The sequence below is a fragment of the Zonotrichia leucophrys genome, chromosome 12 (assembly GCF_028769735.1).
Source record: "Zonotrichia leucophrys gambelii isolate GWCS_2022_RI chromosome 12, RI_Zleu_2.0, whole genome shotgun sequence".
NCBI classification, from domain to species: Eukaryota; Metazoa; Chordata; class Aves; order Passeriformes; family Passerellidae; genus Zonotrichia; species Zonotrichia leucophrys.
In genome coordinates this window covers 1,093,391-1,154,338 of record NC_088182.1, presented here as the reverse complement: position 1 = coordinate 1,154,338, position 60,948 = coordinate 1,093,391, and the positions used below count along the sequence as shown (strand labels likewise).

Genomic DNA, 60,948 nt, shown 5'->3' with positions numbered 1-60,948 from the left:
ACCCTCCTCACCACACCCAACATGGCGGCTCAGGTGTGTCACTCCTCACCACACCCAACATGGCGGCTCAGAGGTGTCACTCCTCACCACACCCACCATGGCGGCCCCGCCCCGCCCTGTCCCGCCGCGGGCCCTCCGGCCGCCAGGGGGCGCTGCGGGCCGGGGCGGGGCCGGCGGGGCCGGGTGACCGCGGCGTCACGTGAGGGCGGCGGGGGGAGCCGGGCCCGGACGAGCGCGGCTGTCCCGGAGCGGCCGAGAGCAGCGCCCGGCACGGCCCAGCGCGGCTCGGCACGGCACAGCCCGGCACAGCCCGGCCCGCAGCGTCCCGGCCCGCCGGAGCCATCGCCCGGCCCGACCCGCAGCGCCCCCGGCCCGGCCCGCAGCGCCCCCGGCCCGCCCGCCCGCCGCCACGATGCTGGCGCTGCTGTCCCGGCTGCTCGACTGGTTCCGCTCGCTCTTCTGGAAGGAGGAGATGGAGCTGACCCTGGTGGGGCTGCAGTACTCGGGCAAGACCACCTTCGTCAACGTCATCGCGGTGAGCGGGGCCGGGGCTGGCGGGCGGCATGGAGCCGGGCCGGGCCGGGCTGAGCCGGGCCGCGGGGATGGAGCCGGGCCGGGCCGGGCTGAGCCGGGCCGCGGGGATGGAGCGGGGCCGGGCCAAGCCCAGCCGGGCCGCGGGGATGGAGCCGGGCCGGGCCGCGGGGAGCAGCGTGTGAGCCCTCGCTGGGGGGATGGCCGAGCGTCGGGGGCTGCCGTGCCTCCGTAAACCTTTGGGAACCCGTGGAGCCACCGATCCCCCAGCAGGGTCGGCCCCACAGCGGGCTCGGAAGGCGCCTTTCAGTCAGGGTGTCGGTGTGGCGGGGCCCTGTTAGCAGATGTGGAGATAACATTGTGTGTCTTCAGCTGCCGCCTCCCTTTGACTGCTTTTCGATAGTCCTAAATCACTTCAGTGTTAGCACCTACTCACGGTTCTCCTCTCAAACATTTGCTTATCGATTGCTGGAACCCATATCAAATAATCTTTCTCTTAAGGTGCAACTTAGCTAAGAAGTACAGCTCACAAGCCCATCAGCAGCCCATCAGCACTGGGGCCTGCTGATCTGGTGATGTGCCTGGAGCAGGTAAAGGAAGGGTGTGGGAATACTCCTACACGAAGCTTTTCCATTGTTGAACGAGATAAAGAGTGGCTTTGCCTAAATGGCGTGTTCAGCTTCATCAGTGTCCTGCTCTGCTGATGTATGGGATGGAAAACATTCCAGGGGACAGGCTGGACTTTGGGAGCTCCTGAAATGGGCAGCCAGGGTGTCTTTTGGTTTTTCAGGGAGTGTGGGTGACCTGAGTGCAGTGCACCTGGAAGGAGAAATGGAAGGAGAAAGCTGATGTCTCCAGCTTTAGAGTGAGCACACCTTCAGTTTGTCTCTTGGTTTTTGAGGCTGTGTCCTTAGCACCATGGAATACTTATTTATTTAAGTGCCAGTTGACTGAGTTAGTGTTTGGGGAAAGGACTTTCATTCTCTTGCAGTTGTGCATCATCCTTGCTCACTGACATCCTGGCAAACCATAACCAAGCCCTCGTGTAGCTCAGGTGTGAGCACTCAGTGGGCTCCTGATGACCATGGAAAATGGGTTACTTCAGGAAAGGTAACTTCTCTGGCTTGTTGCCAGCTAAAAGTTGCTGGAATAACCCAGGAATGACAGGAGCCTTTTCTTTCACACTTTATCAATACATCTTGGCTTGGATTTGTAGAAATGGAGCTCTGAGGCTGTTGTACAGCCTCAGTCTGTGGCTGCTGAGCTGGTACTCCTGGGAGTGTTTCTGCAGCTGGGGGCTCTGGGCAGGCTATTAATCATCTGGAGTCCTCCTGGTGATGGCACTTGACCAAAAATGCTTTGCCTCTGTATAGTAGCAGCAGCACGAGTTTGGGGAGTAACCTGTGAGACTCACTGCAGGTATGTGCAGCAGTCAGAGCTGTAGTAGCTGCACATCAGTTGAGTCCATCTAAGTTGTCTCCGGTGGGAGAAGTTTCCCCAAGTAAAGCTGGAGTCTGTTTCCAGCCTCCTCTGCGGGGGTTGGATCTTGCACGGTTTCAGCCACATGTTAGGATCACACCCAGGCATTTATCTGAGTGAGTGCCATTCAGGGAGCCTTGCAAAACCCCGGGCAGGGAGGAAGCTGCTGAGCGTGCTGACACAGCCTCCTTAGCTGGTTTAGTTTGGAAGCATCAGGTCACATTGCTGAAGTTTTTAATTAGGAAATCTGGTGAGCCTTTACACAGAAAAGCAGAGGGAAAGGGTTTGCCCAGGTCTGTATTATTGGTTTTAACAAAATAATGGCATAAGCTTCAGTTTCCAGTGCAAAATCACTTTTCAGAACAGTGCAGTCCATGGCATGCAGAGCTGTTTCCTTATTTGCTTCCTTGACTGACTTCAGTTCAGAGTCTGCATCTGGGGATGAGTGCAGGAAAAGAACAACTGCTCTCTGCAGGCCAGTTAATGGTTTGGGTGGATGAGGCTGTTGGGATTCCTCAAAACTGAAATGAAAGGAATGACACAGCAAGATGTCCTGTAGGACAGCTCTGAAGGCTGGAGTGCTCACCAGGAGCTTGCTGTGGCTCAGGAGGTTGTGTGCTACCTAACAAAGGGCTGCTGCCAGTCTGCCAACAGCGAGTTTAATCCAAAATAAATGTCTAATGTAATCTCTGCCCATCCAGTCAGGCATATGGAACCAGAGGGAAAACTCACCAGTTACACAGGGAAGCTGGTACAGGGCCTGGCTGCTGCTGAAGTGGACAGGCCACAAGAGGCAGACAGTCCAGGTCTAGAATAATCCTTTTCTAGATTGGTGGTGGGTTTTGATCACGTTTATTCCTTCAGTGTAAACAAACACTTGATTTGTAATCAGGCTAAACAAGGGCCTGGAGAGAGGACAAGAGATAATGGATTTGAACTGCGAGATGGAGAGGTTAGATTAGATATTAGGGATAAATCCTGCCTGTGGGGGTGGGCAGGCCCTGGCACAGCTTCCCAGGGCCACTGGGGCTGCCCCTGGATCCCAAGGGCAGCTTGGACAGGGCTTGGGGCAGCCTGGGACAGTGGAAGGTGTCCCTGCCATGGCAGAAGTGGCACTGGATGGGCTTGAATGTCCCTCCCAACCCCAACCCTCCTGTGTTCAGTTTGATTAGGAGGTTTAAAAATCTCGTTAGAGCTGGATTCAGCTAATGCAGCTTCTGCTTTTCTAAGGCTCTGCATTAGTCACTGTCTCTAATTAGATATTAAGCATAAGTTTTCCATGTGTGTGAGTAAACTTGCTCACAAGGGAGGATATCATTTCTTCCTGGTCCTAATTTCCCTAATGTGGATGGCCTGTGGCTCTTATTCAGAGAAACTGCATGTCATCCCGGGATCGCATCTGGGATTGTCGGCTCCTGAGCCGAGCCCTGCAAATGCCCATTATTTACAGCCTCTGCAGGACCTGGTGGTGTTTGCAGCTCGTGGCCATTCCCTCAGCCCAGGAACTGGGAATGCTGCTGTGGGGAGCACGGGGGGCTGCTGGGGCCGTGTGAGGCCACTGAAACACGACTCAGGTAAGCTGAGCCTGCCCACGGCCCTGCAGGTGTGCTCCTGGGGGACAATGGGGCACCCCTGCAGCTGGGGGACAACGGGCACCCCTGCAGCTGGGGGACAACAGGCACCCCTGCAGCTGGGGGACAGCGGGGCACCCCTGCAGCTGGGGAACAGTGGGGCACCCCTGCAGCCGGGGGACAATGGGGCCCTGCAGCCTCCACAGCCTATTGCATGGAATAGTGGCATGCACTGGAGTTTCTGTAGAAGCATTTCCTGACGCCTGGCAGGTTGATCCTTGATCCAGGTGTTTGGCACTGAAGCTCATTAGCCTGATAGTCAGTGAGCAGAGATCTGGAGGAGTGGGAAGAAGTTGGACTTTTCTGATATGGTTATCAGGTTAAGGAGTTAAACTCAACCTGTTTGTGGTGACAGGGTAAATAAGGTCCCTCTTTAGGATTTGTGTCAGAGCCTGAATTAGTGTGGTTGGATTTTTAACTTTGGAATATCTGGCAAGTGTTGGAATGAGACTGTGGTTTCTAGAGAGAGGCAATTCCTGAAGTGCCTCTCAAGGAAAGATTCGTTTGGCCAGCTGGGAGCTGCAACTTCCTTCTGTTCTCATGGCTGTTAGAAGTAACTTAGGCTTGAAGAAGTCGCACCAGAGAAGTGCAGGAAAATATTGCTCTAAAGAGCTGCACTGCTGTTTTACTGCCTTTTGAACCACCCAGGCAGGCCATAGATCCCGTGTGTACTGTGGCTAAGGGAGAAGGCTGATAAAATTTGAAGTGTTTCTTAATGGCAGAAGTCTCTTGAAATGCATTGCATCACTTCATTAGCTAATAAAGCTCCTAGGAGGTGACTCAGACCCTTTCTTTGAGGTCCTGCTGCCTGTACCCTAGATGGCCTAAAACAGGTGACTGAAATCAGAATCTCTTTTTTCCATCTTGGTACTGAGTTCCTGTAGAGCACTTGGTAAGCAATGGCAGAGCTTTGAGTGGTAACATCTGGATAAGGACATTTTTCTTGACTATCAGAAACATGAAATATCCTGAGCTTTACATGACTGCCTTCTGGACAGACATACACCTTCTTTACGGTAGGTGTTTATTAAACTGTCCATGTCCTTTTAAATATTCAGTTAAACTCAGGGCTGGGGAAATAAAAATGCCTTTTCTTGTCATGTACCACTGTTCTGGTTTCTGCAGGAATCATTCCTGGAAGTGATGTTGGGAAGCCTTTCAGGGATTAAGTTTCTAATCTGGAGTTCAGGCTTCTGATCGTGATCACAAGTGGCTGGAACACTGAGGTATTTCCTAAAGAAGGAAGCTGGCCTGTAGAAAGTTGATTTGTCCATTTATGAGGCACTGCTTGGTTGAGGCTATGAGTGTTGCAGAGGAGGCTTAGTGTAGGGGTAGCTTGATATAATGCTAAAATTGCACTGCTTTTTAAATAATTTTTAAGAAGACATTTTGGAGACATGCAGCATTTTTTCTTAGTGCGAAAAGAAAGAAATTTTTAGGGATGAGCAGGAGAGTTTAGTGTAATATTCTGGTTCAGGTGGCTTGGGAGTGTCCTGGCTGGATTCCATACTCCAGTGGTGTTGTCTCCTAGTTGGTTAAGCTTGTCTGTGATCTCATCTAGCTGGATGAAAAGTATTATGATTAAAGATAAAACAATCTTTCCTGTGTGATAGCAGAGTCCCTGTGAAGAAATGGGTCCTGTAACAGTAGTGAATCATGTCAGCTTTATGAGATGCAAACTAAAGGCTGCCCTGACCTTCTCTGATGATTCAATGTCCTTGTGCAGGCTGTGCAGTCAGAATCAAGCTGCTTAGGGGGCTGTCCAAGGCCAGGCTGGACAGGGCTTGGAGCAGTCTGGGGTAGTGCAAGGTGCCCCTGCCCATGGCAGGGGGGAGCTGGATGGGCTTTGAGGTTCCTCTCAAGTGAAACCACTCTACTGTTCCATAACTCCCTGGAATTTGAGTTTCTGGCTGTAGCTGATGGTTTTGGAGAGGCAGATGAAGAAACCCAAATGTGTTTTGTTTGGTTTATGGTTTGACTCAAGACAACTGGAAATGGTAGGCTTAATAAGGTTGTTGTAATATTAATTAAATTATAAAAGAGACTAAACTTGCATCCTTTATACACTTTTGGAATGTCAGGACATGACAAGTTGTCACTTGTCCACAGTTTTCCTCTGGGAAATGAGCTGTACCTGTAGCTGGCTTGTTCAGAAATGCTGCAGTCTGTGATTTAGTGCTGCCCCTGATACTGGGTGAGCTGAACCCAAACTGATCCATGGAATAAAGTCCCTTAGTTCAGTCTGGGTGCAGTTCTGCTGCTCTGAATAATAAGTACTCATCTGGGTAAGTGGGTTCATGCTGCACTAAAATCTCTTGTTTGGGTTCTCCAGGAGCTTTGAAGGGAGCATCTCTCAAGCCAGGAGCTGAAGGATTGGTCCTGGGGGCTCTTGGTGGCCTCTGAAATGGGCTCTGTTTAGTCTCCCCGTCCCTTATCTCCCACAGGCTTGGAGTTAACTTTGTTTGGTGACCTTGGGTTTGTGCTGGTGCTGTGTCTGTGTGACCTCGGGCTGAGGCTTGCAGCAGAAGCCCTGCTGGGACAGCTCCTGCCCTTCCCGGAGCCCTGCTGCCGTGGGCTCGGTGCTGGAAACAAGGCTGCTGTCCTTGATGCGTGTTTGAGCAGCGCTGCTGTGTGTGACAGCAGCCAAAGGCTTTCCCATCGGGAATCGACAATATTGCTGTGCATATCAAACTTGTTTTAAAGCTGCTGTTTCAGGAGAAAGCATCTTATTGTGAGCACACAGTGATAGCACCGAGTACTCTGCTCTGGGAGGGAAGGCTGATTCAAACCAAGTGACTGCTAGTAAAAGTATGTTCCTTTTGTGCTACTCTTCGAGTAGCTTTTGCATATGAATACACCAAGTTGAAGCTGAATTCCTGACTTTTTTCCTCTGAGGAGGTAGTAAACAAAAGCCCTCTAAATTCTGAGTGTAGAGAACAGTTTCTGGGCCAAGGCAGTTGAATGTGGTAGCAGAATCCATCAAAGGAGATCACTGTCTGCTGCTAAAGTCCTTTACAATCGTTTTAACCAATTTTTGACCTGTCTTAAAAGAGAAGGGGACTTCCAATAGCTTCCTTTGGGTCCAGTGAGCAGAGGAACACCCACACTCATGTCAGGGGAAGGTCTTTCAAATGAAGACCTGAGCTGACCCATGTGTTCCTGTCAGCTCTGGATCATCCTTCTGCAAAGCAGAGAACAGCTGAAGTTCAACTGGGTGACTGCAGGTTTAAGGGTTTGAGGTTTTAAGCAAGTCAAAACAAGTTAGGGGATGTGCAGCGTGGGTAGTGAGCACTTGGGAAGGAATCAGATGCAGCAGCTTTCCTGAAGATTCTGTAAAAGTTTCCCTGTGGTGGATCACAGTAATTTCAACATTACATTAAAGATGTGGCAAATGAAGTGCTGCTCCAATCTGCAGGAATCTGTGTCCTGAAAGAGCAGTGGGAGAACATGAAATGGGTGCTGCAATTAGTGGGATGACTGGCACAGGGAGTGCTGCAAGGGAGGGCTGTAAACTCCTCACAGGGATGGGCAGGGAGTGTTTGGGCAGCCTGGAGCTTGATGAGGATCATGATAAGGTGGTTTATGGGCAGGAATCAGGCCAACAAGGCAGATATCCTGGTGGGAGTCTCCTCTAGACCACCCAGCCCAGGATGAAGAGGCACCAAAATCCTCCTCAAGCTGCTGGGAGCAGTCTCACCGTGGCTAGGCCTTGTTCTCATAGGGCACCTCAGCTTCCCACGTGTCTGCTGGAAATAAACGCAGCAGGAAGGTGATGAGTCCTGCAGGTCCCTGGAATGGTTGTTCCTATTGATAAGAACAGCTCTCGAGAGAAGGATCTGGAAGGATCTGAGTGGGAATAGTTGGCAGCATCTGGGGTAAGGCTCAGCAGCAGAGATGGAGGCTCAGGGAGTGCTTGGGAGACGCTGGGATAGGAGCTGTGGGTGTGGGGTGTGACTGGAGGCAGGAATGTGGAGGCAGGAATGCTGTGGTGCTTGAGCAACTGGCAAGTGACCCTTCAGAGGCAAGGTTGGTTTGAGGAGCTGAGCTGAGCTGGCCCAGGCGTGGCAGCACAGCTGACCATGGGCTCTGGGCTGTGCTGGTCACTCTGGCTGCAGTGGGCAGCTCAGGCCCTGGCATCTGGGGCAGGAATGGGCATTTCCTGGGCTGGCATTCCCATTGGCACCCACCCTGCCACGTTAGAAGGATAGAGTGGCTTCTGTATCAGTGCTGCAGGGTCTGACCCAAGCTCCTCGTGCAGCCCTGGTCCTGCTGCCCACACTGTTCCTGATACAAGCCAGGAGCTGCTGCCCTTCATGGCCACCTGGAGTTGCTCCTTGCAGCCTGTGGGCAGTCAGGCCCTAACTGGGGTGGTGTGCCTGCTTCAGAGATCCCAAAAGCCTTTCAGCCCCAGGGAACTTCTCTGGCCAGTGTCAGGGGAGAGATGCAGACTTTGCTGCTGTGATACCAAACCCTAATTAAACAACTGAATGCTTTGGGATCAACCCTAATTTTTCCAAGTGTGCTTGACTGTCTGGTTCTATTACACATAATGGATGTAGTGAGCTTCATAATGGCCACTGTGGCTGATTCACCTTCTGCCAAACAGCCAAGGGAGAAATCTGTAGTAGTGTTGAAAACTCTTGTTGTGGCTGCAGGAGCTGGTTGGGAACTTGGCTCTCAGGCTGCTGCAGATGGAAGTGTTACAGACAGTAGAACATCTGCTGCTGGAGGAGCTCTCCAGTGCAGTGCTGCTTGCAGCAGCTCTGTCCAGCTGGGAGTGATGCTGGAAACAGGCTCAGACCCTCTGGAGCTGCGTTTGCCACTGCTGCACACGCTGGACGCTGGCCTGGCAGGAAGCTGACCCGGCAGGTCCTTCCACTTTGCAGCCTCTCACACTCCTCAGGGAGTCACCCATACCTGTGGGTTGGAGGCTTCCTCCACAGGAGTGATTTATTGCTGCAAAGGCTGGCCAGAGAGCAGCTTGCATCACAGGGAGCCCTTCTGGATATTTCTAGCTCGCAGGTAACTGGGAGCTCCCCACAGGCAGGCCTTGGCTCCAGCAGGTGAATGGCTCCTTCCTCCCTTGCCCTGGCTGTCCATCTGCTGAGCTGTGCAAAGCTCTTTCTTTGCTCCCCTGGCTGCCTCAAGGCTTGAAAAACGATTTCAGTGCTTGTAAGAAATGAGTTGTCTGACTTCACACAAGCTCCAGTACACATGGATTTAACATCCACGACTTCTTGGCCGTAAAACCTTCAGTTGGAAGGTGAATGGTTAGAAAAAGCCTGTGATATTTTACTATGTAAACCACTTGTGTCAGATAAGCACTAAATTTAACTTTCTCTGTTTTTCTTTTTTCCAGTCAGGTCAATTCAGTGAAGATATGATTCCTACTGTGGGCTTCAACATGAGGAAGGTTACAAAGGGTAATGTTACAATAAAGGTATGTTGCCATTGTTGACTGTTTTCTTTAGGGTCTAGTTTGAAATTTACATGTTTGCTCTGTTTTGCTTCCAGCCTTGAGGCAAATATAGAACACTGAAGAGGCTCAGCTAAATCTGTCGAGTAGCTTAAGAAGACATTTATGTTTATTTATGGAGTTTCTGAAATGAGAAGCTGTGTGTGATTCCCAGGTTCATGGACTAGCTAAAGCACTGTTGTGATGATGCTGTCTGGCTTAGATCTGAGTGTTTGAGGCCCAGAGATGCTGCTTTCCTGCTCATCAGTTTGCTTAGGGGAAGGATTTTGAAGTGAATACATTGTGTTTTCTTGTGTAGCTCAGTATGTAGCCTTCATACACAGGATGCTGTTACATCTGGTGCAAGGTGCTCCAGTTTGCACCTCCTGCTGCTGGCCCTAAGCTCTGAGCAGCTGTGCAGGGGATTATTCCTGTTTCAGCATGGGAGGGGTCAAGCAGCTGCTTAAGAGAAAGGAAAAGCTGTAGTGATTTCTTGTCTTATCTTTGCCTGACATGTTTGAACACAGTGCATGGCTAAATTGTCTTTCTCCCCTTGCCTTAAGATTTGGGATATAGGAGGGCAGCCCCGATTCCGGAGCATGTGGGAGCGATATTGCAGAGGAGTTAATGCTATTGTGTAAGTGTCCTTCCTTCAGCTCTGCTTCCTTCACACGGCCTTCCTTCTCTGGGAGCCTCCCTAACACTGCATGCCTCACTCTGTAGTTCTCCTTGTGGTTCTGAACCTGCCCTGCAGCCACACTGACCTTGTTCACCCTTCAGTTCAGGGCTCAGATGGGTTATTTTATCAGTGTCTGATCTGGAGGACTAACTCCTCCCTGTCTGAACTGGGTGGCAGTGCTAACTCAAAGCATCTTCCTTCTGCTCTGGTCTTAAAATATTTTTTTAAAAGAACTAAATTCTTTGCTCAGAAATCCTAGCTTTGTTGAAAGCCTTGTTGAATGTACCCAAACCTGGCAGTGTAAAGGAAAAAAAAAAAAAAGTGATGTTTCTGCAGGAGCTCAGTGTCGCTGACCTAACCTGAAATTCTCTTTAAAGCTACATGGTAGATGCTGCAGATCGTGACAAAATAGAAGCCTCTCGGAATGAGCTGCACAATCTTCTAGATAAGCCCCAGCTACAAGGAATCCCTGTAAGTAACATCACCTTAGACACCATTAATTGTCTCTGAGGAATGTGCACACTTGAGCAACTCTGAAGTCTGCCTTGAACTCTGAATTATAAGGCCCAACCTTACTGGTCAGTATAGGCATGGACAGTGCCTGCCCCCAGTGCCTCAAACCAATTATTGACCTTCAGTGGTCTTATTTCACTCAGTGCTCCCAAAACATAATAAATACAATTAAGGCAGAAGTTTAGAGGATTCCACAGTATGAGTTTGTGCTGTTGACTAAAGGTTAACCACAGTGTAGTACAGAAGTGTAGAGTAAGTTTGGGCAATCTCAATGAGTGTGCTGCAAATGTTTTCAGATTTATCAGCTGACATATTCTCTTGCTTGCTCTTTGCACAGAACAGTTTATTTGTACCCCCTCTTTCCCTGTGACTAGGTCAGTCTTCTTTATAGATCTGGTTTAACTGAATATCTTGTTCCATTAGATTTAATAGATCCACACTGCTCATGAGACTCCCTTGAAGTTTGTTGGTTTTCTGGTTTTGATTGGGGTTTTTGTCTGTTTGGGGTTTTCTAAAGCAAAGCCACAACCATTTCCTTCTCTGGATTTCAGGTTCTAGTACTTGGAAATAAGAGAGACCTTCCTAATGCTTTGGATGAGAAACAGCTAATTGAAAAGATGTAAGTCTAACCCTTGCTAAGAAACATTTCTCTTTCTCAATAAAATCATGTACATAGGGTTGTTATTAGATCAGGAAGCTTGCATTTATGAGTGGAAAACCCAGCAAGAGCAGGTAACTGAATATTGTACAGAACAAGTTGTGTGGGGAAGGGGAAGAGGAGCAGCTCAGGCTGTCAGTAAGAGCCCTTGTGTCAGTGAAATGTGTGCTGACCTGTTCTCTCTTTCCTAGGAATCTTGCTGCTATTCAGGACAGAGAAATCTGCTGCTACTCAATTTCTTGCAAAGAGAAAGATAATATAGGTAACTATTAACCCAAACCACTGAGAATTATGAAGTGCTGTCAGAGGGTGGACTGGGGGGATTTTAAGTTCTTAAACAAACTTCCTGTCTTCAGGAAACCAGGAACAAATCAAAGACCAGTGTGTGAGTGCAGGGTTAAATTCAGTATAACTCCTGATGGCAGTGAGGAGGCCTGACTCGGGTTAAAGTTTTAAGGGCTGTAGTTACCAAAAATGCCAGTCCCTGTGAAATCTGCTCCTGTCTTCAGTCAGTTTGCAGGAGAGAGCTGACTAGTCCATTGCCTTGGCCTGAATGATTTTATACTTCTGTCAGGTGCTCTCACCTCTGCCTCACTTGGTCAGGATGCCAAGAACTCACTGCAAGTTTTCCCCCAAGTTTATTCACCAAGATTATTTCCCTTGAAATAATCACCTTCCCTTGCTGTGTTATCAGAGCAGTTTGTGTTGTGGCATCTGCCAGTCCCCTGCAGCCAAACAATGCCCTTTCCTGGCACAGACATCATCTACTTCAGAACTTGAGGAATTCAAACAGAAACCATGTCGGGTAATCTCTGGTATTTGCCATAAGCTTTGTGAGTAAACTGAGTCACCTCAGCTGAGTGAAAACAGAATTTAACAACACTTTCCACCCTTTTCCTGGTGCCTTCCATGGCTGCCATGGGATTAACACTGGTGCATTGCCAGGGTAACAGGAGTTTGCTGATGAGGAAACTTCAGGGTGATGCTCCCAGGAGAAGTTCTAAAGGATACCAAGATGGCTTTATAGGGGAAAAAGCTTCTTTCTAGGAAAATGGAATAGTCTGTGGAGCAGTTATGGCTTCCAAGAAGCCCCTGTCACCTTAGCATCAGTTAAATGTTCAGACATGCTGGATGGAAGCAGAGACTCCTTTCTGTGGAGATCCACACAAGGATTAACACCAGGCAAAAGGCAGGGCCTTAGCAGAGCCTCTTCAGGCAGGGAGGAGCACGATGCCTGGTACCACAGGGCTAAACCAGCTCTGTGCTCATCACAGGAGGAGCTGCAGGCACTGAACAGAGCAGTGCTGATCTAAAACTAATTATTGGAGCCACAGTGAAGTGTCCCATGCAGGAATATCTTATTCCTAGGAATGGACTGACCTGAGGAACCAGGATGTGTGGGGCAGTGCCTGTCATTGTTACCTAAAGGATGCTGAGCAGTTACAGGATCAAAGCATGGACAGCAAACATCCAGAAAATCATTGTGTTCATCTGCCCTGGCCATCCTCTAGAGAAGGGCTGGGATATTCCTGTCCTGTGTTGGGGACACTGGAATACCAAAGCCTTTTCACTTACACCAATACAGACACTTGAATGTGGAACTTCTCTTCTCTCTCCTGTAGATATCACGCTTCAGTGGCTTATTCAGCATTCAAAATCTAGAAGAAGCTGAAGTCTTCCTGGAATCTCCAGTACCAGTTGGCCATAATCTCAATTGTCCACTTCCCTCCATAATGAGATACTACCCCAAAATCCTGTATCAAGAATCTGCCTTTTCACGGTTCATTTCTCATGTGCACTGCTGAAGACTTGTATTCCTATTCTGTCACAAAACAACTAGAGTTGTCATGATAAAGTCAGCACAAATATTTATTTTACAACCATCTGTGGTGGGAGGGTTGTGGGGGGGGCTTTTTAAAGAAATATCTCTACCATGTTAACTACGATGGTACACTCTGTTCTGGTTTTTCAGGGCCAGGTTTTTATATGATTTTCAGCAAGTGTTTTATTTCTAGTGTTTAGTGGCTTGAAGATGCTGATGCTTGACAGCATTGAGATTCTGTAAGATGCCACATACAGTAGTTAGAAAACATTTAAGCGTGAATTGTGGGATACTGATTGATCTCACAGATGCATGTGATGTGTGTATGTAAGCAGAGAAATGGAAACTGTTTGCAGAGGGGAGCACAAGGCATAGATCAGCATCACTAATCTACAGCTGAGATCCTGTCACTTGAGAAAGAAAACTCTCGTGATGAATTAGGAAAGTCATCTGTTTAAAATCATTCTGTTGCTTCTGTTTAACATTTATGTGGGGGATGGGAATGGACTGTTCTGTCAAACTTTCAAAAATTGGAGTATTCCAGCATGAAAACAAATCGCTAGGAACATCAGGCTGTGTTCAAATACATTTTTCTATCTCCAGATTCTCGTGGTCTCTCTCTGAAACCAGAACATGCATTCTGAGCAGCTGCATGACACCCAAATTACTGATGCTCTTGTATCGAGGCAGTCGTTGACCTTTAGCACAATCTGTGTGTAATTGTCAGTGTCTCTCGTGCTCCTGGAATGGCTGGGCACAGTTTCACCTGGTGCTATGGAATACCTGGGCTATTGTGACAACTCTAGACCCGCCTGCTTTCTCGATGTAACCATGTGCAAAGCCTGTCACATGCAATGAAATGTTTTGCTGTGTCAAAGCACAAGAGAGCCAACGAATCGATCCTGTCTCTTGACTAGCTCCTGCAGCTTAGGGAAGTGTGTATAAACTCAAGACTGTAACGTTTCTGTAGCTTTACTTTCTCAGTGACTTCAGCATATTTAAAGGGACAGCCTTGTTGGGACGGGTTTGTTCTTCAGCAGTGTCAGTGTGGCTCCTGGTGTGTGCAGATCCATGTGCAGCTGCTTGTGTTGCCTCACACTGTGTGTGACTCCTCACCTGACGTGGTTTGCAGCCCTGGGAGCAGCCCTGTCCCCTCTGTTCTGAGAGCCAGTGTTACTGCAGCCTGCCATGGCCTTACTGTCCTGTCCCAGCTCTGGCGCTGCTGCACCCACACTACACGCTGCCTGCCTTCAGTCTGAAGTTACATTTGAACTTTCTGTCCCCTTTCAGTTCTCTGAAGCATGGTTTCAATTAATCCATACTCTGGTGCTGTAGAGGAGAGGGTGTATTAACTTGCTACTGTAGTCCCGAGTTCTCCAGAACTGCTACAGTTACTTTTATTTAGCAAACTTGCTTGTGCCTATCATGAGGAAACTAAACTAGAATGTGTGAATCTTTGTGGGGGACCAGGTCACTGTTTAGTTAACTGGCCTATAGCTAAACTTGATGTGTTTGGTGTTTATCTACTTCACTGCTTTCAGCGTTTATGGCATCCAAACACTACCAATTGTTAACCTGTGCATTACTCTCTGCATGTGAACAACTTATACAATTACTGAACTTTGTAAATACGTGATTTTTTTTTTTTTATTTAGGTGGATGCATATGTTGGTTTACTGCTCTTCAGCTTTATTCAATAAACTTATGTTTTGAGGGTTGTATTGACACTTAACTGCCTGACTTGAGTTGGTGTGGCTGAAATCATGGAAAAACACAATGGGATGTTTGTCTCCTCTGCCAAAGATTCCAGTGGGGGAAGAAGGATTGGTAAATACCTGAGCTGATTTATATTCTGTGGTTCAACTCTTCCAGTGAAATGCTCATAAAACTACCCCTGAGGCCTGGGGCTTGCTCCCCTTACCTGAGCAAGCTCGGATAGTCAGTCTGAGCAGGTTGCAGGGCTTTTTTGTGGGTGTGAAAAGCACTGGTCAGCTGCAGGGTCTGAAGCAGGGGCAGCCTTCTGGAGCTCAGTTTTCAGGAGAGATAGAAATGCATGTGTCTGCAAGCTTGGTTCTTGTGTCAAGCCTAGAGTAAAACCTTTGTTTTTCATAAGTGTCAGATCTTGCAGTGCCTGATCATTCACTGCCAATTAAAGCAGAAGGATTCTTATCTCAGTGGAAAGTGAGGCTTTTGTTGACTGAGGTCTTGAACAAAATCTTTGCTGTGATTTTATTCTGAAGTTTCACTGACTGTTCTTCCCAAAGGTTTTTGTTGTATTAATTTCTCTTAGGACCCTGATTAATTAATAGGAGTGTCTGTCAGCATCTTCCAATTAATGGTAAGAAATTGGATGTCTTGTTTCAGGCTTGTCTCCATGTAAGCTTTCAGACTTACTGGGCTGTGCCAGGTCAGTTTTTAGTCCTGAGTGCAGGTGTTTGAGCATCCTTCATGTGTGACTCAGCTGGGGAAAGGACTAGTGACCTGTTAAAGATGCTGTGCATGTGTCTTTGGGAGCTCCCTGCAGGTCATGGTCAAAGTAAAATGTCTCTAGACACCAATGTGAACACAGTGTTAGTGCACTAAGCCTTGTCAGCCTGGTTGGTGTGATAGCAGCACCAGTCATTCAGTAAATCAGCTGTGCTATGACTGCCCCACAGCTCTTTGCTTGGTGTGCTATCTCAGTACCACTTTGTTTCTAGGTGTAAACAGCAGGGAGAGGCACAGGAACCCCCATGGTGTGTGTGCTCTACAAGGTCCATTTGCAACACTCCCCAAATGCCCAGCTGGGTTTCACAGCTGTGGTGGCACTGCCCTGCCAGCTGCCCTTGGCTACTGCTGGGGCAGCAAGGAGCCCTCAGAGTGGCTGCATTGTTCTGGTTCTGGCCTTGAGTAACTTGCCAGGTACCTTTTCTTTGAAAAGAGGAGGAATTGTTTCCTTCTCAACACCTTCTCAGCCTTGGACTGAAAACAACACTCATCTGGCACTTTGTGTCCAAGGTTAAATCTTTTCTGGCCTAATAAAGGTGTGGAGCCCAGCACAGGCATTAATGGTGTTTGCTGAACTTGGCTGCTGCAGCTGTGTTCTAGAAATGTAATCTCACCAGGATTACTTGTCTCAGGCTCTGTAGGGAGCATGGACAGTAAAAAGAGGCTGATTCAATTTCCCATTCTCTTCACTAAAGTTGCTTTTGGGAATGCATTTTAGTTTATTGCATTTGACATCAATATAGCCGTACTTATGTCTCACAGTCCTGAAACTCCCCTGATGCAGGTCTTGACTGTTGGCATGTTCAGAAAAGCAGCTCTTGTGAAAAGGCAGACACTGTGTGGTGGTGAATGGCTGGGAGCTGACAGCAGTCCTGCCTCTGTGGGGTGTGGGCACTGTGCTGTCCTGGGTTTAACTCAGCTCCCAGCCCTTGGTGGTGGCTCTGTTCAGTGCAGGTGCTCCTGGAGCAGCAGAGGTGCATGAGGAAGGGTTGTGCTTGCCCCCACAGCTCTGCAGGAGAGTTCCCTTGGAGTGTCCCTGTCCAGCTGCAGTGTGGGTGGTGGTTCCATAGATGCAGGTACAGAGCAGGGGAGCTCCCATCAGCCAGGGACAGCTGAGGGCTGGGCAGCTGCACAGAGCAGCTCTTTGCCACCACCTGGCAACAGGAAAGATGCACAAATGTGCAGCTGTTCCATCATCTGTGGAACCAATAATCCAGTTCCTCAATGATTTATGTTTTCCCTTTGCATCTTGATGGAAACAGGTTGGAAGGATTTTGGGTGCTGACAAATCAAACTGCATAATCTTCACTTTCTGGTAGAAGTAAAGGCCAAAGAAAATGCCTTAAACAGTCTGTCTGTTGAATCTAGGAGTGTTGTGCAGGGATCTGTAATAACCTGAGGCATGGCTTAGCAGGATTATCAAGCTTTGAACTCCCTGAGGTTTCCCTTGTCGTTTGTGGCTGGCAGTGGCACATCCTGGTTTGCTTTGTGCAGGAACTGTGCTCCCCCCGCATGCCCACACTGCTCCCCTGCCTTGCTCCTGCCCTGACCTGACAGTGTGGATCCCAAAAAGGGCTGCAGAACAGATCTAGCTGTGTTTCTGAGGTGACATGGACAGTGAGAAATCATGTGTGTGAGTGCCTGAGCTTCAGGGCTTCAGTTCCCAAACGGTGAGTGCAGCACTTGTCTCACCAGAGCATGACCCTGAGAGAGGGCTCTGCTGCTCAGGGCTGCAGCTGCTGCTGCTCCCCATGTCTTGGTGAAACAGGGGCTCTCTCTGTGTGCCACTCCAATGGCAAACTCAGAATGGCACTCACAGGGGCTTTGCACATACTCTGTAAAAGGAGAAGTGAAATACTTGATGTTTTTATTTCCCTCCCAGTGGAAGGTGGGTAAGTAGACCTTTGTGCCAGGATTAGTGCCTTTTAATTATGACATGACAGGTTTTATTCTGTTAAAGGCAACATGCATCATTGTGATAATTTTGAAGTGCTTCAATAAAGTGTTGTTGAAAACCACTTTTTTGCATATTCATCTGTAGTAGGATAGCTGATATATTATTGTTAGAAATAGCTAAGAACCCTCATTACCTAATTTAACTACATAACTTCATCTGGAGAATGACTGTAAACCTTGTGCTCAGCGGGGGCAACTTTGAAAGGCCAGGCTGTGAAATTCCCATTCCTGATTATGTTCTGGTGCTGGAAGCATTGGTTGGTCTCATTTGTGTTTCTCTCTGAACAGACCCATTGGGTTGAACCATATTATTCAACAAACAGAGCAAATTTGTCAGTAGAGGAAGAAAAAATTGTGGTGTGTTAAATTTAAAGCTGAAATTTTCTCAAGAGTAAGTAAACTGTTAAGGTGCTTTTGTGTAATTGTGTTAATTTGGGGTGTGGATACTTCAGTCTTTGCAGCAAGAAGGAATTTTCCTCTTGTTAGAATCAATAATTAAGTCCCTTCTTGGTTTGGGTAACATTTAAAAGATCCATGAATTCTGCAGACTGAGGAAGGGAACTGAAAGATTGTCCAGGCTAGAGGATGTTATCCAGAGTCAGCATCCAGAAGTCTGGATGGACCACTGAGTTGTGATACTTGATTTGGATTTATTCATTCTAGTGTTCCCATTGCAATGATTGGAAAACAAAGACCTGACTTCTGAACTACTCTCCAATACAGGCTGAAGACAGATCTTTATTGTCTGCTTGTCTGTCTGTGCATAATACTCCTTTTTTTTCCTGTGCAGGCATTTTTCACGTTCTGTTCCATTTCCTTGTAACCAACCAGGCACTTTGGTAAAAGGATGCAGCACCAGCGTGGAAGGACAGCTCAGCTCGGTGACAAGTGACCAGTTCACAGCCAGTGACTCAATGCTGCTGAGGGTGCTGGGGTAGCTCGGAGCTGAGTTTCCTCTTTACCTCCCCTGGCGGTGGTTTCTTTCTGTTCTTTTATCTTCAAGAGGTTTGGTTTTACCAGTACTGCTGGAGTGTGTTCACTCATATCCACATCCACACCTGGCACTTGTCAGCTCTTTTTCTGCAGCTCTGTCCCTCACCCCGTGCCCGGGGCCACCAGTGCTGTGGTCACAGCTGGTGTGAGCTCTGCTCCTCATGTATGGTGCTGTCAGTGCTGGCACTGCGGGATGGCAATGGCTGTGTCCGTCTGCTGCAGGATCCCGGCCCGGGAGGTGCCTTGGCTCCCTCCCACCGCGGCTCCTGCCCCGCCGGCTCCTTCCCTGCCGCGGGCACAGAATCCCGCAATCACTGAGGCTGGAACAGCGCTCCCAGCCCAGGCCGTGCCAGCTGTGCCCAATGCTCACCCTGTCCCGGCCCAGAGCCCTGAGCGCCACCTCCAGGTGACACCTCCAGGGATGGGCACTGCAGAGCTCTCTGGGCAGTGCCAAGGCCTGAGCACCCTTTCCATGGAGGAATTCCTCATGCTGCTCGGCGCTGTCACCGGCACCCCGGGGCCTTTCCGGGAGCGCTGCGGCAGTGCCCGCCGGGCAGGGCAGGGCAGGGCCCGGCGCTGGGCAGGGCTCCCGGCCCGGGCCTGTCCGGGGAGGCCGCGCCGCTGCCGGCCCCGCCCTGACCCTGCGCCGGCCGTGCCACGACAGCCCCGCGCCGCCCCGCCCCTTTAACGCCGCAGGGCGGTGCCTTTGAGTGACACGCCGCGCGCCCAATGGCCGGAGGCCACTCCCCCTCCGCGCCGTCTCCACCAATAGCAGCGCAGAGTGGGCGGGCGTTGCGCCGCTCCCGACCCTTGTTTCTCTTCCGCTCTTAAAGGGGCCGCAGCGCGGCGCGGGCGGCGCCGCTGCGCTATGCGCGGGCGGCCATGCGATGGCGGTCGGTGGTGCTGGGGCTGCTGCTGCTGCGGCTCGGGCTGCAGGCGCTGCTGGCGCTGCTGCCCGCGCTGGCCCGCGGGCTCTGCCTGCACCCGCGCCTGCCCTGCCCCGGTCCGCGGCCACCAGCCCTGCCCGGCCCGCCCGCGGGCGCTGCGGGCCGCGGGGCCCGGCTGTGGGGCGCGGCGGCGGGCGGCGATGAGTACGAGCGGCGCTACAGCGGCGCCTTCCCGCCGCAGCTGCGGGCGCGGCTGCGGGACGCGGCCCGGGGCATGTTCGTGTTCGGCTACGACAGCTACATGGAGCACGCCTTCCCCCGCGACGAGCTCGACCCGCTGCACTGCCGCGGCCGCGGGCCCGACCGCCGCGACCCGTGAGTGCGGCCGGGAGGGAACGGCTCTGGGGAACGGCTCTGGGGCACCGACCGGTGGGGAACGGCTGGGAGGGGCCGGTGGGGAACGGCTCTGGGGCCCTGCGGGGTGGGCACGGCCCCGGGCTGGCATCGCTCCGTGTGTGCCTCCCTGGGGTCAGCCTGGGCCCAGCCACGGCACAGTTGGTAATGGCCATAACCTAAAATACAGCAAGTTTCACCTCCGTATGAATCGTGGAATGGTTTGGGTGGGAAGGGACTCTAAAGCCCACCCAGTGCCACCCCTGCCATGGCAGGGACCCCTCCCACTGTCCCAGGTGCTCCAGCCCCAGTGTCCAGTCTGGCCTTGGGCACTGCCAGGGATCCAGGGGCAGCCCCAGCTGCTCTGGGCACCTGTGCCAGGGCCTGCCTACCCTCCAGGGAACAATTTCCTGTTAATATCCGGTATAAACCTATTCTCTTTAAGTTGGAAGCCATTTCCTCTTGTCCTGTCACTCCAGTCCCTCTCCGTATTTGTTGTAGCCTCCCGCCGGGTACTGGAATGAACTTTGCATATTGGGGCAGAGCTGTGGAACAGCTGCCCAAGGAGTCATGGAGCTTCCCCTTTTGGAGACATTCCAAACCTACCGAGATAGTTCCTGTGTCACCTGCTCTAGGTGACCCTGCCTGCACAGGGGGTTGGACTGGATGATCTGCACAGGTCTCTTCCAGCCTTAACAATTCTGTGATTCTGCTCTTCCAGCTCCAACCTGAACATCAATGATGTGCTGGGGAATTACTCCCTGACGCTGATTGACGCGCTGGACACGCTGGCGGTGAGTCCTTGGTGTGGGACACTGCCCTGGGACCTGCCCTGGCCACCCTGGGACACTGCCCTGGCTAGGGCAGCTCCCCAAGGCTTGCTCAGGTGGTGCAAACAGCTGGATCATGAGCTAACAGCTGGATCAGAAACCAGCAGTGTCACATGGGGTAACAGAATGAGAGCAGTTGGAGGTGGCAGCAGAGATTTCCTGAAGAGACAGAGGAAATTTTGGAGCTCCTCCCCAAGGTTCAAACGAGATCTCTTTGGTATTTGCCCGGGGTGGGTGGATTTGAGCTGCAGGTGCTGTGAGTTGCTGAGAGGTCCATCAGGAGGAGGGTTCATTGTGTGCACAGTGGCTGGAAGAGCCCTGGTTGTTTCACTTGGCAGAGAGGGCCTGAGTGACACACTGATCTGTGTGAAGTGGTGAAAGGAAGGGGGGGAAAACCTGTACAGCTGCTTCTCTGCTGCATTTCTGCCAGAACTGGGAGATAATAGGAGGAGCAGCTCATTTCTGTGTTAGTGCCAGGGCATGGGGTCATGAGAAAGAGCTGGGCATTTTCAGAGACCCCAGCAGTTTCACTGTTCTCATCTGTGCAGCCGGGGCAGGCTTTGTGCCTTCTGGAGTGGCAGGGCTCACTGATGTGCAGGAGCCACAGGGATCTGTGTCTCCTCTGGCTCTTTGGGATATAAAACCCTTCCCACTCCACCCTGGGCTGCAGCAGTGGTGAGGAGCTGCTGGAGCAGAACTGAAAGCAGAAGTGAGGGAGATGTTGGGTTTTACTGACAGAGAAGTTTGGGATCTGTGTTATGTGCCTGATAATGGTGCCTTCCTGTCCTCATCACCACTGGGGCTGTGCTTAACTTCTTTTGTCACATGTAAAGGTTCTGGTTGCTAAATCTCCTGTGTTTCAGAAGCTGCTGCATGGGGCAAGCCTGTTCTGCTCCCCATTGCTCAGACCAACACATGATGCTTCCCCACTGGGTCTGGGTGATGGGGACAGCTGGCACCTGGTGCTTTTGTTAAAAATGTAGGTATGTCCCAGCCTTTTCATGAGCTCAAGCAAGCAGGAACCTGTGTTATCTTTACACATTCCTGCTCCCCAAAGCTCAGGCTGAATTTACATCTGTCTCTGGATGCAGTGGAAATCAATTCCTAGGTTAGACCTGTGGGAGGCAGGCACAAGGGAACTGCTGGATGTACAGTGCTGGGTCAGGAGCATGAAAGGTTGGACTGGCCTTTGGTCAAATAAACATTCAATCAAACTTCATTGTTCTGCAAGCTGTGTTATGTTTTAAGCTAACCTTTACTCTTGAACTGATAATTCAGGCACTTTGAATACTCAGTGTGCTAAATCTGACTGCTGGGCTAAAATGTGAGCTTGCCATTCTCTTCCCTAACCCTCTTCTGAAGCAACAATTGTACAAACCAGCTTTGTTTTTCTGTAACAGGTAATGGGAAACTCCTCAGAATTCCAGAAGGCAGTGAAGTTGGTGATTGACACAGTTTCATTTGACAAAGACTCAACAGTCCAAGTTTTTGAGGCAACAATCAGGTATGTGGTGCTGAGTTTCTGTCTTTAAAGGTTAAAGATTTGGTGTGTGTAACTCACAGTGAAATCATTGATTAGGAGGTCTTTGGCAGGCTTTATTCCCTGAATGGCTCCTCAAGTAAGCTGTTTCTTAATCTCCTATGAAAATATTCCATCCTTTCATATAGGAAACAATTTAAATCAGTCCCGTGGAGCAGTGAGGCAGTGGTTGGCTCTGTGCTTCAGACTCTGCTTGCAGCAGAGACTCAAATCTGTGCCCTGATCAACAAACAGCCCTGGGACAGCTTTTCCCTGCTCTGTTTTTGTTTCATGGACTTCCGCTCACTTTCATTTTCATTTTAGATTAAAAAGACTCTTCTGTGTTGGAAATGGGTTTAGATACTGTCTGAGTTTAAAGGGTTTTGTTTTCTGAGAGCCTCAAGCAGTGTTTATTCCTGCTTCACATGGCTAGGCTTTCTTTTTTTCTGAGTACTGAGTTCATGCAACACCCTTTCTGCCATTTGCAGGGACAAGGAGGTCTTCACTCCTGAACAGATTTGTTCCAGGAACTCCTGGGTTAGGGAAATTTTGCAGAACCAGATTTTGGAACAGTGGCTGACAACAGCATGACTTCTACATGTGTTCACTACTGCTGGGGGAAACGCCAGGTCATTTTGTGTAGTGCCTGTAAGGAGCACAAAGTCATAATTCTGTCAGACATGACAGCAGTGAGGTGTTCAGGTGAGGAATGAGCCTCAGAACAGACTGAAAACCTGGATTTTCCTTTTCCCACAGGGTTTTGGGAAGCCTGCTGTCTGCCCACATCATCATTACAGACACCAAGCAGCCCTTTGGTGACATGAGCATCAAGGATTATGACAATGAGCTGCTGCACCTGGCTCATGACCTGGCAGTGAGGCTGCTGCCAGCCTTTGAGAACACCAAAACTGGCATTCCCTATCCTCGGGTGAGTGACAGCAGCCCTGGGGAAACAGGCTCGAAGCAGTTTCACCTGTGCTGCACCTTCAATTTTGTGCCCTTTTATGTGCACTTGGGGTATTGAGCCTGCCCTAAGTTATTCTGAAGTGACACGGGGGAAACTGCCCTGAGTTGTGGTGATGTGGATAGTACAAGTTGCTCCTTCTGTCTAGTGAATGTTTTCCCTGGGCTGATTTTCACTGTGTTTATTGTTCCCTGTGGGTCAGGAGTCATTTGTTCCTGTGCTGGTTGGTGGAGCATTCCCTGCCCTGTGTCACACAGCAGCAAACAATGCTGTCAGTAACAAGGAGTACTGTAAAGGCAAAGAGGAGGAAAGTGACTCTATTGGTGACTTGCTACTAAAACAATTATATTAGCATAAAACTCTTCAGAAATATTTATCATTCTGGGCTTGCAGAATTTTCCTGAAGACTGCTCAGTGTGTCTCAATACTCTGGGATTCCTGGATGCTGCAGCCTCTTGTTGTAAGCAGATGCAGTTGGCAAGGAGGAGGATGTCACTACTATTGGAACAATCCTAAACTGCAAAACTATAATTAGCACTTGCCTGGCTGCTCTTAATTTCTGGAGACAGCAGCACTGCTTTTCCCCCTGTAGAAATGTGAATTTTCACTTCTGTTCAGGGCCTGGTAAAGCAGCTGAGGGTGCTGTAACTTCCCTCCAGCACCCTGTCCCGTGGGGAAGGGGAGGAGCATCCACTGAGGAAGCTCTTGGTTTCACCAGCACAAACTGGGGGCAGAAAAGAAGGAAAAGCTTGAATGTTTAGTGGAAGGCATGAGAAAGTGAAGTTAGCAAGTATAAAAGAAAAATGAGGCTTGCCCACTTTAGGCATGATGTTGTAAAGCTGGAAGAAAAATGTCAGGAATTCTACAGGAAAGCTTTCCAAGTGTGCTGGTTTTGTGTCTCTGTGCACATTCCATGCTGGACATTGTGCACAAACACCAGGAAGGCTTGTGCTAAAGGGAGGGAGCAGCTGTGAGCACAGCTGGGGGTGCAGCCTGCCTGTCCCTGCCCACAGGTGAACCTGAAGAAGGGGGTTCCCCCAGACAGCCACAACGAGACGTGCACAGCAGGAGCTGGGTCCCTGCTGGTGGAGTTTGGCATCCTCAGCAGGCTGCTTGGAGACTCCACCTTCGAGTGGGTGGCCAGGAGAGCTGTGAAGGCCCTGTGGAGCCTCAGGAGCAATAACACTGGACTGCTGGGTAAAGTCTGGGTGCTGCTGTGTCCTCATGTGTCCTCACCTTTGTCCCTCTGCTCCCTCTGTAGCTGTTCAGTCACGTTCTCCTTGTGTACCCAGGGCTTGTGTTGAACTAATGGCACTTTGGGGCTTGCCATGAAAAATGGAGTCTGTGAAAGGCTCCTCAGGGCACAGGTTTTCAACTCAAATTTTCCACAAAACTGGGGAATGGAACTGAAGGCCCTGATTTGTGTCCCCATTAATATAATTCAGATTGGCAGATGACTCAAAGTACTTAAAATAACTGCATGTGTGTAGGTGTTCCTCAGATGAATCCACCACTGTAACACTTCATCTGATGTTAATCTTTGTTTCTTCCTCCTTGGGAATTTCTGAACCTGTGATATTGCCAAGTCTTGACTGGATTGTTTCTCTCTGATATACTCAGCAAGCTCAGACTAAACTTGTTGTTTGTTCTGAAAGGAAATGTTGTGAATATCCAGACTGGTCACTGGGTTGGAAAGCAGAGTGGACTGGGAGCAGGGTCAGATTCGTTCTATGAGTACCTGCTGAAGTCCTACATCCTCTTTGGGGAAAAGGAAGACCTGGACATGTTCAACTCTGCCTATCAGAACATTCAGAACCACTTGAGGAGAGGGTATGTAATTCATGTCAGCATCAATTCCTTGAGCAGTGGAAACAAATGTGTTTGTAGTGCTTTGTGTCAGGCTCTAGAAAATCTGTTCTTAAATCTCCTTTCCATGGTAGTCTCCTCATTCCTCAACAACTGGTGGGGTGCAGAGAAGCCAGACTGCTTCCTGTCCCATTTAGAAATGTTAAAGCTGAGAAAAGTCTGGCACTGCAAAAGAAATGTATTAAATTGGCTGCTTTGTTCTTCTGAAAGCCTCATCTTGCCTAGCATGACTTTTGGTAGAAATTCTGCTGGCAGAGCTCTAAGATATGATCCCTGTATGAATTAACATCCCTATATGAAGTAACTCCTCTGAGAGCATGACAGTGTTTGGGTTCCCTTCACAAGGAGCCCAGCAGAGCAGAGCAGTGCCTGCCTGAGCTGTGGCAGTGTGCTGTGTGCTGCCTAGCAGAGGCACTGCCCTGCATTGTCCCTGCATTGTTCCTGCATTGTCCCTGCATTGTTCCCTGCAGCAGGGAGGCCTGCAATGAAGGAGAAGGGGACCCTCCCCTCTACGTCAATGTCAACATGTACACGGGCCAGCTGATGAACACCTGGATTGACTCTCTGCAGGCCTTCTTCCCTGGGCTGCAGGTGAGCTTTCCTTCTGGGAAAGGCCAAAGGCCCATTCTAATCCTGGCCTGGGAGTGAGTCTGAGTTCTGGCCTGGGAGTGAGCCTGAGTTCTGGGCTGGGAGTGAGTCTGAGTTCTGGCCTGGGAGTGAGTCTGAGTTCTGGCCTGGGAGTGAGTTTTCCTGCTGGGAGAGGCCCATCCCAGTCCTGGCCTGGGAGTGAGCCTGAGTCCTGAGCTGAGCTCCCACCCGTGGCTTGGCAGAGTTCAGTTCAGCTCTGCATTAACACAGCTGTGTGGGGAGCCCTGGCCTGCTCTCTGCTAGATCTGAGACTTTCAACTTCCCTCTTTTAGCCTCAGCATTTGTGTTCTGTGCTGTGAGGCTCTGCTAGAGCTTTTACTGCAAAGAGTGAATACATTAGTACTTTTGGGGGGTTGTTTTCTGTGTGTTTTATGGGGGAAGAGTTGTTTTAGGTGCCACACTCTCATCTTTGCTGGCCTGCAGCACTAAGTGTGTGTATCTCTGGCTGCTCTGGTGCCCAGGTGTTGATAGGAGATGTGGAAGATGCCATTTGCCTCCATGCCTTCTATTATGCCATCTGGAAACGCTATGGGGCTCTCCCAGAGAGGTACAACTGGCAGCTGCAGGCCCCAGATGTCCCCTTCTACCCCCTGAGACCAGAGCTGGTGGAGTCCACATATCTTCTGTACCAGGTATCTGCCTTCCCTGAGCTGCACATCATGGCTGGGCCAAAAAGCTTTTGTTCAGGAAGTCACTTTATCCCCCTGACCTCTGGCCAGCTGAATTTTGGCAGCCCTGGAGCTGCCTCCTGTCCTGTGGAGTCTCTGGGCAGGCACTGCAGGGTTGTGCAATGTTGTTGCTCTGCTGTTTGCTTCAAAAACAGCCTTTTTTATAAGGCAGGCAAAACCAACACAAAACCACCTTTTCTAAAAGCTGCTGGCAGATTTTTACAAGGCAGAGACCTGTGGCTGCTCAACCAAAATTGCTGAAATAAATATAAGAGCTTTCCTTGCAATCCTGCCCAGGCACAGCTACAATAAACTAAAATAACTGTCTGCCTACAAGGAGGGGATCAGAGAGTTTGAATTTACTGCAGGTTTTCTAGGATTTGCTCTAAAGCAAATGTGAGAAGCTTGCACTGGCTAATCCAAGTCATGCTCCCATAAAGATAAGTTTGCTGTGATACACAAGACTCTGGTACCAATAGGCCTTTGTTGTGTTATTTTTACAGGATTTCAAAATTGCTGACTCTAACTCTTGTCTGTCTTCCTTATTTAGGCCACAAAGAACCCGTTTTACCTTCATGTGGGAATGGATATTCTGCAGAGTTTGGAAAAATATACAAAAGCAAAGTCAGTCTTCAATGTTCTTTTCTTCTCTCAGTGCTATATATCTATATTTTATTCTACAAATATTGTATAGAATCCAGTCTGCCACATGTAGGTAAACCAGAAAACCCAGCCCTCCTTGAAAGCCCCAAGTGATGATTTATTTATTGAGCACTTCTTTCTTTCCCATCTGAAAATGAAATTATAGTCCAGTGGATATCTTTATACATTTGGAATTTTATCACTGCCTTTCAAAATGCACTGCTGATGATCAGCTGCTAAAAACTGCTGAAAACAGTAGTTGGGATTTTTCCTAGGGATCCTGCAAGATTATTTCTCACCTCCTGGTGTTTAGCTGAACTGAGGGATGGCTCCTAAGGCAGATGCTGTTGGATATCAGCTTCCAGTTCAAGACAGCAGCAGTGAATCCTGACTCTAATACTGAGTAGCTGAACTTCTTGCAAGGCTCAGGGGGAAGACAGTGAATTTTTATTCCTTTTTATTAATTGACTCATTTTCTAGAGAAATGTGTGATGGCTGGCCAGGTCAGGCATTGCTGGTGAGTGGGGTTCAGGTGATCACAGACCAATAACCAGTGAGTGCTGCACAGCACAGCTGTTCCATTTGAGCTTCCCCTGGCAGCTGGAATGCTCTGAGGGGAGGGGATGGCTGAGAGCAGGAGGGCTGCAGCTGACCCCAAACCCTGTCCAATGTTGCAGGTGTGGCTATGCCACGTTGCACCACGTGGTGGACAAGACCAAGGAGGATCGAATGGAGAGCTTTTTCCTCAGTGAAACCTGTAAATATTTGTACCTGGTAAGTGTGTGCTCTTCACTGCAAGGCTCTGCACAAAAATTGCACAGGAGGGGGCAGGAGGTTACTAATTATTAATTAGAAACTGGGTTGGGGATGGGGCATCATTAATGACAACCTGCTGGGCTCTGGGGTTTGTGTGTGGGGTGATTGAGGCTGAGCTTTGGGGTTTGTGTGTGGGGTGATTCAGCTGAGCTCCTCTTCTTTGACTTCACCCCACTCTCTGAGCTAAAGCAGCTGCCCAGGTGTGGTTCCTGCACCTGGAGAGCTTTGGGAAGAGGCTGGAAGGGAGAGGGAGCAGGAGTGGAGGGAGCTGCTGCTCAGCTCTGAGCTAAGTGCTGCTTGCAGCCCTCCTGCCTGGGGCAGCCTCTGCTTTCTCCCTGCTGGGCTTTGGCACTCACAGGAGAAAGCATTTGGGCTGGCATTGCCTAAGCCCCTGTTCTCAATCTCCTTTAGTGCAGAAAACCAAATAAATCTGTGACTGAGTGGATGCCAGCCTAGAAATGCCTCACAGAGCAGCTTAGAAAAATAAGGGCACTTTCAGCTGTGTGAGAAGTTTTTCTTCTGCTCTCCTCTTCTAACTGCTCAGATCAATCCCTTGCATTAAGACTATTTATTTCCATTTGCTCCAGCATTATTTAGCACTAAAAGGTATTTTTGTGTGATCCTTCAAAGTGTGAGTACCTGTTCCCAGCTGCTTGTTACTGGGAGGTGAAGGATGGGGCACACCTGCAATGCATGTCTGTCCCATCTCTGCTTCAGCTGTTTGATGAAGAGAACCCAGTGCACAAATCTGGAATAAGTTCATGTTTAGGACTGATGTAGTTCAGTCCCTGTCTGTCCCATCTCTCCTTCAGCTGTTTGATGAAGAGAACCCAGTGCACAGGTCTGGCAATAAGTTCATGTTCACCACTGAGGGCCACGTGGTGTCTGTGGACGAGCGGTTCCGGAGCTCGCTGTGGGAGGACATCCTGCCTGCAGGGGAGCACAGCCTCAAAGCCAAACCCTCCGAGCCCAAGGCAGCCAACTTCAGCTCCAACGTAAGCACCACACTGCCTGGGGCTGGGGAGGGGCAGCCAGCACACACTGAGCCTCTGGGAGGGCTAATGCAGAGAGTTCCCTTTAGAAATGTCAAACACCTGAGGAGCTCCCCTGAAATGCACTTTCTGCAGCAGCATAAATGGCATCATGTGTGGGATGCTGGTGAAGGTGAAACCTGTCCCCTTTGAAGTGTTTTGCAGCAATTGTTTTGTTCTTTGTTAATTTACTTCCAATTATTTTCCCTTCCCCTTTTCTTTGCCCTTAAAACTCTCCAGTGTTGCTGTCAGGGGCAAGGGGAGAAGCAGAGGGTCATCTAAACCCAGCTTTGTCTTCCTCAGTGGGGTTTTGGGGAATGTAAAAGGGGACCTATCTCAGCAAGGCCTCAACTGGCCCCAGAGCTGTGGCTCCAGTGCCCATCACCAACCAAAACAGATCTGGTTTAATCTCAGAATGTTGGAGTTGAAAGGACCTTAAAGATCACCTCATTCCACCCCTAGTGGGACACCTGCCACTACAGCAGTTAAGGACAATTAAAAAATATCTCCTGGTAGGTTCTGGTGTGGCTCCTTCCCTCCTCCCCACAGAGCTCCAGGAAAAGAGCATTATTTTAAACATTCACAGTTGTCATAGTGAAGGGAATCTCAGTTGCACAACAAGCTGTGCTGTGTGTTTGGAAGCTGCAGCCTGCACTGAGGAAACACTTGCTGCTCATTTATGGGATTTGTGCTGCAAGTCTGCACAGAACAAGGGAAAGTTGAATGAAAAAATGTTATTTGGTACAGTTTTCTGTACTGGGAGGATCTGAGGGGATTGCAGAGGGGATGGGCTTGCTTGGGTTTGGATCTGAGTCTTTAAAAAGATGTAAATTTTCTCAACAGTGTAACAGAGTCCCTGATGAGAGGAGGTACCTGCTGCCCCTGAAGAGCAACTACATGAGACAGATCGACAGAATGGTGGGGCTGATCTGAGGGACTGCAGGGGAACTTGGGGGAGCTTGGCATCCTCTGCAGACATTCCTCCCCTTCAGCTGCTCCCTGCAAGGCTGGGTCCCCCAGTGTCCCCCAGTGTCCCCAGTGGACACCCAGGAGATGGAGCTCATTCCTCTGAGCTGGGTAACCTCCCGTGCCACCTGAACAAACAGCTCTTGTTTCAAGACTTCTATGAGAAATGTTGTTGCAAATGAAGGCTGAATCTATTTTAAAAGAAAAAGAAGGCAAATTGGCCTGTGCCACTTAGCTACCTCCTTGTAGCTGTGTTACAAATGTCCCTCTAGAGCAGGGTCTGCTATTTAATTTGAAATGATCTCGGGGCTTGGGGAAGGAGTGGGGAAGTGCAATTTTTTACACCAAGTTGAACTATTGAATTTTTCTGACTAGCAATACACAACCTAAAGGTCTACTCAGGTAGGAACCCACTGGGTTTGCTGAAACAAAACTGCTCTGTGTACTCTTGGAGAGATCACTGCTGGCAGAGTGTGACATCCCTGGCAGCCCCAGCTGATAGAAGCTGCAGGGCTGTGGGAGCCTGTGGCTGCAGAAACCAGTGATCAAACCAATCCAGGTGCCTTTTTGGGAGGGGGAATTGCAGAGCCACTCAGGCAGAAGTTCCCAAAGTTTCCTTGTTTGCCAAGTTTTCAGTGCCTTTTCAGGAGAGATGCTGCTAAGAACTGGTGTCACAGTACATGAAGAACAAACTATTTCACATTCCTGACAAGATTCATGTGTTAGTGCCTTAAGTTCTCTTCACTACCAGGGAAATCTGAGCTTCCTTGGAAGATGGAAAAGTATTTCTGATGAGTGGGTTGCAAAATACAGTGGAACCCAAAGTCACTTAAAAAGAGGTGTTTGGAGTTTTTTTGAAGATACTGGAAAAATATCTGTGAACTTTCAGGAAGAAGGCAGTTAAGGGCTTGAGGGATGACAACAAACTGAGGCCAAAACAACTATTTTAAATATACCAAGTTGGGTTTTTTTTCTGGTCGTTGTTTATATACTTCTGACTTTTGACTGCAGTTGAAGTACTAGAATTTCATTTTTGGGTTAATGACTTTTAAATTGAGGCATAAATACGAGGGCAACTTGATCTGCTGTATTTTCACCTTCTTACAACAACATTGGTTTTCATAAACCACGTGTTGCAACTCAAAACATTTCTAATAAATATGAAGTTTGTGCTGGAGAGGTTATTGTTGGAATCTTTTAATGTACAGATGCATCTCAGGGACTTTGTTGTAGAATCTTCTATTCCATGATAGTTGAGTCTTGTATTCAGGCAAAAAAAAAAAATCATCAAGTCTTCTTAGTGTTATTATGTGTGTTTGAGGGGATGAAGGGTTGGAGGGGGGAAATAGGTTAAAATTTCCCAAAATATTGCAATAGAAGGGGTTGCCTTGGTGTTTGAGGCAGCTGGTGATTCAGCTCCTGTGGCATTGGCTTTGCCAAAGGTGTTTCTGGAGTGTCTGAGTTTGTGTTTCAGGGGAAAGCAGGATTGGAGGTGCTGTGATGCAGTGGGTCAGGCAGTGGTGGGTGCAGGGTGAGGAGGGCAGGAGGGTGCCAGGGGCACTGCTGCCCTCACAGAGCTCTGGGCTCTCAGTGCTGCTCCTGGGCCAGCCCAGCATCCCCAGGGGCTGGGGCAGCTCCCAGAGTGTGGGGGTGGCCAGGATAACCAGGACAGACACCCCTGAGGGTTCCGGTGCCTCCTCCTGCCCCAGTTTGTCCCTGGCTGTGACTCTGGCCCTCTCCCTGTGACTGTGACTGTGCTGTCTGAACTCCTGAGCCCAGGGAGGCTCCCAGCCCAGCACTGTGCACAGAATCCATTCCAGAGCGTTCCAGAGACAATTCCAGGGCTGGGAGGAAGTTGCACAACTGCTTTGCCGTTGTGTTTTCCTTGTGATTGCCAGGAATAGTGAAAGGTGGTGAGAATGAGAGCAGCCCAGGCAGGAATTGCAGCTTTCCAGGCAAACAGGGCCAGCTTCCCTTGGGAATTGGTGTGGAATTTCTGCTGCCAGGTGATGTGACAGTCATCTTTCCACAGGAATGCTTTTATCCTCCCAGAAGCTGCTGGTAAAAGACTCTGTGTTCCTTCAGGAGCCAACTTTTCTTCCTCTTTGTTCTAAAACTGCTTTGGATATGTTTTTACTCTGTAAGGAGAGGGCACCTGTTGTGCACTAAAATGAGCTTTTGTACAAGACAATGGCATCAAAATGGAGCTGATAACAGTGCTGGAATCATTTGCTGAAATAGACTCTTGTATTTCTTGGTATCATGTGCAATATCAAGTTTTCTGAACTGAAAGTGCCATGTATGCTTAATTGTTATTTATCCATGAAGTATTTAACTGAGGAAACTTGGAAGAGGACCAAATGTGCTTTCATGAAATGTCCTGAATTTTCAACACTTGGCTTGCCTTTTGCAAATCTCCATTAAAAAATAGTGTGTTTGACTACTCTGATGTGTGTTTGTCCTGTAGGGGATCTCCCTGCACCTTCTGTACACTGGGATTTCATCTGGTTAGAGCTGGGACAATTCCATTTATCCTTCCTGCAGGAGAATAAACCCACTCCAAAACAACAGGGCTCTTCTCCCTCTGTTCCTTTCTCTCCATGAGGGTTTGGGGGCAGCTGAGAGCAGGGATTGGTGTGGGATAAGTGAAGTGGACTCATGAGCAGGTCCTGACCTCCCTGCTGGGATTCCCAGTCCTTTGTTCAGTCAGTCCATGGAAAACCTGGAATTCTGCACTGAGACACTTGCTGGGCTCTCTCCAGCCCATGGAGAGCCAGCCTGGGAAACAGCTCATGCTGGGTTTGAGAACAGAAGGTGGAAATGAGCTGTCTGACCATCACTGTGATTTATTGTTCTCCTTTGCTGCCTTTCCCTCCTGGATTTGTTTTCTGTCGGATTGGCATTATCTCTGTGCTGATTCCTGGTTTGCAGCGCTGGTGAGAGGCTGTTGGGGCTGGCAGGACATTTGCTGTGTCTGGATCAGACTCCACATTCCTGGGAGATGTCTGTGGAACACTGGGGTTGGGGATTCTGCAGTGGTTCTAAAGTTCCTCTGGGGTTCTGGATGATGAGATCTTTGCCTTGCTTTACTTTTGCTGCATTCAGATTTCTAGGAGGCAATTCTAAAGTGGGTGTAAAGGGGCTGAAATGCTGATTTTGGGGCAAGCACCCCAGCTCTGATGGTTTCTCCCTGTGTTTGCTGTCATTCCTTAGCTTGTCACCTGCCTCATCTGCCCCCACAGGGTTGAGCAGCTCTGAGTGCTTTGCTTGCAGCTTTTCCAGCCCACATTTCAGAAATTATCTCCAAAAACGCCACTCTGCCATTGTCGCTTTCCTGGGAGACTGGAGCGGAGTAAGACCGCTGGTGATGCAGGATTTAAAATCCAAAGATGAGATTGAAAACCCCCATTTTAGGGTGAAATGCTTGGGAGCAGCCGGGTTTCAGAGCCGGCCAGAGGAGTGCGGTGCTGTAGCTCCGGCTGCCTCCAGCAGAGCCCTCCCTTGTGCCGCGGGTCGGGGCTTTGGATGAGCACCGGAACCCCGCTGGCCCCAGCGCCGGGAAAAGCAGATTTACAGCCGGGAAAAGCAGATTCACAGCCGGGAAAATGCGGGGTCAGCACTGCCCAGAGCATCTCCGAGAGGGAAAGGACATGGCACTTCTCATTCCTGCAGATGTTCACCTTCATCCGAGCTTGGAACTGCTTTTTGGGAGGGATTTTGTGCCCCTGATCACCTCCTATGTGCTTTATCCACCTGAAAGACATCAATAAATGTTCCCTGGAGCTGCTGTGTGTCCTTCAGCTTCATTTGTGCCCACACTGCTTTGGAACCATTTTACTGAAAAGCACCTTTTTTCCCCCAAAGGTTTTGTTGCCTGGCATTTTGCAGGGATGTGGAGGAGGAGAGCTCAGGAGCAGCCCCAGCCCAGCTTTAGTCATCAGGGCTGGATTTACTGGGGCCAGGGAGGAGTTCCAGTCTCCATGGGGAGCAACTGGTGGGACTGGGAGCACTGGGGACAGTGGAGATCATGGGAGAACTCCCTGGAATTGGGATTATTGTGGGGGGAACTCCCTGGAATTGGAATATTGTGGGGAGAACTCCCTGGAATTGGGATTATTGTGGAATTGGGATATTGTGGGGAGAACTCCCTGAATCTCGGATATTGTGGGGGGAACTCCCTGGAATTGGGATATTGTGGATTTGGGATATTGTGGAATTGGGATATTGTGGAATTGGAATATTGTAGAACTCGAACTCCCTGGATTTGGGAGATCAAAACCATGTCTCTTGGTTTTAGATATTGTGGGGAGCACTCCCTGGAGTTTAGAGATTTTGGGGAACACTCTGAAATCTGGGGATCATGGGGAGATCTCCCTGGAATTTGGAGATTGTGGGAAACACTCTCTGGAATCTGGAGACAGTGGAGAGAATTCCCTTGGCATTGCAAGATCACAGGGAGAACTCCCTTGGCTTTTCCCCACTTGAGGCAGGTGCTCTAAAATACAAAAAACCCAGACAAATTAAGTGAGGGGTGGAAAAAAAAAAGAATATTTCGGTTTATTAATACTTTTGAATAATTGAAATTACTCGCTGGGTAAGGCCTGGGGGCTTTCCAATAATGGCAATCTGCATACTGTTAATTATTTATAATGTTCGCTGGGGCTAAGTCATTGCTGACATGAATGGCTCTTGGAAAGCTCCATGGATCACCATCCTGGGCTGTGACAGCAGCGTGGTTCTGGCACAGAGCTTGGTGTGGAATCCAAACCTCTGGCCTGAACAAACACTGCTGTGTTCCAGAGGAGATGGAGCTTTTGCAGCAGCCTTCAGGAGGAAAAATTAACTCTAGAAGGAGTATTTAAATAAGCATTTTTAATAGATCAAATATCCCCGTGCTCGCAGACGCTGCTTAATGAAAAAACAAATTATATGGGAGATACAGATTCTCTTTTTTTAATATTTATGTGCAAATGATTCCTCTCCTCTCCTTTTGCTTCCCTGCCTGCAGCTGAGTGCAGCACGGCAGAGCTGGGATCTGGGGGAGCTGGAGGAGAGCAGGCAGGATAATTATCCATCATTGGTGGCAGAAAAATCTGATTCAACACAGCTGGGGTTGTTTGGGGTTTTTTACCTTTTTTTAAAAAATTTTTTTGTTTTATTTTCCTTATTTTTCCTCCCTTTTTTTCTTCCCTTCCTTTTCCTTCTCTTTTTCTTCTTTTTTCCCCTTATTTTCCTGGCTGGGAGTGTGTGATAAGGAGAAGAGCAGGAGGTCTGATGTCACACTGGGGATTCCCTGCAGTTCAGGCTGTTTGTGGGAGCTCACAGATGTTGGGATCATCCCCTGTGGTTCAATCCTGGTTCATCACTCCCTGCTCACCCTGGGGATGTGGAGATGGAGCACGGGGCAGAGCAAGGATGGATCCCTGGAAGGGGTTAGAAAGTACATTTAACACCTCAGAAATGCCATTAAAAATGGGTTTAACTCATTATTTTACCTTTATCCCTGCCCTTTGTCAGCTGGACTGGTCATGATAACCAAAATCCCAAAGCCATGCTCAGCCCATCCTTCCCCTCTCTTTTCTCTCTTTTCTCTTTCTCTCCAGATTCACCCTGGGATGATTTCTCCTCAGTGCACAGGAATGCTTCAGCTCAGTGATTAATTAGTATTGCTATTAATGCAAGATGCAATTCCATTGGATTAATCTATCTTATTGGTCAGGCTTTAATTAATTAGGTAATAAAAGCAACCCTAAAAAAACCCCTTTGAACGCTGGTTAATGAAACCCATGGATCTACTTATTAAGAATTAAAACCTTTCTCTCTTTGATACTTCTCTGCTTTATTAAACTCTGCTCCATTGCTTTGTGTGGTTTGTCCCATCAATAACGAGGCTCTTTCTTCTGAATTGCTTGGTGTGAGCCAAGAAATCTCATATTATCTAATTAGGGCCAGCTCTGCCTGCATAATGAATACAGCAGCAGCAAAAGCCATTTGTTCTGGGCATTTTGTGGTGGTTTTATCATTAAAAACTCCTGTCTCACACACCCTACACCTGTTTAAATATAAAAACCAACTCTGTAAATAAACTGGTTGCACCCCTGGGGCAGCTCCAGTGGGACACAGCCTGCCTGAACCCCAGAGGGGCTGGAGGAAAACCCAAAGTGAAGGATTTGGGGTTTTGGGCTTTTGTTGTTTGGTGGTTTTGTTTGTTGGTTTGGTTTTTCTGTTTGTTTTGGTTTTTTTAAAATTTTATTTTCTTTTTTCCTTCAGTTGATTTTTTTCCTTTTCCGTTTCCTTTCCCCCCTTTTCCCCTTTCCCCTTTTTTTTTTGCTTTATTTATTTTATTGAAGGTTTGGTTGGAGAATATTTAAGGGCAGTGTCTTTCTTCTCTCAGTTTTTAATTTCCAGGCAGGAACTGTGATTTCAGCAGCTCCTCTTCAGTTTCCAATCCCAAGTGTAGTCGGGTTCAACTGCCAGAATTTGTCTGAAGGATGGAAAAAATTGGGAAAGTAATTGAAGAAAATGTTTGGGAGTTGTTACAATGAAATAATGAGAACCAGGGGAATGTAATTAGCAGGTAATTATCAGAGGGGTTTTGCAGCGGGTTAGGACCTGCCCTTCCAGCTTCTCCTGGCTTTGAGGGACGTTTCATAAAGGCTTTTCTTGAGGTGAAAAGTTGGAAAACTGCTCCTCATCACTGCTGCTTGTTCCCATCCCTCTGTACAGGTAACTTGGCTGGACTCTGCTTTTCCCACCGAAAATTTGGGGACATTGCTCTGAGCAGGGCAGATTTGAGAGCCTTTCACTGGCCTGGGTGTTTGAAATGAGGGGAGGAGGTGCTGGGAATGGTTTGGGAAGGTGGGGATTGGTCAAAGGCTGCACTGATGGCCTTGGGAGTGTTTTCCCAGCTCAGTGAAATGAGGAATGAGGAATCCATCAGCCAAACTGGGGGTGTGATCCCGGGAGCAGAGCCTCCCTGGCCAGGACAGGAATTCAGGGCTGGCCTCACCTGTGGGCTCTGTGCATCGGGAGGGGGCTCCAGTCTGAACTGGGAGCCTCCCAGTTTGCCAGTGACCCATCAGGAGCGCAGCCTGCTTGTGCTGATTATCAAAGTGGATTTCAAACTCCTCTAATGCACAGATGATCTGTTTGTCCTTGAAGTTTACTATAACAAAAAAAAAGTCATTTATAACCTACAAATGAGTGCAAGTTTTAAAAAACGAATGCAGGAGAATGCAGAGGTGGGGAGTGGGGGCTCTGCTTGCTGGGATCCCCAGGACAGAGCAGCTGCAATGGGCCCCAAGGATGCTCTGCCACAGCTCCGCTGCCACAACGAGTGAGAGCAGGGAGCAAGGGAACATTTCACAGCCCGAGGAGCTGCCGGCACCTGGGCAGGGCAGCAGCCCCGCAGTGCTCCAGGGGATGCTCTCGTGTGCCGCTTTCTGCTGCAAACAAAGCCAGCCTGTGGCTGCCTGTTGCCAGATGACTCAGAATAATGACACTGCGAGCAGTAAACAGTTTTAATTTATACAGGTGACATTTAAAATGCAAATCAGACCTTAAGATAATTGCTGGAAAGAAGGGAGCCTCTGTTGGTTTGGGGAATGTTTCCAGTTTCTATGGAAATTGTTTGCAATGCGGTGAGAGGAGGAAGGAGCTGGAGCTGCTCCTGCCTGGGCACAGGAGCTGGGCCAGGGGAGCTTCTGGGGCAAAAAGTTCTCAAAGCTGCTGGAAAAAGAGCATTTTCCTTTCCTCTTGACATTGCAAATGCAGGTGGATGGAAATGTGGTGATGTCCCCATAAATGTGAATGCCTAAATCTGCTGGGCAGGGCAGGGTTAGCTGGGGTTTGGGAGGGAGCCCTGAGCTGTTTCTGCTGCTCAGTGGATTTTGGGAGCTCTGCCCTGACCTCCCAAAGCAATCATTTCCTCTTTGTCCCCTCAGAGGGGACCTCAGCATCTTTATTTATCTGGTTTAGAGCAGATTTGTGCTCTCTGTACAACCCCAATCCTGTTTGCTGCTCTGATCCCATCTTCCTCTCCTGGAGCTGGACTTGCAGCAGAGGCTTTGGGGATTTTTTGATGGGAATTACCTGAGTGCTTTTCCCCGATTAACCTCCCACAAACCCTTTAAGTGACCTGCCATTAATCCCCTTTGTGCTCAGCTGTTCCCTGCCCACCCGGCTGCCTGGAGATGCAATCTCCTCCTCCCCATGGCCGGGAATGTGGAACAGCAGCTCCCACCTTGCACTGGAACTGCAAGAGGCTCTTGATGCATTTTTCATTTTAATGTTACCTTTTAATTCTTTGCATCCCCTACCCTGGAATAGAGCAACAGGCTGTTCTGTCTGCTCTATCTTTAATTGGGCCTCCTTAGCAGGTTTAAAGAGGTTTTCATACTCAGGTTAATAACCTGCGCTTGCACTTCACTCGAATGTTTTTATTCAGTGATCAGCTGTTGGTGCAGGTTTGAGGACTCAGCAAATCCCTGAGTTATTTATAATAAATCCTGAAACCACCTGATAGCTATTACAGACTCTTTAAAATTAATGCCACCCTCATTTGCTGCTGTTTGTAACAGCCCCAGTTCCTTAACCGCTGATAAATAATGCATAAAAAGCAGGGTAAGGAGCAGATTGGTGTCTGTGCCCACCTTGCCTGTCTGAATTTCAGGAATGGCCCTGGCACAGGTGAGCAGGGCTGGGACAAACTGAGCCCCAGCAGGGCTCTGACACCTCCTGTGTCCCACCTGAGCACACTCACACTGCACAAGGGATTGAATTCAGGCATGGCAATTAAGGGAACAATTATCTCCCGTGTCCTGGGCTGATCTCTGGGTCATCCCAGCATTATCCCTTTTGATCTCATTATGAATTTAAAATATGTAATAAATTGGCTCCTGATTCGGTGGGAAAGGCCAGGCTTGCTTTCTGCAGGAGACAAGGGTGGGTGTAATGGGAAGATCTCAAGGACAAGGGGAGCATTGCTCCGGAGGGAGGGAGTGAGCAGAGCTGAGCAGGAGCTGTGCAGGTGCAGGACCTTCCAGGGCCATCCTGCCCCAGGGCATCCCAGGGCTGGAACCTGGCCCGGGGGCAGCTGAGGGCTGGGGCCCCATCAGAAACTCCTTTTGGGCATCCAGGGGTGGGGAGGCCTGGCTGGCTCCAAAAGGGGCACCTGAGGGACCCCAGCTCTTTATCCCTCTGGGATTCTTGGCATCCTGCTGGGGAGGGTGGGCAGGTGGGGAACAGCTCAGTGTGTGCTCATGGCAAGGTCACAGCAGCCCTGGCAGGTGCAGGACATGCACTGCGCCCAGCTGAGCTCTGCTGCCCACGTTAAATCCTGATTTATCTTGGTTTTGTTTGGTGCTTTTTTATACCTTTGTACCATTTTGTCATGATCAAAGCACCCACTCAAAAAAAGCTCAGTATAAGCAATAAATAACTGTTTTCCTCTGGGAAACAGGGCCGGGCAGGAGTGTGGGGCTCTGGCAGCACCCATGGCATCCCCAGCTGGCAGGGGCAGCCCAGGTGAGACAGGCCTGGTTCTCACCTGGGGGTGCAGAGCGAGGCTGGGGCTGCCCCCGGGTCCCTGTGAGTGCCCAAGGCCAGGCTGGGCAGGGCTGGGGCAGCCTGGGGTGGTGGGAGGGGTCCCTGCCATGGGATCATCCTTGGGGTCCCTCCCAGCCCACAGCACCCACAGCCATGGGCCCCTCTGGGTCTGTTCTGGGCTGTTCGTGCAGTGTCACCCTGTGGGGAATGGCAAAGGGAAGAAGATTTGCAGAGAGCTGTAAAAGCAGATTTTAGAGACAGAAAGAACAGAATAACAGGGTTAGCTGCAGCTGCAAAGTCTATATGCAGAAAAAGTTTCAATGGTATTGTAAGCAAGGATATAAAACAATAGCCTGAGTTTTAGGCTTGGTTAAGATAGACATTAAGACTGTAGGAAAATTTGTTTAGTAAGTAGAAGGCTTTCACTTACTAATGGTGCATTGTGTGTTGTTAATAGAAGACAAGCCTTTTCCACCTGAATTTGCTGACACACAGGGTGGAAACCATCTCATCTCTGGTACCAATCCAATTCTTAATGCCTGACCCCAGCTCCCCTCCATTGTCTGTCCCCGTGCAGCACCTGCCCTGGATTAATTAAAACATCTTGTGCTGCAATTTGGCAGAGCAGCCTCGATGGGCACCTGTTTAGTGAGGAGCTGCAGCGTTTTCTCAACGTTAATGAGTGATGGGAGACTCCTGGTGCCCTTTTCACCCAGGTCCTGCTCAAATCACCGCCTGATCAGCCTTAATTACAGCAGTTAATTGGCTGTTCCCAGCCTGGCAGCTGTTTAGGCAAACATTCCATGGCTCAGGGGTTGGTGAGGAGCCCCTGCAGCTGGGCAGGGACAGAGGCAGGCAGGGCTGGTGAATGAACCCTGAAGGTTCTGCAGGGCCCCACCTGCCACAGCCAGCAGTGATGATGATGATGATGATTATTATTATTATATTATTATCATTATTATTATTATAATTGTAATATATGAAATTATTATTATTATTATTATTATTATTATCATTATCATTATTGTCATCATTATTGTCATTATTGTCATTATTGTCATTATTGTCATTATTATTTCCTAGCCCCATGGTTGAAGGAGTCAGAGCTCTTCATTTCTCGGTCTCAAGGCTGTTTATTGTATTTTATCTATAAAATTCTGTCTCCTGTCCAGCCAAGGTCCGCTCAGCAGGTCAGTTCCAGGCATTCTGCCCACCCTTGAGTCAGTGTTATCTTTTTATTCTAAAAACTACCTGTACAATATTTACAGTTACTTCCCAATACCTATCACCTATGTTAGACAGTGAGCTTCTACTCTAAACCAATCCAAAAGTGCCAACATCACAGCAGAAGATGGAGGCCAAGAAGAAGAAAAAGAAGGAGAAAGGCTGGACACGCTCAGATCCCTCCATCTTGCCCCCTGAACCCCCATTCTAAAACCCCAAAAATCAATTTTTCACCCTGTGATAAATTCACTATCATTCTACTTAAACTGTCATGGCTTGCAGATCCTCATCTAAGGTTGGTAATTTGCTCCATGGGTCATAATCAAAACCACAGTGGTCTTGGGCTCTGTGTCAGGGTCTCTGAGCCCCTGGCAGGGTCCTGGCACTCCAGGGATGTCCTGAATTCTGACAGGTCTGGTTTTGGCTGTGCTGGGAGAATTGCTCAGCAACCCCGATGGAAAACCCATCCCTGGCACCATCAGCGCTGCCCTGCCCTGGCAGCACCGTGCACGGGCAGCTCAGGCTTGTCCCAGGGCAATCATTCACATTTATTTCCACTTGCCATCCGGTGTTTGCAAGCCCCAAGGGATCTCTACCCCAAATTAATTGGCATAAGTGCAGAGGTGTTGCTGCAGGCCCAGGGCTTTGGTTTGGGGGGATTTTCCCCAGCCCCCGGGTGCCAGGCAGGCACAGGGGTGCAAAGGTGAGGGCACAATCACAACTGGCACAATCACTGCTTTTCCTTTTCCCCTGTTCTGGCAAGGAGTCCTCTACATCTTGTAACCGTTCCCAGGGGAGAGCATGAATGCTGCAGCCAGATTAAGTCAGCATGAGCAGAATCACATTTTCTGGGGGGTTTGGGAGGCTGTAGCTCATTATAATTATCCAGAGGACGCAGCCAAATTGTTTAAACACCCTGTGAGTGTCAGAAAATGAGCTGAAACTCAAAAAATGAAGACATAAATAGTGATAACAGGCTGTTCCAGACTTGTTTTCAGAAATGGATGCCTGGATTTGGGAAAGGAGTTTTATAAGGGCTATATAAGCCTTATTTAAAAGTGATTTTTGAAAATCCTTTTGAACAGTTGCTGAGACTCATCCACTGATAATTCCGTTTGTGAAAAATGAGAATCAGGAGGAACCTGCTGGAGTTTTCCTGGTGCAGGGATGCTGGAGCCTGGCTGGGAGCCCCCAGGTGCTCAGAGGGAAGGGGCTGCAGGCTGGGCAGCTCTCCTCTCATCTCCTCCCTCTCACGGGGAGCACAGAGAGAGCGGAGCAGGAAGGGCACAGGCTTCACTAAATCCCAATTATCCCTTGATTAAGCCCGCAGCAGGGATGAAGTTTTCAAAAGTGCCGTTTCTGCAGCAATTCCAGGGATTTTGGCTCTGTGGTTCTGCAGTTCCATCCCCAGCCACGGGGCCGGGCTCGGGGCTCTGAGATGTCTGAAAAACCAGATGGTACCAAAAATCTGCTCCCACCCCCAAAATCTGCTCCCATTCCTCCATTCCCAAAATCTGCTCCCATTCCTCCATTCCTAAAATCTGCTCCCGTTCCCCAAAATCTGCTCCCACCCCCAAAATCTGCTCCCATTTCTGCCAGTCCCAAAATCTGCTCCCAGTCCCAAAATCTGTTCCCATTCCTCCAGTCCCAAAATCTGCTCCCATGCCCCAAATCTGCTCTCATTCCTGCCACTCCCGAAATCTGTTCCTATTCCTGCCATTCCCCAAACCTGCTCCCATTCATGCTTCTCCCAAAATCTATTCCCACCTTCAAAATCTGCTCCCATTGCTCCATTCCCAAAATCTGCTCCCAGTCCCAAAATCTGCTCCCATTCCTGCCATTCCCAAAATCTGCTCCCATTTCCAAACGTGCTGCCCTTCCTGCCCCTCTCAAAGCTGGAGGAAAGCTTTTTCACCTCCCTTTTCTTCCCTGCCCCAGGCAGGAAACCTGTTCAGCTCAGGTGGTGTCAATAATCCTGTTTATTTAGTCTGGGATTTAAAACTCCTCGGGATTTCTGCTTCTCCTTTTTCCCCCTTTTTCTTTGTTCCTTAATCCTCTTTTCTTTAGCACTGAGGAATCCCCAGAGCCGTTCAGAGCAAACCCCAACCTTTGTGCCCGAGGATGGAGCTCTGAACTGCCGGTCCCTTTCTGCAGGTACTTGAATTCTCAGGGAATAAGCAGCTGTGAAACGGGTGTTGGATGGGTCTGGCTGCAGTTTGCTCTGTTCCAGGTGCCCCAAGAGCTCTGAGCTCACAGGATTTTGGGAGAGATGAGAGGTTTGCTGTGCTGGGGCAGCCCAGCAGGGATGGAATTCCCTGGGCTCTCCCTGCTGGAGGTTTCTGGCTTGGTTGTTCCCGTTCCCAGTGCTCAGGCAGGAGGGCCCAGCCATCCTCTGCCATCCCTTCAGAGACCAGCTCCAGGCACACCAAACCTGCTCTCTCTGCATTAGAAAGAGCAGTGGGTGACGGGGATCTGGTTCCCCAGGCTGACTCTGAGATTAAAGTGCATCCTCCAGTGCCCACAGCCCTCTGCCTGGCTCTGGGAAGCAGCCCACCCCATAAAAATAATGGCATTTGCATGTTTTTCTAGTAGGAGTTGCCCAGAGTGGTGTTTTGGGCAGGCTCCAGGAGCTCTGTTCCCCCTCTCCACTGATTCCTGCTTTGTTAGGCACTGTGATTCCGTGGGATTCCTGAGGCAGGAGTGAGATCCTGCCCAGGCTGGCAGCACCAGCCCCAGCACTAATGGAGCAGTGCAGGGCTCTTAATGAGCTCGGGTTTATTTACAGCTGGGGAAGATGGAAACAAACTGAAAAACCTCCTGGCACTCTTCTCACAGAGTTAAATAAATAAATTGGCCGCACACTTAAATGCAATGAACACGTACAAATACAGTTAGCACACGGAATAAATACAAATTATCTCTGGCCACTGACTCCTCTGATGCCCAGGGAGTGCAGCCAGCCACTCAAGGAGCATCAATGCAAATAGTACAAGAATGGTCATTATTAGAGCAAATACAATTACAAGGGCAGTGAGAGGACAAGGGGGAATGGTCTCACACCGACCGAGGGCAGGGTTGGATGGGATACCGGGAGGAAATGGGGCTGGATGAAAGAGCAGCAGCAGTGCCAGCTCCTGGGCTGCCTGGAGAGGGAGGCACAGCCTCAGGAACAGCAGAGCCTGCAGGCAGAGCCCAGCCTGTTCCCAAACCTGGGGTGGGTGAGCTCTGTGTGCCTGCTGTGGGCACTGTGTGTGCCACCCCTCCCTGCCATCCCTCCCTGCCATCCCCAGGCTCCACATCAGCCACCCAGCCTGGCCCTGCCCATTCCCCAGCCAGCTCAACCAGCTGCAGAACTGCAGGAATGGCAGGAACTGCAGGAATTGCAGGAATTTACCCTTTTCTCCACCAGTTCTGGCCAGTTTGGCCATTCCAAGGCTGCTCTCCAGAGCTGTGACAGCAGAGCTGAGTAAGGAACATCCTCACCCCAGCTCTGCCTCTCCTGCCCACGGCTGCAGCCAGAGGGGATGGGATGGGATGGGATGGGATGGGATGGGATGGGATGGGATGGGATTTGTGGGCAGCAAGGTGAGGTTTGTGAGGGCAGCTAAATGGCAAAAATAATCAGTGCTCCATGTGTGGCCCTTTGGTAATAAAAAGATAAAGCAGAGCTGTTACATGGGGAAGGAAAAGGAGTGGAAAGTGGGTTTGAACAGTAAAGATGGCTTTTTAAAATTAAAAAAAAATAAATGTTGAGATCAAAATATTTTTGCTCAGTAATTAGGGATTTCATTTTTCCTGTAGCTAATGGTGTTTGCGAGGCAGTGCCTTGCTGGGTAATTTTTAATTAGAGGCTGGGACATGGATTCAAGCTCCAAAACTATCTTCTGCTTATGCTCATCCATTTTCTCCACTCTTTCTGGAGATAATGAGTCCTGCCTCCCTTCCTCACTGTCAAATTTCAGTTCGACCTTTTTGCTTGTAAATAGATTAGAAAAAATTAATCCCAGGCTGTAATAAGGTCTTTCATTATGCTGTGGGGAAGGTTATTTATGCTTTTAAGGCTTGTTCCAACCTAATAGGTGTGAAAGGAAGAGCACTTAAGCTCTCCAGTGCTGACAAGGATGTTGGATCTGAGAAATGGAAGTCACAGTGGGTTCATCTCGCTGCTGCTTTTTAAGATGAATATCAGCAGCACATGCATGAACTGGAAGATAAATCTTGAGAGAGAAAGGAAATGCGTTTTGCACCATTGCAGATGGAATTACAGCTGCACATGGCTGAGGGTGAGCAGAGGTGGGGAGCTGGGAGAGGAATTTCCTTCCAGCTGGGGGCTGGCAGCGATGGGAGCAGCTGTGGGTGCTGCACGCAGCGTCCCCAACCTCTTGGGCCATTTCCCCAAAATGTGTGAAGGGATCTCTGCAATCTCACTGAGCAGAGTGACCAAGGGGAGAGGTGCAGGTGGGTGCTGCACGCAGTGTTCCCCCTCTTGTGCCATTTCCCAGTGCTGCACCTGGCAGGACACGAAATAACACGACAAGGACACGCAGCTTTCTTAAGGTAAAAAGAGAATTTTTAATTCCTGACTCCAGCATTTATAGATTTCCAAAAGTGACAGTGGGTTGGAGGGTGACAGTGCCACCTCTCCAATGACACTGGACAAACCAACAGTCCATCAAACTTCTCTTCTTCCATGAAAGAATGCAAACCAATGAGTTATTTATATAAAGTGTGCGAGAAAGTTCCTTACAAGAATGTCAACATCAGAAGGCTCAAAAAAACTTAAAAAAGCAGGGGGACACAGCACTGACCTCTGGCTCCATGTTCTGCAGCTCAGACCTGGCTGGGGCTGGCACACCTGGCCAAAGCAGCTCACACAGGTCCCTAAACCCAAGAGCTGCCCCAGGGCAGGGGAAGCTGGGAGGAGCAGAGGAATTAATGACAGATGAGAGCAAAGCCTGGCCTGGCTGAGCCTGGCTTGGGTTGCTCATTGCACCTTCCACCTGGGCTCTCTCTTTCCTCCACAGCTGCTCTTTTAAAGAGGACATTTGTCCTGCACTGTCCACCAGAAGGTGGAGGGAAAGGCTCTCTAAGAGTGATCTCATCACGGGTAAGCCCCAAAGCCTCAGTGAAAGCCACCAGTGACCACTCACTGCCCTTTTAACGCTTCTTGCTGGGATCTGTCTGGGGAAGCTGCACAGTGCCTTTGGAAAGGTGAAACCTCTGCAGGCTCAGGTTACTCGAGGTGTTTGAAATTCCTGTTTGAAAATCCTCTGCTGCTGGGGTTGAGCCTGGGGTGCTCTGCGGGGCATTGATAACATCACTGAATGCCCGGGCAGAGCGAAAACAGGCACTGCTTTGTCTGGGGGAAGAAATGTATTTACATCTCAACTAAGTTGTTTAAGTGTTGCTTAAATTATAATGAGTAAATTGAGGGTGCTTTGTTAATATAATTGATGTCACCAACTGGAGTTTATACTTGCTGGAGCAGTAACAAAAAATAACTTATAATAACAATTAATACTATATAATCTTTGAGATTACAGTGGATAGGCTTTAACATCCCTTCCAACCCAAGCCATTCCATGGTTCTGAAGCCTTTAAATATTTGCTGCCAGCCTGTGGGCATCCCACCCTGGGGATAAGTGAGATATGGGCACTCCATGTTCAGGAATGAGCCCTGTGGAGTCAGAGCTGTGGGACAGGCTGGCTGCCGGCACTGGATTTTGGCTCCAGCTGTGCCCAGGTTATTGCTGCTTTACCGAGAACACATCCCCAGTCAGGGTTTCACCCCAGGGCAAAGCCTGAGGGTGGCTGAGCCCAGCTGGGCTGCACCCAAAGCCCAGCCCAGCCCAGCCCTGCTCTCCCCTCTCCTGGGCTCTGTTTATACCCACACTGCTTGATTCATTACCAAATCTCTTCCCTGGCAGGGCAGGCATCTATCATTAAATCAGAATCTGTCTGGAAACAGAACAGAGGCTCCAACTTCAAAGCCTGCCACTGCTTTCCATGGAGCTCTCCTTGCTGCTTGCCTGGGAGGCTTGTTTGAAATCATGCAGGGAGAGGGGCAGGGAGAAATGAGCTCCACAGTGCCCATAATGATGCCCTGGGGTGGGTGAGCCCTGGAAATGCTCGGGGGGCAGCCGGGACAGGGACAGAGGCAGCTCCATCCCTGAGGGACAGAGGCAGATCCATCCCTGCACCCCAGAAAGAACCAAATTCCCCCGAGAGCCCAAACCCCAGGGATGCTCCAAACCCTCTGGGGACACTTCTCACCCTCTCAGTCTGCAGACTACCCTTGTTTTTGTTACCAAATCGTCTCTCTCTGACTGGAAAAGTTGGGGGTACAAAGATAACAGAACTCTGTCCTTTCCAGCCCTCTGCCAAAACCATCCTTGCTTTGTTACCACAGCCTGCAAATCTCAGCCATGCTGGGCTTAAAAAGTGTTATTAAAAGGCCATTTTGCCTTGAAACATTTCCACTTTTACAGCCTAAAGCACCCAGGTCTGTGTGTTCCGGTTGGTGTAAGCAGAGCAGGGCAATGGGAGGTGATCAAGTGTCAGACAGAGTTTGCAGTGCCTGGGAGGATTCAGGGCTGGGTAAACAGAGCTCGAACACCATCAGGTGGGGGTCAGGAGGGTTAATTCTGAACAAGTTTTAAGGGCTCATTAATTCAACCAGCGATCCAAAATGTATTTTTTAATGTACACAAGCCTTCATGTGTATTGTGACTGCCTGGCATAGCTGTGTGTGCAGGTTTGGTTTGGTTTCCATGGAATATCTGAGCCCAGGATCGGGTCACAGGGTCCAGGGAAGCACTTCCACGGTTTTGCAGGGACTTTGTGTGCTGATAAACACTGGGCAGACTGTGGCAAAACATGGAATGGCTCTGTCGTGTTTTGAGAGACTTAACACGCAGTCAGACACTCTGATCTCATTAATGTCTGCTTAATTAGGCTCAAGTGGATGATTCCAGAGCAGGAAGCCCAGCGGAGGTGGAGTTGATAACAGAGTTATTCAGGTTTGCCTGGCTCCATCTCACAGCACAGCTCCATGGCAGGGAGCAGGAGAGCTGGTCCTTCAAACGATCCCTGCTGATTCATGAGCACTCCTCAGCTAATACCAGTTATAAGATATTTATTCACTCCTGGCTACCTGGGCTGTCCCCAAAGTTCACCTTGGGGGATTGTGCTCTCGCTGAGGGTTTTGATAAAAAATTGAAATGCCCTTTTTGTTGTCCTGCAAGTCATTATGTTCACCTGATAAAAATGATTTCGCACCTAACTCCACCCATTAATCAAAAAGGTCAGTACAATAAATAGTTTTTATCTTTCCTGCCAGAAACTTTCCTTCCCCGTGCTCTTAGGAGCTGAGTGCAAGAGGAGATGTAGACAAAAGAACAGGATCTCAAAGCCTGGCTGATCAATGCCATGCAGAGACATGAATTATTGTTGAGAACTTCGGGCAGAAATGGAGCGCTCTGATGCCAGGGAGAGGCAATAGTGCCTGAGTTTCCATCCTCCAGGCACTAAAGGGGAATGAAGTAGCTTCATTCATCTTAATAAATTCATGTCCAGCATCTGCTTCTGAATGAGATGGATTTTCCTTTTCTGGAGATCTATAGGTGTGAGAATATATGGATATAAAATATGTATATGTCCCCCACACCACTGCTCTCAAACCTGGCACTCCTGATTGCTCCAGCGTGTCTGCCTGCAAAGTTTGGAGCTGGAGCTTTTGCTCCTGGGCTTTGCATTGATTATCCTGAAATCCCCCAGCCCCAGGGCTCCTGCTTTGCAGGGCTGGGCAGGGATGTGCTCCTGGGACAGCTGTGGAAAGGTGGATTGGCTTTCCTGGGAATCTGCACCTCCTGCTCGTTCCATGGGCTCTGTGCTGAGCTCCATTGATGTTTGCCCATCTGCAGTGACCCCCATGTCCACCCCTGGAGTTCCTGGAAGGCTGCAGCAGTGTGGACGTGCAGAATGTCCAGCCAGGGCTGCTCCTGCAAATGTCACGGGAAATAAATCCCCGGAGTGGCATTTGCCTTTGTGATTATTATTGTGATTGCCTTTGTGATTATTATTGTGATTACCTTTGTGATTATTGCCTCCCATCCTGGCACGGCGTGCACGCTTCCATTCCAGCATCCTGGGTGACCAGGAGGAGTTGGGTTTGCACTGCAAACGGATTTTAAATGTCCTCACATCCTCCCAGAGCCTCTCCAGGCTTGGCTGTGCCCTCCTGGAAGGGGAGCAGCACCTGCAGCCTCTCCTCTCTGCCCAGCTGCTCCCCTAAACATCTGCTCTGCACCCCAGATCTGCAGGAATGGCAGGAAAAGGGCACCCACAGATGGGGGCAGATCTGCCCTTCATCACCCAGCTGGGTTTGTTCCATTTCATCCCCCAGACCCAGCACGGGGCTCAGGGCTGGCTCCAACCTGGAGTAGCTTACTCAGAGCAGGGAAATCAGGCTCTGTGCAGGTGTTCTGAGGGACACAGTGCTCAGGGCTGGCTCCAACACGGAGTAACTTACTCAGAGCACGGAAATCAGGCTCTGTGCAGGTGTTCTGAGGGACACAGTGCTCAGGGTTGGCTCCAACCCGGAGTAGCTTACTCAGAGCAGGGAGCTCAGGCTCTGTGCAGGTGCTCTGAGGGACACAGTGCTCAGGGCTGGCTCCAACCCGGAGTAACTTACTCAGAGCAGGGAGCTCAGGCTCTGTGCAGGTGTTCTGATGGACACAGTGCTCAGGGTTGCATCCAGGTTATCTGAGAGGGCTCAGGGCTGGCTCCAACACAGAGTAACTTACTCAGAGCAGGGAGCTCAGGCTCTGTGCAGGTGCCCTGGTGGGCACAGCACTGCTGGGGTGCCCCCAGCTCACCTGAGAGCAGCCTGGCAATGAGCCACCAGCCTGCACCCAGCTCCTGGGGAGCAGATGGGTGTTTGGCCGTGTGATGCAGCCCAGCAAACAGATTTGATTGAGGGCACCATGCCTGCCTGATGTTAAACCTGCATTAACAGGGGCTCAGCAAGGCAGAGTCCACAGAAAGCCCTCAGCCAGCAGAGCACCGGGCAGGAGGTTACAGAGCTCTGAAAATTATCAATTAATTCTCCTTTCATCCAGAGGGGCAGATGGGGATGAATATTTATTTACTTTGACAGCTTTTATTAGAGGGGAAAAAGGTCTTCATTACGTGTTTTGATTTCACAGCGCAACCAAGGAAATTAGTACAATGCACAAAGCAGTAATTAAGGCTGCTAGGTCTGTGAACTCACCCCGACAAGGCAGATCTTCCCCTGCTGCAGGGCTCCTGCCTCTGTCCAGGCACTGAGGTCATTGTGCAGTGTCAGTTCATCTCTCTTTCGGATGGATTGTGTGGTTTCCCCGCTCAGAGCTGTCTCTGGGTGCCCTGGCCCTGCCAGCCTGGGGAAAGGCTCCAGCTGTGCCCAAATTGCCTGGGCTGGAGCTCTGCCTGCCCCTGCCACAGTGATGGCCAATGGACAGGTGTGTGATGGGGGCTGACCCAGCTGGGCTGAGGCAAACGGAGGGAATGACCCTGCCTTGGCCCCAGATGTTCATTTATTGGGTTTTTTGGGGCTCCCTGTGGTTCCTGGGCTCATTTCACAGACATGATGTGAGAAATTCCTGTGTGGCTCCACAGGCACTGCTCAAAGGGCTCCACACCCTGCTGAATACGTGGTAAATATATTAAGATAGACCGTATTTATTAATTAGCTTATATAAAAATGTACTTATTAATTAGATAGCTTCCTAGCTGGAAAAATGGTGTTTTAGCAACAATCTGGAATCAGACAAAATAGGGAATGATCACTGCAAGAAAGAGAGAGTTGAGATCAGATCCTTTGTTGTTCTGGGCAGTGTCACTGTGGGAAGGCACCATATGTGGTTTTTAGTGTTGCAGTGAAGTGGGAGAGAGAGGAAGAGTGGGCTGCCCTCGATTTGGCAATCACAGGGCACCAGCCTGGCCTGTTCTCACAGCTGAGAACCTTCGGCCTGCAAAGTTCTTGTTTAAAGACTTTATCTCACTGACCAGATGGTGCAATTTGTCTGCCACGGACATTTGGGAATATCTGCTGAATTTTGCATAAGGACAAGTGTTTTAATCATGCAGTGTCTTGCTGTGCTAATCTCATTTGTGTGCAGTGACCAACCCTGCTCTCATCCCTGCAATCCTGGAGTTCTTCTGGGGGGGCTTTAGTGCAGCCACCTCCCCATCCCTGGCTTTTCACTGCCTGTCCCTTGGGAATTTCTTGGGTTTAACTCCTCTTGTTGAAGCACTATGGAAATTCAGCAGGTGTGTAGGAGCTGGGATATTTAAAACCTCTCTGCCAAGTGGATCCTTTCATCAGAATGAATTCTCTGAGAGATGGAGGCAGCATTAGGGCAGAGGAGGAGCTGGGGAGCTCCTGGATGCAGAGGGGATGGGTGTGTGCCCAGTGCCCCTGCTCAGGAAGGATGCAGGGAATTCCAGAATTTGAAGAAATGTTAAAAACAGCACTGTGAGAGATGAAAGTCATTGACCTTCCATGCATTATCTGAAGGAAAAATCTCTTCCTGAGCTCCCTGGTGCTCTCCCAGCTGTGGGATGGGCTGCAGGGATGGAGGGGCTGCAGCTGGAGCATCCCCACAGCTGGTGCTGTGCCAGCTGTGCCAGCTGTGCCCCAGGGATAAAGGAGCAGCAGGTCTGTCCCACAGCCCCCATGCTGCCCGTGGTACCCACCTTGCTTTGGGATGCACATTCCAAGTTTATTTTTTATTTTTAGTTTTATTTAGGAGGCTCAGGATGGGATTTGAGCCTCGTTGCAGTTTAATTGCTGGGGTTGCCTGGAGCAATTCCTCTGCATTGACAGAGCACAGGAAAGTGGCACCCTCAGAGCAAACCTATCTGCCCTTGATTGCAGTGGGAAGGTTCACTGTTTATTATTTATTATTTATTATTTATTATTTATTATTTATTATTTATTATTTATTGTTTATTGTTTATTATTTAGGCTGTGTTTGGGGTCATGCAAGGCAGGGAATCCCGCAGCTCCTCCCACACCCCAGGGCAGCTCTGTGCTCACCTGTGAGGGACACAGACCATGGGCTGTGCTGGTGAGGGTGTCAAAGCAGCTCCCTGTGTGCCAAGGCCATGGAATTCCATGGCTGAGGATGTGTTAAATGTGCTGTTACCCCTGGAAACTGTGATGGATTGTGTGCAACAACTCTGGAGCACAACTGAACAAGCAGGCAGTTAATTACTGCAATGATAACATGTTATGGGAGGGAGCTGCACTCGTGGCCATTCATTATGATGATGAATTTCCCGCAGCTCCTCACTGGTCATCGGCAGCACTTGCATGACAAATGGCCAGGGTGCCGTGCAGAGGGAAATCCCTCCCTGCCCTTCCCTGCCCATCCAAGGAGGAGGTGTTGTTGGTGTAACAGTGCAGAGCTGCTCCAAGTTCAATATTTATATCCATTTGTACACATCACTGGCATCAGAGCGTGCTGGGACACACTGCAGAGCTGGCTTTCAGAGAGGAATTTATTCTGGGCTTCCTCTGGCCAGACAAATGCATTGCACTGCTCTGAAACCCTTGGAGGGCTGGGGCAGGGACAGGATTTGGGAGATGGTGTGGAGCAGTGGCTGGGAATGGGAGCAGTGCTTGGGGCAAGGTCCCTGACTCTTGCTGGGGATTTGCCAGCACTAAACAGCAAACACAGTCTGTTACAGGGGGTGATGGGGCCAATTCCCAGCTGCTTGGAGGCAGGAGGGCATTAATGCAGGGAAGGTGGGCGAGGAGCAGGGCTGGAAGCTCTGGGTGCCTGTGCAGGACTGCAGCAGCAATTGTGTGTGTGCCTGCGGGCACCCAGGAGAGCAGAGGCACCACCAAAGCTGTGCTTAAAGGGAAGAAATCGAGCTTTTCCCAATAAGGAGCCTGATCACAGTGTCAGAATGCCTCGTTAATTAGAGCCAGCCTGTAATCAATAGCTCAGCTTCCTGCTGCACTGAGGTCCTGATGCCCGAAAAGAAAAAAAAGGCTGCAGTGATGCGATGTGCAAACCTAAAGGGATAAATATTTTAGAGAGGATATCGAGCTCTGTGGTTGGAAAAACCAAGGTGAGACCTCCTCAAATGCTTGGCTGACCCCCTGCCCTCCTCATCCTCTGGGATCCTGCCCTTCTCTCCACGTGCTGGAGGCTGCCAGGGGCAGCTGCTGGGCCAGGGCTGGGTCTGGGCTGGCTGCTCGTGTTCCCCTGTTCCTGCAGGGTGTGCAGGGTGTGCAGCTCATGCCCTGAGTGTGCAGGGTGTGCAGAATGTGCAGGGTGTGCAGCTCATCCCCTCACAGCAGCCCCTTCTCACAATCATTCATTTTTGGCAGCCAGCATGCAGAAATTCTGAACCCATACGATATCAGCTCAAAAACGCCCCTAATGTGAATATTCCAATGATATTAGCTCAAAAACGCCCCTAATGTGAATATTCCAATGATATTAACTCAAAAACGCCCCTAATGTGAATATTCCAATGATATTAACTCAAAAACACCCCTAATGTGAATATTCAAATGATATTAACTCAAAAATGCCCCTAATGTGAATATTCAAATGATATTAAATCAAAACTGCCCCTAATGTGAATTTTCAAATGATACTAGCTCAAAGCTGCCCCTAATGTGAATATTCAGCAATGGAAAATTTTCTCTCTTCTCCTCCAATCTGAGGAACGTTAAAAGTCCCTGGATTTTGTCACTCCTGCACCCAGCCCCGGGTCTGTCCTCATTTCTGAAGGTCGGCACCTCCAGCCCCAGGCAGGTTATTATCCCAGGGATGTTTTATTCATGCTAATGCTGCCACATGGAAATGATCTTTTTCATGTTAATGAGCAGCAATTTGAGAAATCCGAAAAATCAGCATTTCCCTCAGAAAGGCTGGGAGAGGCACTGGCCGGAGAGGGAGCAGTGGGTGACACCTCAGTGGGTCCCACCAGGCTGGGGGAGCTGGGGGTGCTCACCAGGGAGAGCTCAGAGCCCTGCCAGGACCCAGAGGGGCTCCAGGAGAGCTGGGGAGGGACTGGGGACAAGGATGGAGGGACAGGACACAGGGAATGGCTGTAAAAGCTGAAAAAGCAGGTTAACATTGGTGTCAGGGAGGAATTCTTTGTTCAGGGAGTGCCCAGAGCAGCTGGGGCTGCACCTGGGTCCCTGGCAGTGCCAAGGCCAGGCTGGGCACTGGGACAGTGGGAGGGGTCCCTGCCATGGCAGAGGTGGCACTGGGGGGGATTTGAGGTCCCTTCCCACCCAAACCAGTCTGGGATTCTGTGATCTCAGATGTTTTGCTGGTTCCAGAAGAATACAGAGTGTTTTTCTGTGCTTTCCAGATTTTTCAGAAATCTGACCTTTCAGGATCCAAGCAAAGAAATGTTCTGTCTTTGATCTCTCCTTGTCCAGAGTAAGAGGGAATTTCTGCAGCTTTTAATGTGTTTTATTTCTCTTTATTTTCTTTATGCTTATAAAGAAAAAAAAAGCCTTTTTGAACTCCTTGTTTGATGAGTGAGGCTCATTTAAAAAATGACTGAGATTAAAACAGAGACCAGAACACTCTTGGCATCATTTTGAGCCTATTGCAGAGCGGGGGGATCACAAACCTCTGTGGGTGTTGGGTGTGGCCCTTGGGGACACGGCTCAGTGGTGGCCTTGGAGTGCTGGGTTTGACCTTAGAGCTCTTCTCCAGCCTAAACAATTCAATGCTGTGATTTTGTGATCTGTCAAAAGGAAGGGACTCAGAATCTCAGCAATCCTGCAGAGCTGTTTCCATCACTCCTGTCTAACCAGGCTCCTGCTCCTGCCTCCATCAGCACCTCCTTGTGCAGGAATTTGGGTGATTTCTGGAAGCTTTTTGTCTTCCCCAAGTCTCGTCTTAGACAATAAACAAAGCCAGACAAACGCTTTTTTCAGTCTGGAAAGGCACAAATAAGCAACCTGTACTTGTTAAATTAGGCACTATAAAAACGCTGAGCTTTAAATCATTGTCCCAGTAATTATTGTCATCATTGTGGTTATTAGATGACATAAGATTTTATTGCTGATAATTTGGAGGCTTTGATACATTTATTTGAACTGACTGCTCCTTTGGCTAAGAATAATTGCTTAAATTTCTCTCTTGGGTTTTTGCTTCTATAAAAGGATTGTTGACCTTGAAGCTTTTGCTTTATTTTGGACTCTTGTTCAAATCTAATGCAAATACTGAGAAAATACCTAGAGAAAAAAATGTGACTTTTCCCAAGCAGAACATGGAATTTGGAGAGCTTGGACAGAGAAGCCAGGTTTTGGGTTGTCAGAGACCCCCAGCTTCTCTCTTACTCCCTTTTTAATATTATTTTAAGAGCAGAAAGTAAGGCTTGCTTTTGCCTAAGCAGCTGTTGATGTGTTTGAGTGCTGTGGCTGCTGAGGGTTTGCTCTGGGGGTGGAAGGAGGTGATGGATCCTGTGTGGAGCTGCAGGTTCCATGGGCAGGACCTGCTGTGTTTGGGGGATGGATGCTCCCATTCAGCTGTGGGGAGAAGAAAGAGTTAGGAAATAAATTAAGGAGAAAAAAGGAGCTGGGTAACAGCGAGTAACGGTGCCAGGCAGGGTGACAGACTCTGGAGAGCTCTGAAATGTCATGGTTTCATGCAGTGTGCAAATAAGGATGAAATTGAAAATCAGCTCTTTTAGGAGAGGTAACTCTTAATTTGCATGAAATAATAATCAAATCATTATCAGGCCACCTTAAGCAGCCCCACTGAAGGTCACTGAGCTGCACAGACAGCACCCAACGAGCTCTGGCTGGCATCACTTGGGAAGGAGGAGGATAATTACCCGTGGGACCTGTTAATTTGTGTGCCCATTAATCAGGTGTGTGTTCCCAGCTAATAACTGCCTCCAGTCTGCAAACTCTGCCAATGTTTGACTCTCAGAGGCTTTTCCAGGACTGAACAGGTCTTAGGCTGAAGCTGGGAGAAACTGAGGCAAAGCATGAGCGGGACACAAAAAGTTCCTCAATAATTCTCAATCAGGTGAGTGGGATTAGAGAGTGCAGTGCTGAGGAGCCTCCTTGAGGATAACAGGCAGATGAGTAAAAAACCTTCCATCCATCAATAAAAACACATTTTTTTTGTGAGAAAGGGAAGAGGGCATTTAAAAACACATTTTTTCTGTGGGAAAGGGAAGAAGGCATTTAAAAACACATTTTTTCTGTGGGAAAGGGAAGAAGGCATTTAAAAACACCTATTTTCTGTGGGAAAGGGAGGAGGGCCCCTTTGCTGCAGAGAGCTGGAGTGTTGAGGGCTGAGCAGAGACATCCCAGGGCCACTCTCAGAGCTGTCACTGGTGACATTCTCACCGAGCCCGTGGCCAGGAAAAGGCTGCAATCTTGGCAGCACAAAGGAATAATCATGTCTGGTCAAGTGTGGCACAAAGGAGCTGAACTCCAGCAAAGGGAGAGCCACCTGTTTCTGGATGATTTATGGCCGTGGCAGGAGAGGGTCGGGCTCAGCTCCAGAATCAGAGCTGGAGTAAGCACTGAGCAAATGTTTTCTGTTTGTACTCACTGATTTCAACTGCACAGCCTCTGTTAGGCTCAGACAGAAATGTGGGAGTTATCCCAGCAATGTGGTCTGAGCTGTACATTTTCATTGTTATTCTTCCTATTCATGCTTCAGATGGCTTTTCTATTGGGTTAATGGCAAACACTCTTAAGTAATGACAGGGGTGCAGGTTAATTACTCAGTAAGTGCTGTTAAAGACAGCAGAGTTTCCTCTCATGTTACAAAAAGGCTCCATTTCCCACCGTGTCATTAAACATCCTCACTTAAGAGGCCCGAGAATGAATCATTGCCTCTGATTTAGGATCATCAAAAAGCACAGAGCTGCTGCCTTATTTAATTGACTTGTGATTTAATGTTAATGACATCCACGTGCCCCTGCTCTCAGGTGTTAAAGTAGAGATGGTCTGGGGGTCTCTGAGCCAGTCTGGGGCATCTCTGTGTTGCTCTGGGGGTCTCTGAGCTGGTTTGGGGGGTCTCCGAGCCACTGGAGCCCAGCTGTGCTTGGTGGGGATGCCCCACACAGGTCCCAGGTGCTGGAGCTCCCTGGAGCAGCACATGGAGGTCTGGGCAGCCCAGGCCGCAGGATAAAGCCCATCCCTGTCCAGTTCTTCATTAAATTAAAGACCCTGCATCCCTGTTTAAATCTGTGCTGGGTTTAGCAGCTGAAGGAAGGGTTGCTCAAAGGTTGGTGACTGAGGTCTGGGCAGGATGATCCGGGTGTTTTCCAGGCTCCATGATTCCTGACTCCCTGCAATGTGCTTTTGGGATGCACTGGAAGCTCAGAGCGAGGTGTTGCCCCATGTGAGGGGTGAATTGTCCCCCTCAGCCCCACCAGTGCTGGGCTGGGGGCACGAGGGGCTCTCCTCTGCCTCTGCTCCCCTTGCGTCTGCACAGAGCTCAGGGGCTGCAGGAGTGCTTGGGGATTCTGCCCTTCCAGGGCCAGGCCCTGCTTAATTAGGAGTGATAGTGATAACAATTATGGTAATAGCAATAATAATAATAATGGTAATGATAATAATTTTTAAAATCCTCTCAAGCTGCCCGCCTTGCACAGCTTAGCTGAGCATTATCCCCCAGCCAGCCTGGGGCACTGGGGTTAATTAACTTGCTCTGGGCTGGTGCTGGAGCCTGAAGGGATCTTCAGTCAGGAGAAACCCACAGCAAACAGCAGCACTTGAGCAGGGCTGGGCCAGGGCAGGCACGGGAACAGCAAAATCACAAATCAGTGTGGAAAGCACCAGGAAATGAGGGGAAAAAGCTCTGAGGAGGAAGGTGGGGGTTTTGTGGGGTTTCACTCCAAGCAGAAGCTTTTCCTGCTCCTTTCCCCTCAGCTCTGTGGTGAGGATGGTCCAGCCCCAGTGCAGGGAGGTTTGCTGGCAGAAATTGTCCCCATTGCTCTCCATTTGTCCCCATTCCTCTCAATCCTGGTGAGCAGTGGGGTTTGATGGCACAAATTGCCCCCATTCCTCTCAATTTGCCCCCATTCCTCTCAGTTTGCCCCCATTCCTCCCACCCTGGTGAGCAGTGGGGTTTCCTGGCAGAAATTGCCCCCATTCCTCTCAATTTGCCCCCATTCCTCCCACCCTGGTGAGCAGTGACCAGCGGCACCTCCAGCCCAGCCCAAAGCTCCCCTGGCAGTGCCTGGGGTGGGTGACATTGCACGGGATGATGATTTCTGATTCCTCCCTGAGTTATTACCAAAGTGTAAAATCTGTTCAGATTACCATCTCAGCCCCCTCCCCTGTTTTGGGGGGCCCTGAAAGCCTGGGTGATACATCAATGACCAAATGTAATTGCTTTCTCTAAAATATGGCTCTCCAAAAGGAAATCTGACTGGGATGCATGTAGTGAAGGATTTAATTTATGTCGAAGCAATGGGTCTGAAAAAGGAGGAGGAGGAAAAGTTGTGATAGGGAGGCTGAATTCATCTTCAGTTATGAATAATAGATGATTCACTTGGGAATATTTTTTGCTAGATTTAAATGAAATCTCATCAAAAACATGATAATTGGGTGTATTTATAAACCTGCAAAGCCCACTCAAGGGGGTTCCAATAATATTGACAATACTAGAGGTTAACCATAAACCCAGCCAGAATTTATTGTTGCAAGGAGTTGTACCTGGTGGCAATCCCTGCAAAGTGAGGGCTGGACAGACTTTGTCATGCTCTGTTTCTGAACTGTCCCCCAGAAATGAGGAGGTGCTTCCTGGCTGAGCAAAGCTGGGAAAATTTGATTAAATTGGCCACCAAATTGAAATGTTGGTGATATTTGCCCCCCTGGTCATGGAAAACCATTGATCTGAAAACATTTTTCCTGGGAGGGTGGGGTATAGTATAGTATAGTACAGTACTGTATATTATAGTATTGTATATTACATTATTGTATATTATATTATTGTATATTATAATACAGTATATATTATAATATACCTCATATTTTCTCAAAAATTTTCTTGGCTCAGGATTCTTCTCCTGGGAAGCCAAGAAGCCTCAGAGAAAAAAGGAAACAACATTATCTCATTTGCTTCTCCTGTGTTTTGCTGCTTTAGAATGTAGTTTGGAGATTGTTTATCCAACAGGTTGTTGTTTGATTGGTTTCATGTGAATTATTTTTACTTAATGAGCAATCTATATGGAAACTCTGGAGAGAATCGCGAGTTTTTCATTAGTATCTTGTTAAACCTTATATATGTATCTTTTCTCTATTCTTTAATATAGTTTTAGAATAATATAATATAATATAATATAATATAATATAATATAATATAATATAATATAATATAATATAATATAATATAATATAATATAATATAATATAATATAATATAATATAATATAATATAATATTATAATATAATATAATATTATAATATAATAATATAGTTTCTAAGAACATAGAATCAAATTCATCTTTCCTCCCCATGACAGGAGACCCCAAAACCAGCACAATGTCCCACATCTGCCCCTGCTGCGTTTTCCAGAAGAAGGGATTGATGGTTATTTCCACATAGTCTACAAAACTCTGTTAATTTGGCCTCTCTAGGTCATGCTGGCCTCATCTGCATGCAGGGAGGCGCCTCCTCCTTGGTTTGAGGGCTGTAACATTCTCTGCTGATGAAAATACTTTGATAGGGTTGTTTTTTTCCTTTCCCTTCACAAATTATCAGGTCATTTAAAGAAATGAGCTCATTTTAATCTAATTCTGCATGTGCAACTGTCTGGAGAGTTATTTTCAGCTCCAGTAGTTGCAGCTTGCAATTATTCTGCTTCCTTTAAGAAAAGAAAAGTAACAGCTCTATATTTTATGCAAATTACTGGCGATCCTTCAGAGCAACTCGTGTTTAGGAGAAGAAATAGGAGAAATAAGAGGCCCAATGGATGGTAATGTGGGTTTGAAAAAGCGCAGAGGAAGTAGGAAAACGTGTAAAGATCATTAAAATATTAACATTTGACCACTTAAGCAGGAATATTTCAATTAAAAGCCATGTAATTCTTGTAGAAGTGAAAAGAACAGTTCCTAACTAACCGTGGCTTCTGTGAAAAAGCAACTTTTTAATTTAATTTCCTTAATTGCTGTGGTTCAGGTGTGCCCCCAGACATTGCTGCAGCTCCCACAGAGATCATGGAGTTGAAGTGGGGTGCAAAGGGGAGCCCAAGCACCTTCACCATCCCCACAGGGGTGAGGAGGTGGGAATTGCTGTTTCCCTCTGTTTCCAGCTTCCTTTGGAGCACAAGGTGCCACTCTGTGTGCTGTGCTCAGTACAGGCATGGCTGAGGTCATGTCCAGTTCCAATGTGCTTTGAATTTGATGCTTATTTTGTGCATTTCTGTGGAACCTGCACTGATGTGAACACAGCTCAGCAGCATTTTTGCTGCTGGAAAAATTTCATTTTTCCAGTTTATTTGCTGGGAAAATGCTGGTGACTGGAATGTCACCTTACATGCCACGATTATTGCTGTTTAAGGGCATAAATCAACTTTTGTGTCCCTTGTGGAAGAAACTTCCTCTGATAATATTTCTTTTGGAGATTTTCTCAGATCCATGGATGGCCTCTGTGCCTGTTGGTGGCTCTGGCACAGAGCAGCTGGGGCTGCCCCTGGATCCCTGGAAATGCCCAGAGCCAGGCTGGACATTGGGCTGGGAACACCTGGGACAGTGGGAGGTGTCCCTGCCATGGCAGGGGTGGCACTGGGTGGGATGGGATGGAATGGAATAGAATGGGATGGAATGGAATCGATGGGATGAGATGGGATGGAATGGAATGGAATGGAATGGAATGGAATGGAATGGATGGGATGAGATTGGATGAGACGGGATGGGATGGGATGGAATGGAATGGGATCCATGGCACCGGATGGAATGGAATCGATGGGATGAGATGGGATGGGATGAGATGGTATGAGATGGGATGGAATGGAATGGGATCCATGGGATGGGATGGAATGGAATGGAATCGATGGGATGGATGGGATGGGATGAGATGGAGTGGAATGGAATGGGATCCATGGGATGGGATGGAATGGAATGGGATGGAATGTGATTCATGGAATGGGATCCATGGGTTGGGATGGATGGGATAATGGGATGGGATGAGATGAAATGATCTTTAAGGTCCATTCCCACCCAGACCACTCTGCAATTCCATGATTCCATGACACAAGCACCATCCCCAGGCAGCAGCCAATCCCCTGGCAGGGACCAGCCCTCCAAGGCTGAGGAATGACCCTCCAGAGGAGCCCCACAGCACTGATACTGCAGAGGAACCTCTGGAGCACCTGCCCCAGGCTGCTGGAGCCTCCTTTTGCAGGATGTGAACACCAGGAGTTCCGAAAAGGGAAAGAAGGGAATGAGGCTGAAAGGACCTGGGAGGTTTGAGGCTGCCACTGGAAACAGAGGCAGTAAATACTTCTGGCTGCTCTGATGAGATCCAAGATTTACTGAGGAGGTTTTTTAAAGTGTTGTCTGTGGTGCTAAGGCAGAGGTTTTTGATAGCAAAGAGGCACTTTTGGAAATTTACTGCCCATTCTCAGCAATCTGTCTGTGTTCAGCTGAGGGAGGGGGATAAGCCAGGGAGGGCAGGACAGGAATGTGGGATGGGAAGTCCCAGAGCAGCTCTGGGAGCAGAGGAGGCAGGGAAAGCTTTTCTGTGGCCTTG

At 48.9% G+C, this 60,948-nt stretch overlaps 2 protein-coding genes and 1 long non-coding RNA gene across 4 annotated transcripts; 2 read left to right on the top strand and 1 right to left on the bottom strand.

Moving 5' to 3' along the window:
- Window positions 1–203: 203 nt before the first annotated feature.
- Window positions 204–17,273, top strand: ARL8B (ADP ribosylation factor like GTPase 8B). The gene is made up of 7 exons (XM_064723823.1): window positions 204–535; window positions 9,001–9,081; window positions 9,660–9,733; window positions 10,153–10,246; window positions 10,840–10,907; window positions 11,138–11,208; window positions 12,569–17,273. Exons 1-7 carry the CDS (start codon window positions 413–415, stop codon window positions 12,616–12,618), a joined length of 561 nt encoding a protein of 186 aa, XP_064579893.1. The 5' UTR covers window positions 204–412; the 3' UTR covers window positions 12,619–17,273.
- A 1,795-nt stretch (window positions 17,274–19,068) lies between these two features.
- Window positions 19,069–31,877, top strand: EDEM1 (ER degradation enhancing alpha-mannosidase like protein 1). 2 transcript variants are annotated; one of them, XM_064724034.1, is made up of 12 exons: window positions 19,069–19,466; window positions 20,206–20,278; window positions 21,715–21,818; window positions 22,590–22,761; window positions 23,811–23,994; window positions 24,453–24,627; window positions 25,134–25,254; window positions 25,773–25,943; window positions 26,530–26,603; window positions 27,299–27,395; window positions 28,250–28,432; window positions 29,312–31,877. In XM_064724034.1, exons 1-12 carry the CDS (start codon window positions 19,087–19,089, stop codon window positions 29,399–29,401), a joined length of 1,824 nt encoding a protein of 607 aa, XP_064580104.1. In that variant the 5' UTR covers window positions 19,069–19,086; the 3' UTR covers window positions 29,402–31,877. The 2 variants fall into 2 exon arrangements, with proteins under 2 accessions (XP_064580104.1, XP_064580105.1); XM_064724035.1 differs by lacking the exons at window positions 28,250–28,432; window positions 29,312–31,877 and adding an exon at window positions 28,155–28,242.
- Window positions 31,878–35,516: 3,639 nt separating this feature from the next.
- LOC135453432 (uncharacterized) lies at window positions 35,517–36,269 on the bottom strand. Its single transcript, XR_010441858.1, has 2 exons — window positions 36,047–36,269; window positions 35,517–35,918 (listed from the first exon to the last, which is right to left on the bottom strand). It is a non-coding gene; the product is annotated as an uncharacterized LOC135453432 (long non-coding RNA).
- Window positions 36,270–60,948: the final 24,679 nt, after the last annotated feature.

Excerpts from the sequence above, each read along its gene's own strand:
- ARL8B (XM_064723823.1), top strand. The coding sequence starts at position 413 with ATGCTGGCGCTGCTGTCCCGGCTGCTCGACTGGTTCCGCTCGCTCTTC. Across the intron at positions 9,734-10,152 it reads AGAGGAGTTAATGCTATTGT|CTACATGGTAGATGCTGCAG; the intron begins GTAAGTGTCCTT and ends TTCTCTTTAAAG. Across the intron at positions 10,247-10,839 it reads CCCAGCTACAAGGAATCCCT|GTTCTAGTACTTGGAAATAA; the intron begins GTAAGTAACATC and ends TCTGGATTTCAG.
- EDEM1 (XM_064724034.1), top strand. The coding sequence starts at position 19,087 with ATGCGATGGCGGTCGGTGGTGCTGGGGCTGCTGCTGCTGCGGCTCGGG. Across the intron at positions 25,255-25,772 it reads CCTTCTTCCCTGGGCTGCAG|GTGTTGATAGGAGATGTGGA; the intron begins GTGAGCTTTCCT and ends TCTGGTGCCCAG. Across the intron at positions 25,944-26,529 it reads CCACATATCTTCTGTACCAG|GCCACAAAGAACCCGTTTTA; the intron begins GTATCTGCCTTC and ends TTCCTTATTTAG.